At 37.7% G+C, this 72,089-nt stretch overlaps 5 protein-coding genes and 1 pseudogene across 5 annotated transcripts; 4 read left to right on the top strand and 2 right to left on the bottom strand.

The window, feature by feature from the left end:
* The first annotated feature begins 7,346 nt into the window (after positions 1–7,346).
* Positions 7,347–7,916, top strand: LOC143569547 (pentatricopeptide repeat-containing protein At3g14330 pseudogene; annotated as a pseudogene).
* A 271-nt stretch (positions 7,917–8,187) lies between these two features.
* Positions 8,188–10,234, bottom strand: LOC143565869 (peroxidase 3-like). Its single transcript, XM_077052734.1, has 4 exons — positions 9,965–10,234; positions 9,029–9,226; positions 8,785–8,947; positions 8,188–8,632 (listed from the first exon to the last, which is right to left on the bottom strand). The coding sequence occupies exons 1-4, from the start codon at positions 10,160–10,162 to the stop codon at positions 8,217–8,219; spliced, it is 975 nt and encodes a 324-aa protein (XP_076908849.1). The 5' UTR covers positions 10,163–10,234; the 3' UTR covers positions 8,188–8,216.
* Positions 10,235–31,285: 21,051 nt separating this feature from the next.
* Positions 31,286–35,443, top strand: LOC143572921 (SURP and G-patch domain-containing protein 1-like protein). The gene is made up of 8 exons (XM_077057965.1): positions 31,286–32,234; positions 32,983–33,103; positions 33,218–33,324; positions 34,199–34,303; positions 34,404–34,562; positions 34,648–34,827; positions 34,898–35,076; positions 35,228–35,443. The coding sequence occupies exons 1-8, from the start codon at positions 31,892–31,894 to the stop codon at positions 35,252–35,254; spliced, it is 1,221 nt and encodes a 406-aa protein (XP_076914080.1). The 5' UTR covers positions 31,286–31,891; the 3' UTR covers positions 35,255–35,443.
* Positions 35,444–37,156: 1,713 nt separating this feature from the next.
* Positions 37,157–38,145, top strand: LOC143569456 (uncharacterized). The gene has a single exon (XM_077055380.1). The coding sequence runs from the start codon at positions 37,210–37,212 to the stop codon at positions 38,143–38,145; it is 936 nt and encodes a 311-aa protein (XP_076911495.1). The 5' UTR covers positions 37,157–37,209.
* A 757-nt stretch (positions 38,146–38,902) lies between these two features.
* LOC143569350 (DNA (cytosine-5)-methyltransferase CMT3-like) lies at positions 38,903–53,755 on the bottom strand. Its single transcript, XM_077055316.1, has 20 exons — positions 53,727–53,755; positions 44,089–44,392; positions 43,767–43,804; positions 43,579–43,681; positions 43,374–43,481; positions 43,182–43,301; positions 43,006–43,105; positions 42,720–42,916; positions 42,559–42,624; positions 42,238–42,483; positions 41,694–41,752; positions 41,506–41,572; positions 41,081–41,410; positions 40,937–41,005; positions 39,839–39,922; positions 39,675–39,762; positions 39,471–39,583; positions 39,288–39,392; positions 39,167–39,210; positions 38,903–39,080 (listed from the first exon to the last, which is right to left on the bottom strand). Exons 1-20 carry the CDS (start codon positions 53,753–53,755, stop codon positions 38,903–38,905), a joined length of 2,448 nt encoding a protein of 815 aa, XP_076911431.1.
* Positions 53,756–54,920: 1,165 nt separating this feature from the next.
* Positions 54,921–55,496, top strand: LOC143569262 (uncharacterized). Its single transcript, XM_077055246.1, has one exon. It carries the CDS (start codon positions 54,921–54,923, stop codon positions 55,494–55,496), a length of 576 nt encoding a protein of 191 aa, XP_076911361.1.
* Positions 55,497–72,089: the final 16,593 nt, after the last annotated feature.

Here is a 72,089-nt window from a genome sequence, read left to right as displayed (position 1 = left end):
GCTGGGTTCCTACTTGGTCTAGGGTTTGTTGAACAAGGCATCCTGCCTTCCAACTTCCCTCTTTATGACGTGGATACTGAAGCTGCTTATGACCAAGCAGTGAATCAGTATGCTGCTTTCCCGCATCCGGTGGTGGGGAAGGTGAACGAGATTGCTGCTGCTGATGATGGGCTAGCTATTCTCAAGGCTTTCCTTGAACCGCCACACTCAACTGATGGTGCGGGTTCAAGCGGGAGTGGTCCTGAAGCTTGATCCTTTAGATCCCTTCCCACTGTTAGAATAGATTTATATTTTTGTATGCGGGTATATGCCCAGCAATTCTTGTAATATTTGAATTTTGATGGAATATAAATTATTTGTTAATGCCTTGCCTTGTAAACCTTATATGTTTTCACGCATATTTTAGTTTAACTTAGCAATTTCTTAAGTACTTTGGATAAGTTAACCTTTCAACGTGACATATAATAGGTTAAAGTTTTGCTTCCTCTTTCGTGATTGTGCGGGTAAGACCGTCATTTTCACTTAGTAGGATGGCTAAACTTTACCTATATCTGACCTGCGTGAAGGTTTTCCTCATCTTTTCCTTAGAAATTTTTACCTTTTTTATGCTTAAGCGGGTTTTGCCGCCTTTCACACGCAACGACTTACTTCTTTTCACACTTATTTATGCGGTGAATACCGGCATATCAGTGTGGAAAGTTCGTAAGTATAAAGGTAAGGTTATCAACACAATGTGATAAAGGAGAATCATTTCCATTAGAAGTGGCTCTAGGCCTTTTCTTTACAAGTTTGGAATTGATCTACATGTAACATTTGCGTAATTGAGCTCCATTCCATGTTCTTGGGATGGGGGTGCCATCGAGCCTTTCGAGCCGGTATGCGCCCTTTCCCAAAACTTCTTTGATAATGTGTGGTCCTTCCCAGACCGGGGCCAGCTTTCTTGGGCGCTCTTGGTTCGAAGCCTCGTTGTTACGCAATATGTAGTCTCCTACATTGAAGTTGCAGAGTTTTACCCGCGTGTTGTAGTATTTTTGCATTTGTCGCTTGTAATTCTCTTCACGCGCTGCGGCTAAGTCTCTGCATTCTTCGGTTAGCATAAGGTCTAACCGTCTTTCTGCATCATTGTCTTCTGGCTGAGTCAAGACCCTTGGTGAGGGTAGACCAATTTCGACCGGGACCATGGCTTCAGTGCCATAAGTGAGGCTGAACGGGGTTTCTCCCGTACTTGCCTTTTTCAGCGTTCTGTTTGCCCAAAGGACGTGTGGAACTTCGTCCACCCAGCCGGATCTGTGTTCCAAGAGTCTTTTCTTTATGCCGTCGACGATGCTCTTATTTGCTCTTTCCACCTCACCATTACCCTGCGGGTGCCCCACTGAGGTAAAGGTGTGGGTGATTTGAAGTTCTTCCAGCCACTTTTGTAGCTTCTTGTCAGCAAAGTTGGTGCCGTTATCGCTCACCAAATTCTGTGGAAGTCCAAAACGACAAATAATAAATTCCCAAATAAATTTTTTGATATGTTTAGCGGTTGTTTGGGCTAAGGGTTTTGCTTCTATCCACTTGGTGAAGTAGTCGATGGCTACCACTAGAAACTGAACGTTCCCTGCTGCTGTGGGAAATGGGCCTGTCACATCGATGACCCACTTCTGAAATGGCCATGAAGAGGTGACTGGAACAAGTTCATTCTTCGGGCGATGCGTGTTGGGTTTGTAGAGTTGGCAAGACCTACACTTTCTGATGTATGCCAGCGCATCCGTATGCATCCCCGGCCAAAAGTATCCCGCGTTGTTTAGCTTAGCTACAATAGCGCGTGGACCTGCGTGTACTCCACAGATGCCCTCGTGCACTTCCCTTAGGAGGTAGCCAGCATCTTGGTTGTCCACGCATCTTAGGAGTGGGCCAAGAAAATTACGTCTGTAAAGGATGTCATCGATGAGTTGATAGTTCAGTGCTTTACAGCGTATTTTTCTTGCCTGTGTTTTTGACTCTGGTAGTATACCCGCCGCAAGGTAATTTATTATTGGTGTCATCCACGTTTCTGCACCGGTTTGGATGACACAGATTTCCTTGTGCGGGACTGATGGTGCTCCAAGGAGTTCAATGCGGATGTCCTTTCCCAAGTGGGTGAAGGCTAATGATGCAAGCTTGCTTAACGCATCCGCAGATTTGTTTTCGCTACGCTAGACGTGTATGACTTTACAATCGTTAAAATCGCGCATGAGGGTTTTTTCTTGTGCGAGGTACAGGGCCATTGTGTCGTTCACGGCCGTGTACGTCCCGTTTATTTGGTTGGCTACTAACATGGAATCCACGTGGGCTTCCAAGTTTTTCACTCCCATCTTACGCGCAATTCTCAGCCCGGCCAAGAATGCTTCATACTCCGCTTCGTTATTCGTACTTGGAAAATCCAGTCGAATAGCGTAAGTGTATTCTTGGCCTGCTGGGTTGGTTAGTTTCAACCCTGCGCCTGAACCCTCGTTGTTGGCTGCTCCATCAGTGTAGAGTCGCCAGACATCATTGATGTCCTGTGCTGGAGAGGGTTGAGCCTCCTCCTGGCACTCTTTCTCCTGCGAAGCGGGGACTTCTGCAATAAAGTCGGCCAAGACCTGGCCTTTTATGGCTGGTCTTGGCTTGTACTTTATCGCGTATTCTCCCAATTCTATTGCCCATTTGGCTAGGCGTCTTGACAATTCGGGTTTGCCTAGAACGTTTGCAAGTTTGAAGTTGGTGAGAATGGTGATTGGGTGACCTTGGAAATATCGTCTTAGCCTGCGTGAAGCCTGTACAAGTGCTAAGACTAATTTTTCCAGGGTAGAGTACCGGGTTTCTACGTCTGTTAGGACACGGCTAACATAGTAGATTGACATCTGGATGCCTTTTCGCTCTACTAGCAGGACTGCCCCGGTTGCTCTATCTGTGGCGGAAAGGTATAGGATTAATTCCTCCCCCGTTTCTGGTGCTGTGAGCGTTGGGAGTTCGATCAAGCGTGACCGAATTTCCTGAAAAGCTGCTTCCGCTTCTGGTGTCCAGCGGAAGTGCGTTTTCTTTAAACAGTTTCTCAATGTTGACACGAATGGGAACGACCTATCCGCATGGTTTGCCAAAAAGCGGTTAAGTGCGACTAATCGTCCATTCAGTGTCTGAGCTTGCTTGATGGTAGTAGGTGATTCCATTTTGATAATGGCTTCGACCTTTTCAGGGTTCGCTCTGAAGCCATCTTTAGTAACAATGACTCCTAAGAACTTCCCTTCTTCCATCCCAAAGGAACACTTGCTCGGATTGAGCTTCATGTTTATCTTTCTGAGCGTGTTGAAAGTTTCTTCGATGTCTTTCAACATTGCTTCTGGCTCAGGGCTTTTGATGACCAAGTCATCCATGTAGACTTCCAAGTTCCTCCCAATTTGGGCATGAAACTCTTTGTCCATCAGGCGTAGGTATGTGGACCCGGCATTCTTAAGTCCGAATGGCATCATTTGATAACAAAATCTGCCATCGGGCGTCCGAAATGCGGTTTTGTCCTGATCGTCAACGGCCATGTGGATTTGATGGTACCCCTTATACGCATCAAGGAAGCATTTAAGGCGAAACGGTGCTAACGAATATACCTTAAGGTCAATTTCGGGTAACGGGTAACAATCTTTGGGGCATGCTTTGTTTAAGTCTTTGAAATTTATGCACATGCGCCATTGTTTGTTAGATTTCGGTACCATGACGGGATTTGCGGCCCATGTTTGATATTTGCTAACGCGTACGATGCCCGCGTCGAGGAGTTCCTTGACTTGGGTTCTACACGCGTTAGCTTATTCCGCCCCCATTACTCTGCGATTTTGTATGACTGGCGTAAAAGCCGGTCACACTTGAGCTTATGCTCTGCCTTACTTCGAGGTACACCAGTCATGTCAGCTGGTGTCCACGCGAAGATGTCAGCGTTTTTCTGTAGTAAGCGTTTGAGTAAGGTGCGCGTAGGATCAGTGAATGTTCGGCCAATGGTAACAGCCTGGTCAGGGTATTTGCCATTGAAGGCCCATTCTTCTGGTTCGGTGATGGTTGGTTTAGCCATCTTTGGTTTGGGTTTAGATGAGACAGATGCGATGCATACCTGGGGAATACCGGTGATCATCGCTACACCCTCAGCTGTTGGCCATCCCATCATGCCGTGGACTGAAGATACCACGGCATTGAATCTTGCCATCCCGTCTCTCCCGAAGAGAATGTCGTATGTGTGGTGTGGCTTCCTCATTACGACAAAGTCCACGTCTTCTGTGCGGGAGTGTTTCCCGCCCGTGAGAGTGACGGGGAAAGATAGGATACCCAAGGGGGTGTTTGTGCTGCCATCGAACCCTTCCATCGAGGCGTAGACCGTTTCCAGGCGTTCCTTGTCTTCGTCGTCTAGCTTGTCGAAGAACTGCCTGTACATAACCGTTGACGAGGCGCCGTTGTCAGCAAGAGTGCGGGAAGTGATGTAGTGCCCCAGCTGGCTTTTGATGACGATAGGGCCTTCTTTGCTGGGTCCTCCTGGCACTCGCGGGAAGCGTACCTCAGCTTCCTTCCACGCGCATGGTTCTGTCGTTCGTCTTTTTCTTCCTCTGATGTTACTATGAACCATGTGGATGCTGATGTCCACGGGCTTTCGTCCGTTGCCTTTGTATCGGTTATCATTCCTCCCTCCATTCTTGATTGATGCCACAAGGTGTGTAAGTTTTCCATCCTTGACGAATGTTTCAACAATATCCTTCAAGGATGTACACTCCTCAGTGGTGTGACCCTTTGTCCCGTGGAAGTCACAGGATTTGCTCTGATCCGCGTTATGTCGCTGCCGGATCATTGGAGCTTTTGGCCATGGGAGTTTCTCGGTGGCAAATATCTCCGTGACGCTTTTGGTGAGTGGCGTCCACCGGGGGTTTCGGCTTGATGGGTGCGTGTTTTCCCTTCCGCCTACTAGAGGGCGAGAGTTGGATGAGGTGTCAAAGTTTACCCTTAACTGCCAAATACCTAGCTTCCTCTTTTTGTTTTGCCGAGCGGTCCGGACGTTGTTTTCTCTAGTCCTCTGCGTGTAGAGGTTTGTACTCTGGGGAAGATTCCTACCCAGTTGCTTCTCCGTTTCGGCAAAGCGCTTGGCCGCCGTCATGATGGCATCCCATGTGGATGGCATGCCGTCTTTACCCGTCAACGTGCGGATAAGCTCTGGGTATTCGGCGCCCTGGATGAAAGCGGCACGAACAAGATCTTCGCTTATGGTGCCCAGACTCAGCTTCTTCGAGTTGAAGCGAGTGATGAAGTCTAGTAAAGATTCATCCTCCTCTCTAACGCAGTTGAGGATCGTCCACTGCTCTTCAGTATATTTCCTCTGTTGACTGAAGTGCTGGCTGAACTTGTGTTGGAAGTCCGCCCAATCATAGATGTGGTGGACCGGTAAACGATCAAACCACGCCCTGGCCGCTCCAACCAGCGTCATCTAGAACATATAACACCATGTGGGTTCCGTCCAGTTGCTGACGGTTGCCCCCGCTATGAATCTGTTCAAGTGATCGTCTGGGTCGGATATACCATCATAAGTGCCGATGTTGGACATCTGTTTGGCACTCTTCGGGGCGATAGCTTCCGCAATGTCTCTTGCAAACTTGGACGTTCCCGCATTTGCAACAGTTGGTCTAAAGGTTTTGGAGAAGTCACGTGGGTTTCCCCCCGCGTTCCTTGGTTTGAAGGTTTCTCCAAAATTCCTTCTCGGTTGGAAGTCTGTTTCCTTGCGCTTCCCTTTCGCCCTATGACGAGGGTTTGCGTCACTGTCGGACTCCTCCCAATCATCGTCCAAGTACTCGCACTCATTGCTCATGTTGAGCTGTTGTCGAGTGCTTCCGAATTCGTCAGCCTGTTGGAGTGAACGTAAGCGTTCATCCAACTCAGCTTGGAATTCCTTCTGACGTGCTTCCGCCCACGCTTTAACTTGATCAAGTGTTTGGTGGGGGAGCCTCGTCTGTTGTCTCTCCAACTGGGTATCGGTGAATCCCAGTGAAGGTTTGTTTACTGCACTTGCCCCGGCTTGGGTAACCGGGGTAGTGTTCGTAAAAATTATGTACTCGCCGGTGTTCCCCCCAGTAGCTGGGGTTGTGGTTACCGGAGTTTCTTGGTCACTCGTTGGCCTTGGCATCGGAGTAACCTTAACCATCTTTCCAGAGGTTTTGAAAAAACTGAAAAAGAATTAGTTCTAGCTTTTATGCACGGATGGCGCCAATAAAGAAACACTATGTGACCCCGGCGGATTATGGATAATCTTAGGGTTAAGTAGATGTTTCCCACGAGGGTTAGGTCCTGCAAAGATGGTTATTCTTCTGATGACCTGCAAAACAGACACCGTGAGCTCGTCACTGAGAAGGAGGGGGTTCCTCCTTGTGACCACCCTCCGGCGTGAGAATCAGACTAGATTGCTCTGAATATAAGTGTATATTGAGAGAAATAGCTAGGGAAGATAAGATAATATCAGATGATATCTCTTGATACCGTTCCAAGGTGTTGGAGTATTTATAGCCGAAGGTAGGTTTTCAAGCACAACTGTATAATATTCCTTTTCCACCAACTGTGGGCTACGTACGTGCCATGCTGGTGGTTGGTGGGTAGGCAGCGGCTGATAGTGACATGGCCGGGTGTGTACTATTCCTTTTCCACCAACTACAGGCTATGTACGTGCCACGATGAGGGTTGGTGGGTAGGCAGCGGCTGATAGTGATATTTTGTACTGGAGCATGCTCCTCCTCGTACTATTGTCGGTGAGCTGTCACCCTGTGATTGGTTCATGGGTTGCTTTGGTCAGATCTTGTCTATTTTGTCCATACCTTGGCAGGTATAGTACAAAAGATCTTTCAGAAGCATACGGACTGGCTCTTTTGGGCGGGAATATTCCCGCCTTGCTCATTCCTTCTTCAGGTGACATTGCTGAAGTATTAAGAGTTAGTGCCTTATGCGTGTAGCTTTACTGTTAGTGCGGGTAGCCTTCCTTCTCAGCTTGTACCCATAGCTGCAGGAACAGGCAGGGTACTGTACCAAGGGAGGCTTTCCTGCGGGAACAGCTGCCTTACTGCGTGTAAGGTCTTCATCTCTCTGAGCATGGTGGGTCTTGCGGAACCAGTTGGTCTTTGCGCAGACGTACCCCATCAAGGTGTGTCTTGCGGGTCCAACTGAAGGTCTTCATCTCTCTATGAACCGGGCTGTATGATGTTGGATCGGGTAGACAAATACACGTGAAAGTGATCAGAACCGTTCATGGCTCGGGAACCGATGTGTTCCTCATGAGCTCGTTGATTGATTTATATGGAAAATGTGGATTGGTAACCAAAGCTAAACATGTATTCAATATGGCAAGATTAACCGATGTGGTATTGTGGACGTCGATGCTTGGTGTGTACGGTAAAAACAGGTGTCACGAAGAAGTGAATCGACTGTTTAAACAAATGTTAATAAAGAAAATTAAACCGGACGGGGTGGCCTTTGTTACTGTAATTTCAGCTTGTGGGCACACGGGTCAGGTTGATCTTGGGGTTGAGTATTTTGAGTCCATGGGTCAGGATTTTGGACTAGAAGCGGGTCCCGAGCACTACGGGTGTCTAGTGGACTTGCTTTGTAGGGCGGGTGAAGTTGAACAGGCTTGGGACGTGTTTAATAATATGCCGAGGGAAGTGAGTGTGAGTGTTACGGTTTGGGGTGCGTTGTTGAACGCGTGCTGTGATAATGAGAATGTTGATTTGGGTAGGTTTGCGGCTCGAAGGGCGATGGAGTTGGATCCTATGAATACCGGGATTTATGTTTTGTTGTCGAATTTGTTGGCGAAATGTGGTTTGTGGGATGAAATTGAAGAGTTGAGGGAGGTGATGCGTGATAAAGGGATTAAGAAAGATATTGGGTGCACTTGGGTCGGGTCGGGTTGACCCGGTGATGACCGGTTAATTTGTCTTGGAAATGGGTATAACTTGGAATCAAAATCATGTACTATTCGTATCATTAATGCTAAAAAAATGAAGAACAAGATAAACGAAAACAATTGCAATTTTCATTCAATCAACTTTGGTTTTATTTTACAAGCATCATTCTACCTTCACTCACAATCACATCTTTATTTGTGTTTCTTCTCACACGAAGAGAGAAATTAAAAAAAGAAAAAAAAAACACCCCATTAAATTTAAATACAAGTTAAAACTAAACAAATCAAACATTATAGGACTGCACACTTAGCTGTTTGCAACAGCACATTTCTTTCGGATATCACCGGCGGTTCCTGTTTTCACCCCGATCCGACCCATTTTCTCCATGGATAACGCAAACTCACTGAAGAAATTCTGAAGTGGTCCTTGCAGGAGTTGGTTTATTAATGTCAATGTGTTTGAGCTCCTTGTCAAAGCTGAGTCAGACTCGAACAATCCTCTACGTTTTAACAATAAAGTGTAGTAGCTAAGATCAAAAGTATTACGGCTCCCAGGATCCATCTCAACTATTGTTGTATTATCGTTTTGTGTCCTACATTTTCTTGATTTAAGGTTGGCAGCGTATTCACTATCGAGTGTCGGGTCTTGATCTCCCACACCCGTGAAATTGAATAGACGGTTTGAAAATGAGCTACAATGCGCGACTCCAATAGTATGAGCGCCTAAAATAACAAAATTCAGATAAGTGAAGGCGACAGTTTTGACTCATTTACTTGTCAATAAGTTTATTTCTAACCGATCAAAGAGTAACATATAATAGAATGTAGTCAAACAAATGCATCAAACATCATCTTTGCAGTGAAATGAAACTAACCGGAAAGCAAAACAAGATCCTTCACATCAAGACTTTTATTGGCAAAGCTTTGTATGAGTCTACTGATGTTGAAGGTTGGGGCTGGGATTTGGGCCAACGCCTCTGATGCAACCGATATCACTCCATCTCTTCGGCCAGTTGGAACTCTCCAAAACGGACCTCCCTTTGATGCAACCGAAGGCAAGTCAGTATGTTAATATTACGGGTTTAATTTGCTTCATAATAATGTAGTTGGAATACTTACGATGGTAACAACGGAGTCCCTAGCGGCAAGAGCAATAACATCAGCACAAGAAACTATACCAGGGCATTCTTTTTCAAGCAAATCTTTTATTCCATCAATGAAGCCATACCCTCTAACACTTAAATTTGGGGGTGCCACTTTCTCTGTTTGATTCCCTGAGCTTGAAGTAACATTCAAAAGGATTGATGCATCACAACCCTATTCAACACACCATCCACATACAATATTCATTAGTTTTTCGAATTAGGGTAAACTCGCCTTTTTATGTGTAATGTGACCTCTGCCGACGATATTTGACATGTTAGAAGAAATCAAAGTGTAACATTCAAAGCATATATCACAACCTAATTATTCAAAACACCATATTCATATATACTTTTGAAAAGGTTCACTTTATGCTCATTGTGACCTTGAAAAGGGTAAAATTGTCATTTTATACGCATTGTAGCATTTGAAAAGTTCTAGTTCCGCAACTAGATGAGCTTTTGACATGTTAGAAGAAACCCAAGTATAGCATTCATACATCAAAACCCTATACAATATATGTACGGTGCGATATTTAGTTTTGCAAAGGTTTAACTGTTTTAAGTCGTCTTTTATGTGCATGGTGACCTCTGCTAACAAGTTCTAGTTCCACAACTAGAGTTTCACGTTACAAGATTCAAAAATATAACATTTAAACATCACAAGCCTATTCAAAGCATCATGCGATATTAGTTTTAAAAGGGTAAACTCACCATGTTGTGTGTGCTTATTTAGTGCCATGCACTGACGAAACAAAACAAAAGATTAAACAACCTAAACAAGATATGCACACGGGCAAATGCTGCATTGTATATTGCAAGACATTCATGCATGGATTATGTTCATGAACGCATTGCTACAAGTCTACAACAGTAAAAAAAAATAAAAAGATAAAAGGTTGAACTAACGAACCCTGACGAAACAATCATGAAAATGCATTCTGATAAGAGCAGCCGCAAGCGATGGAGCGTTCGGAATATGCTTGTGAACATAATCTTGCACAATCTTTTCAGCTTTCGGGCATGAACTCCCATAAAACCCCAACTTCAGATCACCACGAACCGATCCAAAGATCACCGAAAACATGAAAAAGAAGTAAAGCCCTTTCATTTTCCAGCTTTTTCACTCAGATTCTGGGAACTAAGATCTTGTGTGTGGATAGAGTATGCAAGTAATGTCTGAATTTATAAAGCATGTAACAGCCATACTAAAATATCAAGCTCATAATTAAACAATAAAATAAGTGAGATTAGTTATAGGTTAAACGTCAGTCATGTGTTAATATAAGCAACAAGCCTCACCTAATACAGGCCATATGCATGTGTGACATCAAATTCAAACGCAGGCAATTGATCCTCATGGATTAATATTATGTTATATATGGTTGAAAATATTATTATATAGCTAATATTTGTTAAAAATCATTGTTGGCAAACTGGCAAGGGATACTACAGTAAATAATTGGTTGAAAATGGTTCAATCATGGTGGTTTTGGTAACCTGCTTCCTTTTAGTATATATATCCAGACATATAGAACATGCAATTGTGCAAATAATTATAGATGGCCATTTTCTAATCATTCATGTTTTTTTTTTCTAATAAAGCAATGACATGTATTCAAACCAACCAATATGTATTATAATTTTGATTATATATCGTAAGGTGTTTTCGTAAGGGATAAGAAATAATAGTTTGTAATTACAAGCAAGGGCGGACCGACATGGGTCAAGTGCCCTAGAGTTTTTTAAATACATGATTTAGAATTCACAATACCGAAAGTTAAATAACTCTATTGTTTTTTTTATAATGATCTCAAAAGTAGAAACACGCAACCTATAGTTGGAGTTATTATATATGCATTTCTGACAAAAAGTGATTTTTTTTAAGTTTTATATATTAGCTTAACTATTTTTAGTGTTTTATATATTATTAATATTTACTATGATTATCATGGTTAAACTAGTAGACAATGATTGGTTAAACGTCTACAAACAAAACTTTCTTCTCCAAACAAGCAAAAAATATTAGCTTAAGGTTTGGTCTAGCGATGTTACACCAGCCACACATATTTACTTTTATTTTCTATAATATAAACATAAAATAATATTATGTATATGAGTAACGATCATTGTTTACATGCATTGGTTGTATATATAAATTTAGTGTAGTAATGATATTCATGACAATTATATCACTTCATTATGGTGTCTAAAACAAAGTATATATCTAAAGAAACGTGAGTGTTTATAATTATTATACTTGGATTTTAATCTTGGTAAAGTCATTGTAGATTTAATAGAAATATAAATGATAGGTTTTAAATAAACGCACAGAAACAAAAGTTGAAAACAAAATGGCAGATGTATTTTGAAAAAGTTAACTTTTTTTGTTTTGAGTTGTTGGAGAGTTTACTTTTCCTTTTGGAATGATAAAATGCCAAACATTAGTTTTATGACATTATTAAAGTATGGAAATTCTTTTGGTAATTCTAATATTATTCCTGAATAAAAATAAAATGGAGATTATTATGTGGGTTAGTGAATCGTTAGTAATTTAAATAACTATTAAAAATGTAACTATAAAATGGTGTCGCTTTTTTTCATTTTTATGCATGTCGCCGTGTCGGATAGTTGTTACATATCAGTCGTTCATTAACTTTTTTAGGTGTTGGTCAGCATGCTTATTTATGATCTTATATTGTTTAATTACTCGGTGGGAATGGATGCTCATCACATAAGATCCAACTCTTAAATTCACATAAAAAAACCGACTTATAAATAAACTATTCATCTATATCATAACAATTCTATCATTTAAAGAATTTTAAGTTTCTAACAATGTCAACATAGTTTTTAAATATTTATATAATGTAATTGGTTTTATTGTTAAACGGGTCGAGTAGCAAACACATATGTCGGGCCTAAAACTGTATAGATTTGTTGAATGAAAACTGTAATAGAATATATATAAAAATATTAATGTAAACTGTGCATGAAAAACCAAGTTACAACCATCAATGCAATGTATTTTGGCTTCAAAAATATATTTTGCAGTTGAAGTGTTGAGTACAGAGACTGGAGTCTAGTAGTCTAGATAATACAAACTATTGTGAAAAATTTATATGTTTATATATTAGATAATAATACCGTAAATATGTCTATGCCAAAACTCATTATTTATATGGTAACTTTACACAGTAATAATCAAGTTAATTGGCCTATTAAAATCACTCACTTGTTCTATGTATGTAGGGGATGGGATATTCATGACAATTACATCATTTCTTAATAAGAAAAAAAAATGTTATCTAAGAAAATATGAGTGTTTGTAATTATTATACGTGGGTTTTAATCTTGGAAAAATTATTTTAGATTTAACAGAAATATAAATTATAGGTTTTCATTAAATGTTCAGAAACAAAAGGTGAAAACGAAAGGCCGATGTATTTTTTAAAAATAATAATTCAATTTTCCCTTTTCTTAATTTTAGGTTATTTTGTTTAGAGTCGTTGAGGAGTTCACTTTTATAATGACATAATACAATTGTTAGCTTTATGACATTATTTAAAAACATGACAATTCTTAGCAGCCAGAGAACGTGGGATTAATGTAAAAACAATAGTGGGTTGGGTATCAGAATTAGACGAGTTTTGATAATCTTAATCTCATATATGATTATTAAACCGTGTCTCTTAATCTCATTTTTGATTATTAAACCGTGTCTCCCTTCTGATTTCATCCTCATCAAATAATTAAATGGTTCAAAACCTTATTTTAAATCACATACTAAATCACATAAAAAGCCAACTTGAAATATAAAATATTCAACTACATTTATAAAAACTATAAATTAAAATTTTTTAACAACTTCGATATATAATTTATTAATTTTCTTAAATTACATAATGTATACAGATACAGTTATACGAGTTAGGCCAATCGAGTGTGTATCATCAAATACCGTAGGCAAATACATGCCTCATTACTCGTCCTGGGTGTTTCGGGCTTTCCTACTGTATCCAAGTTTGATTAACATCGCTAATTACAACTAGTTACCTCTCTAAAGAAAAAATTATGCATAAATGTACCGCTAGTTTATACGCTAGGACCACACGTATATTAAATAGCAGGGCCGTCTCTCAAAATACAAAAGAAAACTAAGGCCTGAGACATGAAAAGTAAAAGGCCCTAAAATACAAACTTAAACACTTATAAAATTTAGACCAATGTGATAATAATAATAATAATAATAATAATAATAATAAAATAAAACAAAGCAATCTTTTTTTTTTGTTTTTTTGTTTTTGCAAAATGATCTAACTAAAACCTATGTATCTTCGCGTTATTCACGATTTGTGTCTTTGTTAACTTGTCTTTTGTTTCTCTTTTACGTTTTTGACTACCGGATAACTGTTTAGACTAAAAAATCAAATGTTAACATAGTAATTAACATATAATAAAGCTAACATTAACAAAATAACAAATATAAAATTATTTTACAATAACATACTAAAACAAAAATTACATTAACATATTAAAACAAAAAATAGAGATTAAGTGCTAACTGACTAACTGTTAACAGCTAGCATGAACATATAATATTTAATAATTAACAAATAGTTTATTTGAAAATTAATATACGAAACGAAATTAAAATTAATATGACTAATAAGTTCTAAAGTATTAAAGTTAATAAACCAGAAATAGCCAAATTAAGCTGGCCGGAATGTCTCGGACGTCGGAACTCGGAACTCATAAGTATGATGGTGATGAGCGATGGCTGTAAATTGTGGAATACGGATGGTCGCTAACTCACTGCAACGTTGGAACAAAACCCTCCTCTAGGAATTTTTTTGTTAACTACAATGGGTCTAATCCAGAATATATATACACAAAAAAATATTTAAAAGTCTATGGGCCCTTAAAGGGGAGTGGGCCTGGGGCTTGAGCCCTCCCTGCCCTCCCCTTGGGCCGGGCCTGTTAAATAGCATATATATAATAAAATGACAGAATTACAAATTTTGTCCTTTAAAAAAAACCAAATTACGGTTCGTGTCTTTTTTTTAGTTTCCTTGCAGGCGGTATCCTTTAAACATTTTTTCATACACGTTACGTCATTTACGTTAATTGGGTTAGAAAAACTCAGTTAAATACCCTCACGTGAGACGATTGTGAGGGCATTTTTGTCTTTTCGTCTGTACCTGTTAATTTATAACACATTCCCCTCATTTCTCTCTTCTTTCTCTCTCTAAGCCACCACCACACCATCACTATACCACAACCACTCCGGCACCTTCAATCTTCATCATCTTCACACACATGGGTTGTACTTCATCCTTTCCGACCACCGTTGCACCCACCCAGCACGGTTCACCTTTGATGACCAACTCATGGATTCCTCACCATAAGCCTTCAATTTCATCCCACATTCTTCCAAACCGTCCCCTTTTAGATACCCATTTCTTGATAGAAGTCCAAAAAACTCAAACCCTAATCATAAAAATCCAATCTTTACCCGACCTGGGGTTTCAAGATTCCAAGAAAACCCAAACCCGGATCATGAAAATCCAATTTTACTAACACTAATTGTAAAAACCCCAATTTTACCAAACCCTAATTCCATCACACACAAACACCACTTTTCAGCCGGCGAGTTGGATCTGGGTCGGTCTTCTCCGGCGAGATAGATGGTGGCCGGTCTTCTCCAGTGAGATTGATGGTGGCTGGTCTTCTCCGGCGAGTTGGACCTGGATCTGGGTCTGTCTTCTCCGGCGAGTTGGATCTAATGGTGGTCACAGAGATGGTGACACTTGTTGGTGGGGATAAGCGGTGGTGATGTTGGGTGTTGCAGCCTTGCAGGTGGCGGCGGCAGTGATGGTAGCGGGGAGAGTGGCGGTGTTGATGGTGGCCGGTAGAGTGGTGGAAGAAGAATGAGCTTGGAGGTGGAATGGAGATAAGATGGATTGGAGATGGAGATGGAGATGGAGATGGAGATGGAGATGGAGATGGGTTGGAGAGAGAGAGAGAGAGAGTTTATTTTATAAATAGTAATTATTAAATATATTTTAACCATTTCGTTGAAAAGACCAAAATGCCCTCACATGCGTCTCACGTGAGGGTATTTAACTGAGTTTTTATAACTCAGTTAGCGTAAAGGACGTAACGTGTAGGAAAAAAATGTTTAAAAGATACCGCCTGCAAGAAAACTAAAAAAAGGACACGAACCGTAATTTGGCTATTTTTAAAGGAAAAAATTTGTAATTATGTCTAATAAAATAGATATGTTATTGGTAAATTACACCTTAAGTTGTTCTTCATCTCATGAAGCTTAAAGTCCTGATTTCTTCGATTATCTTGAATGTGAAAACATGTTTCTTGTTAAATACTATGTTGTTTCAGTCTCGTCAGATACTCTAACACCTCGTAAGAAAGTTTGCTAGCACCAATTTCATTGTTAAGTTGCTCCCTTGCACATACCTGTGAAAATTCTATAGGACTCGATCAGAGAAGGCAAATATATACGGAATCTTATACCGATAGCCAACGCTAAGACACTTATAAAGACCACTTGACTTCATGTCACGGTGTTATGTCTATTTACAAATCCTAAGTCTCTTATATAATAATACAAGTTTTTGCTAATTACCAAATAATAAACTATTATGTTAATTACTAATTGTTTTAACATTGTAAGGGTGAAATTTTGTGACGCAATAGAGCTCAACAAGAAATTCCCATATTTTGACTTTAGGTTAAATGGTCTAATTCAGTGTAGGAAAACTTAATATTATTTAGGAGAAAATATTGTTTATAATACAGTGTAAATAAATGAAACAAAAAATAAAACAAACTTGTTAGTGTGGGGTTAGCCCACTTAGTAGAGGCGTATACCTCTTAGATGGGAGGTTTTATATTCAAACCTGAACAAAAACGTGTAACATTGGTGTAAAGTAGAATGATGAATCTTTGTTATTAAAAGAAAAAGAAAAAAAAAAGTAAAACTAAAATCATAAAAAAAAGACAGAATTACAAATTTTGTCCTTTAAAAAGCCAAATTACGGTTCGTGTCCTTTTCTTACTTTCCTTGCAGGCGGTGTACTTTAAACTTTTTTTTTCTACAAGTTTTGTCCTTTACGCTAACTGGGTTAGAAAAAGTCAGTTAAATCCCCTCACGTGAGGTGCATGTGAGGGCATATTGGTCTTTTTGCCTACCCTGCAACTTCTTCTTCTTCTTCTTCTTCTTCTTCATTTTGCAGATCTTTACCTTCTCCTCCTTTCTCTCTTATTTCTCTCTCTACGCCACCACCATCACCATACCACAACCACTCCGCCCATGGATATCCTCAAACACCATCACCACCGCCACCACAGCTCCAGCTCCGACCACTCCTATGACGCAGACGCCGCCACAGCTCTGCCACCAGCCACTCCGGCCATGAATTAAGATATGCGATTTCGATTTTTCAGATCTGCGACCACCAACCACAACTCCGTACACCGCCGCCACCAACCACTCCGGCCACCACCACAGCTCCGCCACCACCGCTCCATCTCCGTCACTGCTTATTCGCCACCACCACAGCTCCGCCACCACCGCTCCAGCTCTGACCACTCCTATGATCAGTGAATCAGAGGTTGAAGAAGAATCAGCAGAGGTTGCTCAGGTGGCCGGAATTTCTGATGGTCACCTGAACCATCACCTCCGATTTCCCCAATTTTAAGCAAGCAACAACTGAACCCTAGCGTAACCATAACCGGCCGTAACCCACCCAAATCCGTAACCCTAATCGCCGCATCATAACCCCCTCCAGCCACCCATCAGCACCAAATTCGTAACCCACCCATCATAACCCTAATCTCCGGAATTTCTAATCGCCGCATCATAACCCACCCAAATTCGTAACCCTAATCCACCCAAATCCACCACCACTACCGTAACCCACAACCGTCGCCACCACACTCCACCAACACCACCATCCTCGCGACACTTTATCTGTTGAGGTTAGTAATTAAAGGGTTTTTTTTTGTGGTGGTGTGGCGTTGCGTCGGTGGTGCGATGGTAATGGTGTGGTGATGGTTGTTTAGAACTAAAAAGAAGAAGGTGAGGGTGAAGTTGCAAAGTTGCAGATATTAGAATTATTATATATATATATATATTCTTTTCTTTTTTTTTTTTAAATTTAAAGACATATTAGAATTACAATTATGTCCATCACATGTCTGGCACATGTCATACTTAACTGCGTTTTTCTAACCCAGTTAGCGTAAAGGATATAACGTGTAGAAAAAAAATGTTTAAAGTACACCGTCTGCAAAGAAAGTAAGAAAAGGACACGAACCGTAATTTAGCTTTTTTTAAAGGACAAAATTTGTAATTCTGTCAAAAAAAAAAAAAGTCAAAGAAAAGAAGCAAGATTGGGTTTGTATGGTCAGTTATGTTATTTATGTTGTTGTTGGAGAGTCTATCTCAATGAGAATAGGTGGTCCCAATAACGCTATCCAAAACATTAACAAATGGTAGAGCTATGAAATTAACCCACGCCAACACCATGACAGCCATTTGAGTCCAAAATTGGTCACCCCTAGTCTTTAGCGCTCGAACAACGTTAAATACAGTCTTACAACGGGCTTCGACATCGATCAGTGGTGGTCCATTGTTACTTCGTTAGTCAACCTTCAGCCTGAGTTGGTAAACACCCTACGCATTTTGCTTAACAATTTTGGCAAGTTTAATGGTTAGATCATAGATGTAGTTGTTTGTTAACAATTGCACCACTTCATAAAATGATAAATCTCTTAGGAGTTAGAATTGTAAATAGAGGTTTAAAACTTTCATTCCAACACATTTTGTCTTGTTCTTCTTAGAATTACAATAAAAAGTTTATTCATGGGAGAGCTTTGTTAAAATACCCGTAATATTTTTTAGTATGTAAGTTAATTGCTAACAAGTACAACTTCTTTCATCATCGGAAGAAACAAACCATAAAACAAAATTGGTGATGAGTCAAAAACTGAAACAAAGTATCAGACCTTAAAACAAATTTAGTGATGAGTCAAAAGCTAACGTGTGTAAAGCAAGAGACCTTAGATGCTACAGAAACCAAGTGTTTAAAATTACAAGTGAAACAACATAAAGTACAATATATATATATATATAGAAAATAGTTCAAATAAGAATAAAGAGTTTCCTAGGAATAGTAAGAACCAACAAAATTTTGACATTTGGCATTACAAATTATGGTGAAAGAACAATTCTAGAAAACTATGTCGGTTATAATGATGAAAGAGTAATTTTAGGAAACTTTATCAGTTATTGGTAATTTTAAATCTCAACCATTGATTAACATGATCCAATTGCTATGATTTATTCCTAGTCTTCCTAAGAAATTACTTATTTTTAGGATAACCCTCCCCTATATATATATATAGACACACACACACACACACTAGGTTATAAACTCGTGTGTTACACGGGTTTTAAAAGTTAAATCTCATTCATTATCTTATTATACGATTCTGGTTCTTCAAGTTGCAATAATCATGTAGAAAAATCACATCAAAACTGTTGAAAAGTCTCAAAAGCTGAAAAATGTAAAAAGAAATTGCTCCTAAGTATATTGTTGTATTAGTTTCAACATATCTTGTTACTAAACTAACAGTTGAAAGAGTTTCTATCGGTAAAAAAAAAGTACCAAAGGATTCAAATTGACGGTCTAATGATATTAAATTATTAACCATCTATAACCAACCAAAAAAATAAACTTGTATTGCTTACTTTATGTCTTTTTTTTCTAATTTAATGAACTTGTGACAGACAGTTATTAATAAATTGATTATTTAATAAACTTGTGTTCGGAGATCTTGCTACTGAACTTGTGTTGCTTACTTTATTTCTAAACAGTTATAATGAGTTTTATATTTGTGTGTAAATGTAAAAAAAACTGTGTAAAGAAAACATGTTCGGAACCAAAAGTAGTATTTTTCTTAAAATAATCAGTTTTGGCCCTAATTTGTACCGATCAAACCGATTCTTATGTGTTGCACCTACTGACACGACTCGTCTCTTTTTCTAGCTATAAGAGAACACAAATAGCAAATTTGACTCATTTACTTAAAGTGTCGTATACAAGTTGATCTTTCCCGAAATGTTCCAAGTCATACTAATGGTGGGTCTGTTTCAAGTGAAACTTGTTAAGACCCATTACGTAAATCAGAGTAAAAAACCGTTGCAAAGATTTTATTCGCAACAAATAAGTATCTCATTGAAAACCAAGCCATCATTCTCTTATATATCAATCAATTTTGAGATTTTTGTATAGAAGATAGAACACAAACAATTCATAAAAATAAACAACTAACTTATAAGAAACAGATTGATATTTCAAACACCCTACTCATGATCTTACTCATTACAATAATTTGGATAAACTGGGCTTACAACACCGATAAATACAACCATTTTCTTATCATTTATAATAGTCAAGTATATTTTATGGTCTTAACTTGTAAAATTAAAAAAAAAAGAGTGTTATGCCTATAACAAACAATACAATATCATCACCACCGGGATACTCTTCCACAAAGATATGAATTTTGCTTCATGAATATAAATGGATATCATCAAGGAAACAAAACTCACCATGATACCACTGTATTTTAAGGAACAAAACAACTCATTTTCTATATCAGCTTGGCCCGAAACTCTAGATGATGCTAGTTTTTGCCAATGAATAAGCATAATGAGTTTCACTATCAATTAGCATGTGACAAAATAAATGCATATAATTATTAGATCTGAAAGAAAAAGTACCGTGTGCATGATCATCAATCAGCTATTCTCCTTGAGTGTTGAACGATGTCATTTTAGCAAAATTTATCAATACATATAAAAATGTTTATTATATAAAATTAATAGTAAAAAATAATTAAATGAGATGAACCATTTTCGTATTGCTCAGAGTAAAGACGAATCGTGACATTTTCTGAATTAGTCACTAATAAACTAAAAACATACAACAAAAATTTGCACACACTAAAATGAGCTTCAAAAGTTCTTCATTTGTTCTTTTAATTCTATTTTTTTACTTTATTTACTACTATGAAATTCTAAATAAATCATTAATATAGAATGTTTAAAATATTTATTAAGTGTATTAATTAGATAGTTATGACTTTCAAAGTTAAACAATAATGATGGCACTTGGCAAAAAATTGAACAATTAGATGTCATGTAAAACAACTATGATTTTTGTTTATTATAATAGTATATATATATATATATATATATATAAACATAAAGAGCCATTAACTTTGGAATTTTGATACTGGAAATCCAAAATGTTTATGAACGAGCTTGTAGCCCGGCAATATCATTGTGTGTAAAAATGTAATCCTTCTTATGAGATTAAGGATTTATGTCTCAAAGTGGACATGCTGCAAATTTCAGAGTATTTAATGTTCTAGAAAAGAAAAAAGAGAGCTAGAATATTAACTTGTTCTTACAACGATGCATTACTAGTAATTTATCTATTGTGCATCCAACCATCCCATGTCTTTGTTGCCAAAATTTTACTTAATCACATTATGTTTTTTCTATATTTGACCTCAAGTCTGAATCGTAAAACCAAATCCCTCACACGCTTTGACATGATTTGATTTCAAAAAAGTATAAAACCCATTACTCAAGATTTAACTTACGGTAAAAAAATCCCCCGCTAAAACCGAGCGTGAGAGCACCCACAACGCTTGTGTTGTGAGTGTGGTTTGTGTGACTTGGATCACGGGCATACACTAAAGAGATGGAGGTAGGAGTGATATGGATAAAAGTCTATGGAGCCAAGTTTGTATGGTCGGACTAGAAGACGGACAAGTTGTGGGCCACCCCCCCCCCCACACAGATGTGTATATATAGAGGGTAGGGTTAATGTAAAAAAAATACTTTTGTGAGAAACATAAGAATAGATGTAGACACTTGGATCTAGTTGTTGAGATTGATAGTTTCTAAAAGTTGTATAGTTTCTTATTTACATGGTATAGTGTCCTATTTAGGTTGTGTATTTTATTTTAAAGTCTTCTCACACTTCTCACAAAATAATTGTTTTTGTGAGAAACATAAGAATAGATGTAGACACTTGGATCTAGGATCTAGTGGTTGAGATTGATAGTTTCTAAAAGTTGTATAGTTTCTTATTTACATGGTATAGTGTCCTATTTAGGTTGTGTATTCTATTTTAAAGCCTTCTCACACTTCTCACAAAATAATTGTTTTTTATTTGAACTCTTATATATATATATATATATATATATATATATATATATATATATATATATATATATATATTGAAAAGCCATTATCTTATTAAATATGATCTCTATACATTACGGATCTAGTCCCTAATATGATATACGATTAGGATTCACTGAATTACATTAACTAGATGTTGAGAGAACAAATTGGCAGCATAACAGTGCTCAAACAAAGAATAATGATAACTGATTAACTAACTTGATACTTTACAAGTATATATAGACGATGAAATCATTTGTTATACAAGCCATAACGAATGAGCTTCATTTGTCATCATACGTTAATCACTAATACATTCGTTGTCCTTATTCGTTAACGGATGTAATGAATGAACCAAAATAAACATGAATGGACACATTCGTTATTGACTACTCTAACGAATGTGCCATTACATGACGAATGTACCAAGTACATTTACCAAAACACCCATATACTTTAATATAAAGACCATTTACATAAAACAAAGACCGAGGCGACAAAATGTGTACTAACATATTATATTTATATATAATTCTCTTAAGGTTCTCTCTCCGTACATACGACCGTTCAATCATTCTGTACAGCCAAATCCCTTGCTGCCGTTCAATCCTCACCGGCCATCTTCTCCGGCAAAAGGCTTCTTCTACGGCGAGAGCTTGCGTCGGATAGAGCTTCCTCCGGCATTCTACTACGGCTAGAGCTTGATACGGCCATCTTCTCCGGCTGGAGCTTGCTTCGGCCAAAAGCTTCACAGGGCAAAGGGTAGGTGTGCTCTTGTTTGTGCAGGTCTCTTTCCGGCGGAGCATCTTGGTTGTACAGACAAGCTAGATTTAGACGACCAAGTTTTCTAGCGACTTTTCAACCGGCAAGAAGCAACTGTCGCTCTGAAAGGAGAACGTTGTTGTTGTTTTTTTGTCACCGATCGAGGGATTTTTTTGGTGATCTTTTTCCTCCACCGGATCTTCCTTTTCCGGCCAACGAACTCCCACTTCCGACAACCAGTTCTGCCGTTCCAACTTTACACTTCAAGAATCATCAAGTTTTCTCCACTGAGATTATTATTATTATTATTATTATTGTTGTTGTTGTTGTTGTTGTTGTTATCATGATTATTATTTTTATTATTACTACCCATTATTATTATTATTACTACTACTACTACTGGGTGTTCTATTGCTTGCGTCTGTGTGATTAATTGAAATCATAGAGCGTAGGAACCATGACTATTACTTGAAACCTGTCCGGAAAAGAGGGGTGTAAAAAAGGGTAAAGATAGGGAGTATATATTGCGTTTGGCTTCTTGGAATGTAGGAACACTAAATTGTAAGTTGCTATAATTGGTAGATGTGCTTAAAGACGTAGGGTTCAGATAACATGCCTCCAGGAGACTAAGTGGAAAGGGCATAGAGGGGCTGAGTGTAATGGGTATAAGTTGTGGTACTCGAGGTCTAATGGAGCTAGGAATGGAGTGGGGTTTCTAGTGGCTAAGGAACTACACACTAGTGTGGTGGAGGTGATAAGACATAATGACAGGATTATGGTGTTGAGATTAGTACTATGAGAGGAAGTAATGGCAGTAGTCTGTGCTTACGCGCCTCATGTAGGCTTACGGGATCAAGAAAAGAGAGAATTTTGGGATTGCCTAGACGCAGTGGTAGGGGGGCATACCTAGGGGTGAGAGGATTTGTATAGGAGGCGATTTGAATGGACACATTGGTAAGGCTAACGATGGTTTTCAAGCCGTACATGGGGGTTTCGGTTTTGGTGATAGGAATGAGACCGGAACAGATCTACTAGAGTTTGCGGTGGCCCATGACCTAGGTATTATAAATTCTTATTTTAGGAAAAAAGATTCTCATTTTATCACTTTTAGGAAAAAAGATTCTCATTTGATCACTTTTACCGGACCAGGCCACACCAACTTAACTTAAACCTCAAAATTAGCAGATTTAAAACTTTTTTATTATTATTATTATATTGAATAGTTAAGACGATCAAGGGTATTGTTTATCCACCTAAGTTTAAGTATCAAAGTCTACCAAGCAGCCATTAGATACGATTAAGGTTCAGTTAATTAATAGCTAGTTTTCCCCACAACATGACATGCCCCCGTTATCAAGCAATACACCGAACCATTACCATAGGTGAGCATGCAAAATTTCATCTGTAGGGCTTACATGTAGCGTGTCCTTGTGGTCCGTTTCTTAATGGTAATGAGACGCGAGCAAGGGGATCCCACATGGCTAACAGCGTGGATGATCAAGTCTGTAGTGAATTTGTAGTTTTGTACTTTTGTGATCATGTTTATAGACTTATAAGGGTTTGCTCTTTTTTTTCGCTTTATTTTAAATATTCACAACCCCACTTATGAATTGTGAATACCCAGATGAATAAATTGCATACAGACCCATGGTCTCCGGACCCGAAGCATCCCATCAATACAAGATTTAAGGTTATAAAATCATACGCAAATGAGGTGTAAAACACTAAACTAGCAGTTTAAGATTTATATCATAGGCTACACGGCGTACTCTAACGTTAAATCTACCCAAGCATCATATGATAACGTATTCAGATTTTTTAAATTTTATACTATTTCCACATTTCATAACAATAATTGAGGCTTGAGTATCGCCCGACCTTTCATTACTTATTTTCCACGGACAAAACGCTTTACCCACAAAAGATTTCCGTTTTAACCATTTTATCAAATTTTCCCTTTCATTCTCAAGGCTAAGCCTACCGACACATCCCAAGTTAAGTGTTTTTTCTTTTATATTATCTCATACTATTAGTAGTTTGAAAAACCAATTTCCGAAAAATATCATCATCTCCCACTTTAACGCAAAAAACTATATTCAAGGGACATTTTTAAAACATTTTTCAATTTTTTTTTAAAATTTAAAAATTAATTTTAAACTATGACTCAAATATCCTATCCCTGCACTTAAATTTTGCATTGTCCTCAATGCAAGGATAAGGACGACTTAAAATAAAAATAAAGTCAGACTACAAAAAAAAACTAAACACTTAAAAATCAAAATAAAAACAAAATAAAAAATTAATAAGCTAGATAATGGAAAAGACTTAGCTGGTAATATGCATGAAAAATGATGCTAGAGTCTTCTTCCATGAATGCCCTCCAACTACGAACGTGCTAAGCAAACGGTAACTCTCTCTCACACACGAACGTAAGTGGCAAAAATTCAACAATATCTAAAGATGTATATTATCAAGCTGATAGATATTATGCAATTAAAGTATTTCACAAACTCACAAATATATGAATCATGAATAATGAGCAGCAATTAAATAAATATAAAGTATACGGCACAGTTTCTCCATCCTCACACTTGTCGTTTCAATATATTCTTCCTTGGGGATCGTCTCTCTGGCTTACTCAATCTTTCTTCAAATCTGAAAAACTTAAAAACACAAAAACAAAGAAGAACTACAAAAACTACGTTAGTGACTTGATTAAATATACAAACTCCGCGGAACCTCCCCACACTTGAACTTAATCAGGAGGTTTCTCCTTAATCTGGAGCCTATCTAACCCGTTTAGTTCCACCCGGAATTTATCAAACATTAATATATCAATGATGGAACCGCAAAATATTAACTTAGAATTAAAAATCAGTAACGGGCCAGACCACCTATATTTAAACTTACCTGGCAAGAGCCGAATGCGCTGTAAGTATCGAGAAGACTGGTCGTATTTGACATTTAATGGCTTTTTCACTCCCGTAGACCATCTCCTAAAATATACGCAAGTTAGGTTTTCAAGTAATTTCTCATCCTCGACCTTCTCTCGTGGTTTTAGTTGCCGATAAGCATTCAAAACACAGTCCACGGGCCGGCAATAGTGTTCTTCCTCTAACACCACATCCTCATCTACACTGTCCTCTACAAGTAGGGCCTCGAAAAACGCAACATCCTCATTAACGTCTAATGTGTCTCCCCCGTCATAATCCGACAATCCATCCAACTCCAGATTTAGGAATGCATCTTCCTCATTAAGCTCATTATCAACCTTAACCATATCTTCAACACCAAACATCAACTCAAGTGAATCTACCAAATCCACTTCATCATCTATCTCTTCTTTCTTCACTAACGACATCTGATAAGCAGCTCACTCTTCTTCGTTTATCTCATCATCAGAGTCACTCCAAAAATCAATAATAGTATGTGAAACCGAAGGTGGGACTTCAACATCCATTTTTGTCTCCGTTACTTGAGTTATCTCCTCATCTGACTGCTCACATATTCCAAGGATCTCAACCTCTCCATTTCATCTTCTTCATTCAGTCTCCTAGAAATTTCTTCTACTTGACGTTGGAGATCTGTAATAATATCCTGGTGATTTTTTAAGATGGTATCACGCTCAACGAACATCTTTTGGGTATCTGTATCCATGTATTGGACCAACATATTTTCTATCCTACCTATAGCAGCTACATCCTCATCATAAAGGCTTTTAGAAAATTGATCATAACACTGCTCCTGGTTTTTGCTGAGGTTGCTGATACGAATTATCAAAATAATACAGAAAAGGTCCCTGTGAAAAATTTTGCACCGGCTGCACAGAAGGGTTAGCATAATGATGTGCCAAACACCCCACATATTGTGGACATATAAGCGTAAAATGGGGTCCGCCACAAATCTCACACATATTTACGACTCAAAAGAAATAAAAGACACGGACAAATAGCACGTATGTAGCAATTAAGTACAATTAAAGCAAATAATGCAATCGCTAAGACTCCCACAATTAAAGCAAATAATGCAATCGCTAAGACTCCCCGGCAACGGCGCCAAAAACTTGATGTGCTAAAAGTAGCCAAATAATTATTAACTAAAAATAAGCTAATCTAGACACTAAGTAATAATTCTAGACTCTTAACTTAACTAAAACTACTAACCGGCAAGTGTACCGGTCAACTCTAGTACAGCTAAGTAAGTCCGGATATCGAACCCACGAGACTCTTTAAATTATGAAACTAGCAAATTAGACTCAACTACAAGACATGACTATTTAATAATAATGTTTGAAGGGGTTTTTTAAACTAATTATTAATTAACTAAACCTAACCCTAATTGATTAACATATAATAACACATAATCATCACTTAAAACCTAATTAATTAAATATTATAAACTTAACCCTAATTAAATAAAATATAATAAACTATAAAGACACTTAGAGTAACTCAGATAATGAAAGTAACTACCTAGGCTAGAATCTCCAATGTTACGGCAATCAATCAAATGGGAAACTTAAGTTATGGAACTGGGATGGTAAAATAAACCCTCGACAGAAAACCCGAACAGGACCCTTGACCTTCAAGAAGACACCTATGGATTTCTAACAAGTTTTAAGACAAACCAGTTTTATGATATAAACTTCCTTACAGTTATTTAATAATTTATGTCTATGTATCTTTATGACGAAATCCGCGCGGAAATAAAAGATAGCAAAGCAGAATCAATTGACTTAATAGACTAAGTTGACAATCAAACCTAGATGGACTCCTTACGAAGAACTAAATCTAGCAATCCTGACCAACAAAGATCTGCTTTCTAGGCTAGCAGCTCACTTTTATCTATTTAATTAGTTTTATTGTTTCTACGATCTTAATGTATATCAATCATAAACTAGTCAAGAACACACAGTAAGTGACCTAACAAAACCCTATCCTATGAAACAATCACCAAGGGTAATGTGAAACAATAATTCCAAGTAAATAAAACCAAGCAAACATGTGCATCAATTAACTCAAACTCAACACTTTACTTAAAACATAAAATCCATAACTAAAAGAAATCCCAACAAAATCAAACCGAACTAAGGTTCATCACGACCTAGGTAATTTATGAGGTTTAGCCTAGCATCATATAATATAAATCAAACAAAGCAAATTAAACTAAAAACATGGTGAATGAATGAGAAACGAAAGATTAAAGGCGATAAAACTCGTAGTCTTCGATCTTGAACGTAAAGCTTTTCACCGGCTGTTCTCGTGCCTTCAAAATCACCACAAGACTCAAATATATGCTCTCTAAAACTTCAAATTCGTCTAGTGGCAGCAGGGTATTGTCAGATTTAAGTTAAAGATGTTTAAATACCCAAAACAAGGCCCAACATGTAGCAAAAACGAAAATAAAAAATCCTCCAGCAACCCCTAGGCGCCGCGCGATGGGCTTTGGCCTCCCCGGTCGCGCGGCGCGGCGTGCTCTACCAAGGGGGCCGGTCAGACCGGCCCGGTCTGACCCTTCCTGACGCGTTCCGGATCTCCGTTTCGGCTCTTTTTAGCTCGTTTTTCATCGTTTTTGATCACGATCAACTCCCGGAACCTACGAAACATAAAAATGTTAGTAGTATACAAATCACGACTAAAAACAAACAAAAACTTTTAAAATATTAATTAAAATGTACAAGGGAAACATAAACATTTAACATTATATCAACCTGTATATGATGTTTATTGACCTAGAAAAGGCCTACGAAAGTGTGCCACGACAGGTGCTTTGGGAGTGCTTGGAAGGTAGAGGAGTACCCAGGAAATACATAGAGATAATTATGGATATGTATACCAGGAGTGCAACAAGTGTCCGTGTGCCAGTGGGGGATACTGATTTCTTCCCTGTAGAGGTAGGTCTTCACCAGGGGTCAGCGTTGAGTCAGTTTCTTTTTGCAGTAGTCTTGGATGAGTTGTCAAAGTCGATTCAGGGGACGCTTCCGTGGTGCATGATGTTCGCATGCGACATTGTGTTACTTGGTGAGAGAAAACAAGATCTAAACATGAGGCTTGAGGAGTGGTGAACAACCTTAGAGACAAAAGGTTTAAGGATTAGTCGCTCTAAGACGGAGTACCTCTACTGTGATTTTGGTGGGGGAAATGACAATGAGGACGTACAGATCACCATTGAAGGGCAGGTGGTTCCGCAGGTAACGAAGTTCAAGTATCTAGGATCATTTGTTCAGAGCGATGGGGAATTAGATAGTGATGTGACCCATCGAGTTCAGGTAGGATGGTGTAGATGGAAAGCAGCCACAGGTATATTGTGCGACAAGAGTTTCCCAACTAAACTAAAGGGAAAGTTTTATAGGGTTGCAGTTAGACCTGCAATGCTATATGGAACTGATTGTTGGGTCATCAAGAAGGCACAAGTGCGGAAGATGGAGGTAGCAGAAATGAGAATGCTACGTTGGATGTGTGGGCATACAAGGTTAGACCGAATAAGAAAAGTTGTGTTTCGGGAAAGATTAGGGGTAGCGAACATAGCAGACAAGATAAGAGAATGGAGATTGAGATGGTTTGGACATGTGAAGTGAAGACAGACGACGAGTCCTGTTAGATCCGTAGAAAACATTACTATAGAAGGGAGGAGGGGTAGAGGATGACCTAAATTGACAGGGGTGAGAGGATTAAGCATGATTTGATATACCTAAACCTCTCCAAGGACATAGTTGAGTATAGGAATTAGTGGAGAAGTAGAATTAAAGTTAAGGATTTTTAGGGAGAAAGGAATACCTTAGGGCTTTTATTTACCTTATTTTGGTCACACATCATAATAGTATATCCTTTCCATATATATATATATATATATATTATTACTGTTCAACTTTGATTTCATTTGTATTGTTTCATACATATGTATTTTAGAGCTGAGGGTCTCTCTGGAAGTCACCTCTTTATCCCTTTGGATAGAGGTATGGTATGCCTACATCCCACCCTCCCCAGACCCTACCTATAGTTTTGCTGTTGGTGGGACTTCACTGGGTATGATTGATATATATATATATATGATTGATTGCTTTTGAGAACCACTTTGAGTTTTAAGAACTTGAAAGAACTCAACGTAACAAAGGCAAAAGTATTAAAACGCTCAACCAAACCCTAAAACGCTCAGCCAAAAAAATAAAGCGCTCAAAAACGGTTTTAGTGAAAAAAAGTAAAAAATTGATCGATTAACCACCCAAAGTTATTTTTTTCGGTGAACCAATGATTAATTGAATATGTATTGACGATTCTGAGATGTTGGGATGTGATTTCATGGATCGAGTTCGTGAAAAAGGGGATTCACGTACCTATTATACGTTAATGTATTATTGTATTGTATTGGATCTTTTCCATATATATATATATATATGGGGTTAGTAAAGGTTTGGTGTTGTGGAAGAAAGTAGGTGTGTACAAGAAACCGATTCAAAATTGAAATAGCCAAATCAAAACATAAACCGATGGTTTGATTTTATGTTTTTGTAAAAACCGAACAGAATTCCTAATTTTTTATATTTTTTTATTCTTACTTTAAGTAATTTATAAGAATTTAATAGAAATGTAACTCAAATATTCTTGGTCAAATGTATAATAGCCTATTAGTTGGCAATTAACAAATCTTATATGTAAATGTAAATTCATTATTTCCGGCCGAAAGTTTTCAAGCTCACATGGAAAAAAACCGAAAAAACCAAAGCCCGACAGTTTCAAAAACCAAAAACCCAAAGGTTTGGTTTTAGCCCAAAATCACATCACGCAAAACCTTAGGTTAAGAAACCGGGGGTTTTAAAGAAAAGTTTAGAATATGACGGTGTAAGAAGTAAGGGGCCTTTATAGGTTTTGGGAAAGAAATAAGGGTGGTTAATGTAATATTTAGTCATTAAAAGTAATATGATTAAAAGGAAAAGCATCGCACCCAAATCATGCGATTCTCCTCCATCTCCCGATCCTGATCGCTGATTCTTTCTACCAACATAAGGGTATGTATGATTCATGATTTCTATATCATTATTATTGATATTATAACTGTAGAGGTAGAATCTATCTATATTATTGTAGCGTGTAATTTGTTTAGAGTTTCTTTGTTTGGGCGTTTTTACTTATGTGTTCAAATTAATTAATTTAATGTTATTCGGGTATTTGATTGGTTCATATTTGTTTCCTTCAAGTTTTTCTCTAATTGAATGTTTAATTAGACTGTGGAAAGTATGTAAACGAACACAATATATATGTTTGATTAAGCGTTCGTGTTCGTTTACAGGCCTAGGTATCAATGAGTATTTTCTTTCATCAAGTGTGTTTTGTGTATTATAATCGTATCGAAAGTACCGGCTTCAAGATAATTGGGTCTAGGAAATTCATGATTGAGATTGGATGTAGTGTTTTATTCCATGCTCATTTAACATTTACGACTTGTTATTGAGTTTTTTAACCAAGGAAAGAAAAGGAAATGAGAGAGAATGATAAGAAAGGGAAGGGAAAGGAAGGAAATTTTTTTTAATTAGGTGTGTTCTTGTGTTGGAAGGAAATTAGAGGAAAGGAAAGGATAACTATGTTAAAAAATAGTTATCCTTAGTAATCATCCCGTTTTTGGGAGGATAACTTATTAGGAAAATACATTAATTTAATCCCTCCTAACTCCTCCTACTCCTTTCCTTTCCATCCTAAAAAAAACTCAAGAACACCCATTTTTTAACTATCCTTAGTTTTCCTTTCCTTTACCTCCTTTAAAAAAACTCAAGAACAGGGCGCTAGTGTTTGTGTAGATTGTTAAATATGGGTCTAAGTGCTTCAGTTTGATGTTTAACAAATGCACACACATTGGTTGTTAAATGGGGCCTTGAATAAACATCCCATCCTCGTTCTTAAATATGAACTTCTAAGGTCCAATCATCTCAATGCCGCATAAAATTACTTTAAACCATGGTTTACCAAGAAAATACTGCATGATACACTGATATGCAGTATGCACATACCCCCCCCCCCCCCCCCTTCAATTCACCTAAACTGATTTTGGCTATATTACTCGGCTATTTACATACTTCTCAATAAACCTCAAGCTTTCGTAGTCCTCTATTTTGGTTCTGGCAATGATAAAATATTTGAGTAATGTTAAATTTCGATTATAATATCTATATATAAACAATGACATCCAGAAACCAGTCGGTTATGATTAATCAGTTTTACATGTTGATTCGGGTCAGTTAACCGTGAACTGGAATTGGTCGTGAAATGTTTTGGTCTGACTAAAAAGGCCAAAACAATGAAATCGGACCCCAAAAGTTTAGGCTTGTAACTTTTTAACCACTTGATAAATTGTTATTAGACATTTGGGCTTGAATAGTTTGAGTTTTGTCATTTGGCATTTTAATATATTGCATAGCATTCAAGAAATAGTTATATAAAGATGGTGGGTTGGGTCGATTAATCGTGTTATCTCTAAATCGTGGGTCGGTTCAGTTTTGTCGGATATGGAAATATGAATAACCAAAAACAACCTGCTAATTTCGGTTTCCAAAAAAAGTGTCCCATCTGAAATTAGTTACGCTTGGTTGTATCGGTTTGGTTAACTCGGTTATGTGCCAGTTAATTTGGTTTTTTGCACACCCCTAAACCTAATGACCAACAAAATTAAGATATATAGCAACTCGCATTGTTTATCTTTATAGTTTATGCAATGAAAGTTCTAAAATTCACCATATATTATTATATACGACTTGTAAGCTTACGTGTCAATCAGTGGTTTCCATAAACAGAAACGCATCCAATGGAGAAAAAAACAGCTTCTAGTTTATTTGTTAATGATGGTTCGTTTATGGAGCGGTTTAAACAACTTCAACAAGAAAAGGAATCTAAATCAGAGCCAACCTTATCAGGGCCCACAAAATCTAAGCCTGATATAAGTAATAGTGGCTCTAAAGCTAGTGATTCTTGCAAAGTCAACAAAAGTTCAACAGGCAAGCTTGCGTTCAGCCTGAAACAGAAGTCAAAACTTGTGGCGCCAGCTGTCAAGTTAAGTGAAGATGAGGACGAAGATGAAAATGGACCAATAAAGAGGCAGAAGGTGGACCAGTTTGATGTTTCAGAACAGCCACTAAAACAAGTTGTTGGTAATTGCAGCTTTTGTTATGCTATTATTTTCTCATCGACTATTTTCCAACGTATACATAAATGTTATAGAAGTGAATTTGTTTTGTTAGAGCATCACCAACGATGCGTTTTTTCTCATTTTAGAGGCCTAGGTAGCCCTGTTTTACCGCTTTTCACCATTGCGGTTAATTGTTTTGTGAGGTGTTAAGAGGCCTCTTGATTTTGGCTAAGAACTAGAAAAGCCGGATGGTGGTGGGGTGGGTCGATGGCAATTTTATGCTTTAAAACTTAATAATCTATTTTTTATGCTATAATTTATAACTTTTAAAATTTTAAATTTCCTTCAAACAGCTACATTTTCATATGTCTGACGTTTATGAATTTTTAAGTATTAGTAAAGTAAAGATTTGTTAATTATAAATTTAAATTTCAATAATCTATAATTTTCACAGTAGTTTATAATTTTAATTACTTTTTTATGTAGTTAACTAAAATAATAAAAGATTGGTAATTAAAGTAAACGTAATAGGTGATGATGATGTGGCAATGTTTTTGGGTATTTTTGAAAAAATAATGTTTTGCTGATGTGGTGGCTGACTAGTCATGGATTAAAGGTTTGTTATTGTGGATGGTGGTTGGTTAAAATGGTGTGAAGAGGACAAAACATTTTTGAATTACTTTTGTCTGATGAATGCAGCTAATAATGGAAAGAGATGTTGAGCTAATACATAATGCTCTTGATTTAACCGGTTCTTAAGTGAAATGCAGCAGTACCAAGTGACCCCATTGTAAAGAAGGCTGCAGACAATTTAGCAACTTTTGTCGCAAAAAACGGAAGGCAGATTGAGCATATAACACGTCAAAAGAACCCTGGAGATACCCCTTTCAAGTATGTTTGTTATAGTTATTATTATATTTGGATCTTTCTGTATGTGCAGTCAAATAATTCTTTATCGATCAAGATTTAAAATATGTTAACATTGTTTTTCTGACTTGTAAACAGCTTCCTGTTTGATGAAAGCTGTGCTGATTATAAATATTATGAATATCGGCTTGCAGAAGAGGAAAAGATTCTGGGAAAATCTGTGGACTCCCAAATAGCAAATACTGGTTTGTGCAATAGGCCTAACTGTTATTATATTTTGTTATTCGGTTTTGGGTTTTGTTCAGTGGTAACCTAAGAACCGAACAGAATTCTTATTCAGTTCGGTTTTGGTTAATAACTGAATAAACCAATATCAATTGAATTGATTTTTTAGCTAAAAATTAACTGACTTCTTTAATTTTTATCATAATCCACTAGTAATATGTAAAGACAAGTTAATTTGGTGTAAAATTGTTTATTAACTAGTTTAATTAATTATTTTATAAAGGTAAAGTTAATTTGGCATATTTTTTTAATTTTTATTAATTGACGAGTATTATTGGTTATTATATAAAGATAAGTTAATTTTTTTTTATTAACTAACTAATTTAATTAATTTAAAGTACTGTATAAAGATTAAAAGTATTGGGCATATCATATATGACATTTTCTTAAAAGAAAATATATGGGATATATGGAAATTCAGAATTTGCATGACCAAAAATTGAACCAAAACGGGATATTTAGTTTCAAAACCAAACCAAATAAAAATGTTTTGTGCGGGTTATTTGGTCCTGTCTTTTGCGGTTCCCGTTCGGTTTAGTTTTCGGTTTTTTTGGTTTCAAATCGAATAATGAACACCCCTACTGAAAACAGGGCATGATACATAGACTGTAGAATTTGGTCTATTTATTATTTGTTTAATTTTTGTATGATTGGACCTTATATAGTTAGTTATATGTACTTTCAAAGTGTATGTTCTTTAGATCATTTGTTCATTGAGTTTAAACAAAAGTGATTTTCTTTTTCATTGTAGTTCACTCTTATTATTTGCACAAAATTTATGTATAAGTGTTCAATGTTTACAAATAATATAACATTTGTAAGCTATTACAACAGGTGGTACCAAGACTATTGCAACCAATAGCTCTCAAAGATCACATCAGCAACATCCAAATTACCAGACCCCTGCTTCAGCGTTATTTGACGCTACTGAAAGTGTACAGTCGGATGGTAATTGACTTGTTTTCGTTTGTTACTACTCTCTTGCCTTGAAATTTCAGATATTTTTTATAAGATGTATGATTTAATTAATCTACGGTTGCAATGAAAATGTCTAATGTAGGTGAAGCCACTGCCCCATCAGCATCAGACCCGATAGCTATGATGGAATTTTATATGAAAAAGGCTGCACAAGAAGAAAAGAAAAGACGGCCTAAACACTCCAAAGACGAGATGCCACCTCCTGCTTCTCTCCTAGGTAGTGTTTATGGTTTTCATTTTCCAGTTTTCATACTAATGGAAATATATATATATAGTTATATAATCATATAATTGCACAAGTACAGGTGATGGTAAGAGGGGTCATCATATGGGTGATTATATACCTCTAGAAGAGCTTGACAAATTCATGGCCAGCTGTAATGATGCTGCTGCACAGAAAGCTGCCAAGGAGGCTGCACAAAGGGCGAGAATTCAGGCTGACAATGTTGGTCATAAACTTTTATCCAAAATGGGTTGGAAAGAAGGTAAATTAATATGCATTTTTTTATTGTAGATAGTATTAATGACGATTGTAACCTTGACCCATAAATGCAGGTGAAGGGCTTGGGAGCTCTAGAAGTGGGATATCTGATCCAATACTGGCGGGTAGTGTGAAGAAGGATAATTTGGGTGTCGGCGCATCTCAACCGGGTGAGGTAACACCCGACGATGATATCTATGAGCAGTATAAGAAGCGTATGATGCTTGGTTACAAACACAGACCAAATCCACTGGTTAGAATGCATCCTTTTTTCTCTTATTTGATAGTTCAATACTACAAATTAGCATTTTACATAAATAATCTCTAAAATCATTCTTGAGTACATTAGATGGTCTCATGATCATGTTTACTAATTAAATGAGATATCCAATGTTTTTTTGCAGGGTAATCCTCGGAAAGCCTATTACTGAGCAGTACGAAGCGGAAGGCCTTAAGCTGTTATGAAGAACTTGTTCTGAAAGAGAAAGAAAGTAGAAATTTTACATGTTTTAAATAATTTGTACCTTTTGACAAAAGGGGAATTGAATTGATGTTTGTTGCTTTTGACCATGTATTTTGTTGGTTTTGTTTTTATGGATTATGGTTGAACTCTTCTTTCACTTTCTGCATTAGGCTTATGATTAAGGTTAATAATGATAGAGCTTGAATCTTCACTTTTGACACTCGTGAAGATAATCGAATTTTTACTATGGATAATCGAATTTCCATTAGCTTTACCTTCATTGCCTTCACTTTAAAAAAAATACATAAAGCTATGTTGTATACCCGCTGCTCATCACCACTGTCGCTTCTGCCTCACTGTCGAGCGGGTGGGTATATTCTCTCCACGCACACTGCAGCCATTCTCTTCTTCCCCCCATCAAAGACGTGGAATTCTCCACGCATTTTTCCCCGCTCCCACCCTCATGGTAGCCCTCGGTGGTGAATGGGTGGCCATGCCTAACGGCCAACAGCGAACAGCCTAAGAGTGGTTGCCAGAAAATGTAGCTTAATCGCAGCTTGTGATAGGTTTAGGCCCCGTGAAGATTTAAAGTCAATCTCAAACCACACAAGTCAAATATTTGTTTTTAATGGCTAAGTTGTATGTTAACCTCCATCATGGAAGGGTTTTGAAAAAGTAAACAAGTGCTTTGGGTCTCACGTTTTAGAAGTCTTAGATCTTTTTATAATTATATAATCAGTACATATAGAAATCACGGATTTGTTAAAATATTAACACTGGAATTATTTATGAAAAATAAATAAATAAACTAAATAGTTTTTTTAAAGGGGAAAGTGAATACGGTGCTGTTAGTCGTGTAACCTTACACGCAAACCCAATCAAAACTACGTAGTTTTGATTAAACCTCCTGATCTATTTCCATGTTTACAATAATTTCATGTCTAACTCTTTGATTAGAACGTTTGTTTAAAGAAATTCCCATCCCAAAATTCTATAGCCTCCTGTTTGTTTACGTAGTTCTATAACCTCCTCATATGTTTTGGAGATCAAAATTCTATAGCCTCCTGTACGTTCTTGTACTTGTATTGGTTAATTCGTGTTTATCTAATTTCATTGATATTAATACACCAACTTAAATCCATAAAATAATCCAACAAATCACAAGCCACTTATGTACGAGTTTACAATAATTGATATTAGTACTGAATTAAATTTCAAAAAAACAATTAAATAAATTGCAAGCCACTGATGTATGAATAATATCCGAAAAGACTTAAAACTTAAGTTTTGTTCTTTGGTGGAATTTAGGGAGAAGGTGCAGCTAAACATTTATTCTTAAGATTAGTAAATTAATATATTTACAACAATGGAAAGGATTTTAAATAAATGGGAAGATTTTAATCAAAACTACGTAGTTTTGATTGGTTTCGCGTATAAGGTTGCACGGCTAACGGCACCGTATTCACTTTCCCCTTTTTTAAATAATTACTTTATATGTTGGTCTAAATTTATAGAAACTATGAAGGTTGTCACGCTAATTTTTTTTTAAACAAACTACTCAAATTAAAAACTTTGTTTTAGACCATATGCTCTAATATCCATTGGTAAATCCTTTCTTTTAGTTTGTCCATTTAATTTATTTAACAAAATCTAAAGAAATTTAATGTACTTTTTTATCTATCTTTCATTTGTAGGAAGATTTATGTGCATGTTGCATCTCTCCCTCAAGAGATCCCATCCCAAACATTTACATTCATCTTCTTGCAAAATAATTTCAAAACCAAAAGATTTGAAGCCTATGAATGCTAAAGATATATATTTTTTTTTGTCAAAACCAACGTTAATTTCTTGAGGAATCAAGAGTTTTGATGTTTCATATTTTAAAGAGAACATGGTATGATTGAGGATTAAGACGCGGTCAACATGGCGTTTTATGTCACCTCAAAGGATCAACTGACGCCGATTTCACAAGGTGAAGACCCTTCCACGTCAACAAAAACCGCACAAGACACGGTTACATGCATGTATCAGGCACTCATTGGTGGCCATTGGCGGGTCGTGACCGCAGTTTGGACCAAAAACATAATGAACCACTCATTGACAATCTATGTAGACAGCAGCATGGAAACCAATCATCGCACCAACTGCAGGATTGACCTCGCCCCATGGCATTTTTGGGGCAAGAAAAGTTACAGAGCATTTGAGGTTGACGGGGTTCAAATCGTCGTTCATTGGGATCTCCGTTCAGCAAATTTTACAGGATCACCAGAACCCTGCTCAGATTTCTATGTCGCATTGGTTTGTAATGGAGAAGTCGTGTTGTTAATAGGTGACATGACCGAAAAGGTATACAGAAGGACAAAGGCACGACCATGTGCATCCGACACCTTACTGTTCTTCAAAAAAGAACACGTTTTTGGCAAGAAAAGCTTCACGACACGAGCCAAATTTGATAAACATAGAAAAGATTATGGCATTGTGGTGGAAAGTTCGACAGTAGGGCCAAACGACCCTGAAATGTCAATCAGTATAGATGGGACTGTACTAATCCACATAACAAACTTGCAATGGAAATTCCGTGGTAACCAAACCGTCTTGGTTAACAATCAACCGATTGAGGTGTTCTGGGACGTCCACGCATGGCTTTTCTTGACCCCTGGATCAAGTTACGGGTTGTTTATTTTCAAACCAAGTCAAGCTAACTCAGAGAAAGATGAAGATCAGAACGATGACAATAACCAAAATGGAACCGAACAAAAGAGCGAAGATAATAATAACATAAGCAAGTATGATTCACCGTGCAGTAGTTCAAATACCTCACAATGCAGCCTATTTCTGTATGCATGGAAGTATGAATAACTGAGTAACCAATGTACATACACATATGCATAGTGTACAAGAGTATAGAAGTTACGAAAGCTTTCATTAATGAAAGAAATGAGATTAACTAGTACATTACAACAAGAGTCAATGCATAAATTAATCCTCATGTCCAAAATTACAAGTAATAATTATTAATTTTCCTCCGCCTCCACATTGGGAAACTTTTTCGGCAAAGTAAACACAGGCCCGTCAGTAGCAGTACCATTGACCGACATAGCTAGCGAGTAGACTTGGATGTATCTGCAAAATGTTATAGAAATATTATCAATTTTTATTAATAAACAAACAATAAAGTTCTAATAAAAAATAATGAACTATTTTTTGGGGAAAAAAAACTTATCAAATTTTTATAAAAAGATCACCACTTTAATTAAATAAACTATCAGTTTTATTAAGAGTGTGCCAAGCTGGCTCATGAACTACTCGAAATCAGCTTGTTAATAGCTCACATCAAGCTAAGCTTAAACAAGCTTAAACCCAACTGCAAGTCTTAATATAAGTCTGTTTAATAACAAGCTTATTGTTCATATAATTTATAATATAAAAAAGCATGATAAAATAACTGAATAATATATAATATTATGACTACAAAATATATAAAAATAATTAAAAATGTGTATAATTACCTAATTTAACTAACAAGTATTATAAGCCAGGCTCAAGCTTATAAGAAACAACTAATCAACCGAGCTAGAGCTTTAAACAAAACTAGAGACGTGTTTGATGTTTTTTATTACCTTTCTTTAATGGGGCCGAGGAGTTTATAGTAGTCCGGGAACCCTTGAAGGCGAGCATTTTCACAAATAGTCAAAACCCGGTCTTGCACCGGGTGAAGAATTGCCTGGTTGTGAGGCTCAGCCCGGGTGACCACAGTAGGTACAATTTCATCCCACCAGAGCCGCCCAAATGGTCTGCATATCAACCAAACGAAAGAAGTAAGAAAACAAAGTCAGATAATATTTCTGCATAAAAAAGTAACCCGTGTAAGTTAAATTACTTCAATGAACGCCCCTCGACAAAACTCATGGCATAATCAGGAACCTGTCAACAGTAAAAATAACATGCAAATTGATTACGAAAATTAATGTTTGATAATAAACATAAATTGTGACACTTACCAATGGTTTTCCTGAAGGTAAATACACTCTCTCAACATCAGGATCCCATTCAACACGATTGTCAGCACGAACACAAACGCCCTTTAAATCCCTAAAGTTTGCACCCTGAAAATATTATGAGAAATGGGTAATGACAATTAATTAACATTTAACAGAAAATAATGTAGTGAAAATGTACCAAACCTTTTTCTTGGGGATTTCACAGGCACGTAGGTAATCATCATTGTTACATGTATACGGAAGATGATCATACAATAGATGGTCTGAAGAGTATTCACCAGCAAATCCAGGCATATCTAGATTATAAATGAAAAATTAAACAAAAAGAATTCAAATGTAAAATAAAATTAAGATATTGTGAGCCAGTGAAACTAATATTAGGCTCACCCTTTTTCTTGAGTCTTATAAACTTTTGGAATTCGGTTTTGGGTGGCTCTGCGTAGGGAATTTCGTCTCTTTTTTGGTCATTTGTCACCTATAAGTGTGTTTATTTTTTAATAAAGTTATAGAATGAGAAACTTTGTAATAACAAAGTATTATCAGTTACTTACAGGTGGAAGATCAGAAATTGCATCACCAAGAAACAGCTCTTTTTCTAACTCAACTTTAACATCATCATGAACAACCGTATTTGACTGTGGTCAACAAGTGAATTTTCCAATAAAACAGGTTGCAAATAAAAAAATAAAGCAAAAAAAGTAAAAATAAACATTTTTCATTTCTGGAACAAACTATGAACTAGAGGGCATGCAAAAAACAATAAAAAAAAAACAGATCTGTACCCAATAAAGAAAACTCAAACAAAAACCAACTTTTTGCTTTCGTTTTGCATGTAACTAAAACCAAACAAACACAAACAGAGCATGTTCTTGTTTAACTTTAAGGGAACGAACGATCCAACAAGAACAGTTAAAACAAACAGGGTTTCTTGTTTGTGATCATTCATTAAGTGACAAAGAAAATGAATGTGTTCATGTTCATATAAGTTAGTTTGTTAACAGTATAAACAAACAGTTCATGAAATGAAAATAGATGAAAGAACATAACTGTGTTAAAACCAATTTAAATAAATTGGGCCTAAAAAGTTGATAAAACTAAACAGTCATCATGGGCCTAACTTTTTAAACAAATATATTGACAAACCATAAACAGGTGTAAATATGAATGTATACAAACGCTAACAAACATAAATGGACAAACAAGATGTGCTTACATTCGTTTGTTTAGCTAAATGAACCAAAAACTTCGTTCATGTTAGTTTGTTTATTAAATGAATGAATATAATCGAACTTCTCGCTAACCAATTTACAAAAGGTTAAAATTTAGTTCGTTTACCTTTTGAATTTTACGTAACTTGTAAAAATTTTATAAATTACATAACCCATATATTTTAACATAAACTGATAAATTAATCAATAATTATAAAAAAAAATCAACACAAACATTTTAAGATCGAATTCATGATTTTAAACCAATTTTTTTCAACGGAAAAAATATTAGACTCAAGTAGACAAAGCCAAACTGAACTCGACCCAAAAACAAATGCTTGACAGTTTATAAAAACTCAAAAACCAAAAAATTAGTTTTTAATTCGGTTTGACCCCAAATCCAATCCCTGCAGTATGAATAAAAAAAATACTAAATCATACCTCAAATTCCACAGGAGACACACCACGCGTAACTACATTATGTGTGGGCAAAGGATATTGTGGTAATTTCTGCAAAACAAAACTAGTATCATTAAACATGTATAACTACAAAATCAAAAATATAACATAAGTTTAAATAATCACCTCATTGGGCCTAGCACCCCACATAAACATGCGCATCCGGAACTGTGGAAGCCCATAAGAGCCAGCTGTCATCAAACCCACACGTGCTTGATAATTCATAGAAACAAGACGACCCAAAGCATATCTTCCAAGAAAACCTTTTGCAAACTTAACTATATCCACAACATTTTCCATCAAAGCAAATCTTGGTTTTAAATACTCTACAATGTCCATGTACACAACAAGTTGTTTGTTCTTTTCATCAGACAATGGTTTTTCTTTATTCCTAAAACGGTTGAACCCGCTTATTCCCTGACATGGAGGCCCACCACAAATGACATCCACATCTCCCTGTTGGAAAACATGGTCAACGATCAATGATCAACGGTTAATATTCACAAATATTAACTTGTAACTGTGAAAGTGTATATTGATTATGTGCTTACAGGTAAAGGTAAGATCTTTGAATTGAAACCTTCTGTAACAAACTGCTTTATTTTATCCTGACAATCACTGATATAAAAATGCATTGGTGTCAAACTAATGAAATTATTTACTTGTCAACTTTAAAAAGTAATTATGAATAAGTTTTTTTATAACAGAGATACTAAATGTTCATAAGTATTGTGCATACCCCAAGCCATCTATAGGCTCCCATGTATCTTCTTCTGGACCATAGTTTTTCCAAGGAATCTGGTGATGCAAAAACAAATGTGTTGTCAAATTAAAACAGCAGCTGATAATTTAAGAATCAAAACAGCAGATATTGTAATTGTAACTTGAGTTGAGAAAAAACTAGAATTAATTAATCAAAACAGCAAATAATGTAATGTAATTTACATACTAAAATGCAGAAGTGTGCTTAAAACAAAAAAAAGCAACCTCAAAATGATGTAACTTAACCTAAATGACGGTTTGGTTTTATGTTTTTGTTAAAGACAACCTTTTGGTTCGGTTTAAGTTTGAATGTAATTAAAACCCAAAAAACAAACAAAAGCAAAAAAAAACTTTTTCCAGCTCAAAAATTTCAGGCACAAAGAGCATAACTGAAAAAACCAAACCCAAACAAAAAACAAAACGAAAAGGCTTTAAAATTTAATATACCAACCCATTCACAACCGTACCATAAAGACATTTATTCACTCAATGCAACAGAAAAACAAAATAAAACTATGTACCTTAAGATACAACCCACGATTATAGATTCCCTTGGGGTCACCATAGCAAATGGACAAAACTTTCTGAACTTCAAATACTTCCTCATCAAGTTCACCATCATCATCATCATCGTCGTCCTCTGCATCTTCCATTTCATCTTTTTCGGCACTCAAAGAATCACCACCACCGATTAAAGAAAAAGATTGACAAAGCTTCTCCCACTCCTTAAGTAGCAACAGAAAATCTTCTGCTGACTCATTCCTAACCTGTAATGATAAGTTTTTCAATACCATTAACTAAAAAAAACATTCATATGCAAGTAAGTTTAACAAATGTCACACCTCTGTCTCTGGATGATTAAGTTGCAAGCTTTCACAGGCATATTTGTTCAAGTCCACAGCCCATCTCTACAATTAAAAACATTTTTAAAAAAAGTGTCACAACAGATACTATTCAAAGATAAATACAAAATTGATACAAATATTACAAAGTCAGCTCATACCGTGACTAAATTAACATCTGCCATATTAGCACCCAAACAAAGACCAGTAGACATCGCACCACATCCTGAATAAAGATCAAGCATCCTCATAACAGGTTTCTTATCTTCTTTGACCTTTGATACCTTAGTGACAGCTACATTAGATTCAGACTCGCAAGATATGGTTGAATCAGATTCATTTCCATCAGCTTCATTGTCTGTTTACATTACAGTTGTTCATTAGAATTAGAATTTATGTACATGAACATACTATGTATCCAAAAAGAATTGGTTTTAACATAATTACCAGGTGGTAAGTTTTGGTAAGTTGAAAATGGTACCAGATATAACATGTCATAATAATAGTCTTTATTTGAAAGCATAGCTCTTTTAGTAGCAACATCCACCTAAAGAAACCTACAAAAGTTAAAACTTTTACATGAGAAGATATACGCAATAACATACTTGTTTTCAAATCCTTACATCTAACGGAACGCGCACAATTTTAAGCTTTTCTAAAAGACAGTCAAGAGGATTGTCGTCTTTTATTTCAGAAAGAAAGATACGTTTATCGTCAATGAGATCAAAACAGCCCTGAATGACCTGAAATAGAAATAGAGGTTATTAAACATATCATATAGTAAAATTAGTTAATGATGTTGAAATGTAGCTTACTGTGTCTTTGGCTCTATAAAACCATTGAGCACAAAAGTATAACTCTTTATCCACTCCTTCAAACATTTCCACAATTCTACAAATGTAAGGAGGCGTGTCCTCACCAGCCTAAAGTAGGATACAAATGAACCATAGTTAATTATATGCTAAGTTAAATGTATGTGAGTATGAGGTTAACAAACAGCAAATTAAAAAAAAAATCTACCTGAACATAAGCATCATCCCCGAGTTTAAAAGGTATACGATTATCGACAAGTGCTTGAGTATAGTGTCGTCTAGCTTGAATATACTCTTTTGGAGGCACAGTCCTTGTATTTCACACAAAAAAAACATTATTTAGAAGCAATTAGGTTACAACAAATTGAGTAGAAAGAAAATATTATAAAAAGTTACCCTTTAGGGGCTTCTGTATTTCCAGTATTTTTTGTCTTCTGTAATATCCAAAACAAACAAACAAACAAGCGAGCATGTGTATGATCCATCCATCAGTGTTTATAAAATATTTTTAATTAAATGATTGAATTAGTGTTGATATTACAAATGTACTATAAATGAAGCTAAATTTCCTCCCATTTTCATGAATGTATGTATACCCTAGATTTTGGCTTATATGAATGACTGTACCAGTCAGTATCTACATAATGAATATAAACAAATGAACCTAGAAAATGGACAAGGCTAAGAATGAAATAAAAATAAAAATTGATTGACTTACATTGAGGTAACGATGAGGCCATTGCTGTATAGCTTCATGTTCGGGTACCGGATCTCCGATAAAGCGACTCTCATCATCATCCTCGTGGTCTTCTTCTACCTTCTCTTGTCGGTTATTAACCACCGGAGCTTCAACAACAACAGCAGCAGCAGCTGTATTGGCCAAATCATCCTCTTTTTTCGTTCTCTTCTGCAAGACAGATGAGGGTTCTGGATCTGATTTGTTGGCGGAAGCATTCCTCTTGCTCTTGGTAGGTAGGTACCAGAGCCCAGTTGGACCCGCAAGACTCACATCGGAGAGAAGTCTGCGCAGTTGAACCCCAAAACTCACCTTCAACAGGGACGTCTGCGCAAAGGCTAAACTCGCAAGACTCACCTTGAAGAGACGTCTGCGCAGAAACCAACTGGATCCGCAGGACCCACCATGCTCAGAGACGTGACGTCCTTAAACGCAGTACGCAAGCTGTTCCCGCAGGAAAAGCCTCCCAATGGTCGACGTACTCCGCCTGTTCCCGCAGCAACGGATACTGGCCATCAGGGAAGGCTACCCGCGCAGCAAGGCTACACGCACAAGCACTTAACTCTTAAATAATTCAGTAATGTCACCTGAAGAAGGAGTGAGCAAGCCGGGAACACTCCCGCACAAAGCCGGGAACACTCCCGCACAAATGAGCCAGTCCGTACGATACTGGAGGATCTTTTGTACTGTACTTGACGAGGTATGGACAAAAGATCTGACCAAAGATACGACAGCTCACTGACAACAGTATGACGAGCAGCACGCTCTTGTACTGTATGTCACTATCAGCCGCTGCCTACTCACCAACCTGTCGGAGGACTTGCATAGCCTGCAGTTGGTGGAACAGGAATAGTACACAGCCGGCCTGGTCACTATCAGCCGCTGCCTACCCACCAACCACCAGCATGGCACGTGCGTAGCCCACAGTTGGCAGAACAGGAATACTATTCAGCCGGCTGTACCTGCTTGGAAACCTACCTTCGGCTATAAATACTCCAACACCTTGAAATGGTATGGACACATCACATTACATCACATTACATTACATTACCTTATCACATCTTATCTTTTCTAGCAATCTCTTAAAATACACTTATATTCAAGAGCAATCTAGTCTGATTCTCACGCCGGAGGGTGGTCACAAGGAGGTACCCCCCTTCTAAGTGACGAGCTCATGGTGTCTGTTTTGCAGGTCACCAGAAGAACCATCTTTGCCGGACATAACCCCTCGTGGGAAACATCTATTTAACCCCCAGATTATCCGTAATCTGCCCGGGGTCGATTAGTGTTTCTTCATTGGCGCCATCCGTGCATAAAAGCTAGAACTAATTCTCAGTTTTTTCAAAACCTCCGAAAAGATGGTTAACGTTACTCCGGTCCCCAGGCCAGGGAGTAACCAAGAAACCCCGGTAACCACAACCCCAGCTACTGGGGAGAACACCGGCGAATACACACATTTTACGAACACTACCCCGGTTACCCAAGCCGGGGCAAGTGCAGTAAATTTTACGAACACTACCCCGGTTACCCGAGCCGGGGCAAGTGCAGTAAACAATCCTTCACTGGGATTCACCAATACCCAGTTGGAGAGACAACAGACGAGGCCCCCCCGCCAAACACTCGAACAAGTTAAAGCGTGGGCGGAAAAACGTCAAAGGGAATTCCAAGCTGAGTTGGATGAACGCTTACGTTCACTCCAACAGGCTGACGAATTCGGAAGCACTTGACAACAGCTCAACATGAGCAATGAGTGCGAGTACTTGGACGATGATTCGGAGGAATCCGACACCGACGTAAACCCTCGCCATAAGGCGAAAGGGAAGCGTAAGGAAACGGACTTCCAACCAAGAAGGAATTTTGGAGAAACCTTCAAACCAAAAAACGCGGGTGGAAACCCACGTGACTTCTCTAAAACCTTCAGACCAACCGCTGCAAATGCGGGAACCTCCAAGTTTGCAAGGGACATTGCGGAAGCAATCGCCCCAAGAAGTGCAAAACAGATGTCCAACATCGGCACCTATGATGGTATATCCGACCCAGACGATCATTTGAACAGATTCATAGCGGGGGCAACCGTCAGCAACTGGACGGAACCCACGTGGTGTTATATGTTCCAGATGACGTTGGTTGGAGCAGCTAGAGCGTGGTTTGACCTTCTACCGGTCCACCACATCTATGATTGGGCAGACTTCCAACAGAAGTTTAGCCAACACTTCAGCCAACAAAGAAAGTATACCGAAGAGCAACGGACAATCCTCAATTGCATTCGAGAGGAAGATGAATCTTTGCTAGACTTCATCACTCGCTTCAACTCAAAAAAGCTAAGTCTGGGTAATATTAGCGAAGATCTTGTTCGCGCTGCTTTCATCCAGGGCACAAAAGACCCAGAGCTCATCCGCACCTTAACGGGTAAAGATGGCATGCCATCCACATGGGATGCCATCATGACAGCAGCTAAACGCTTCGCGGAAACGGAAAAGCAACTGGGTAGAGATCTTCCCCAGAGCACAAACCTCTACACCCAGAAAACAAGAGAAACCAATGTCCTTACCGCCCGATTAAACAAAAAGAGGAAGCTAGGCATTTGGCAGTCAAGGGTAAACTTTGACACCTCATCCGGCTCGCACCCTCGGTTAGGCGGAAAGGATAACATGCAGTCGTCGAACCGGAACTCCAGATGGACGCCACTCACCAAAAGCGTCACCGAGATATTCGACACCGAGAGACTCCCATGGCCAAAGGCTCCAATAATCCGAGAGCGTCACAACGCTGATCAGAGCAAATTCTGTGACTTCCACAGGACAAGAGGCCACAACACCGAAGAATGTGTAGACTTGAAGGACATCGTCGAAGCATTTGTCAGAGATGGGACGCTCACGCACCTCGTGGCGTAATGAACGTTGAGCAGGCTAATGCGTGTAGAACCCCAGTTGGGGAAAACACGAATAAAACTGCAGCTTCAATGTCGGAGACTACATACTGCGTAAACAACGAGATTCCGAACCAAGTGCATATCGGCTCGAAAGGCTCGATGACACTCCCAAGAACATGGAAGGAAGCTCAATTACACAGTCTGCATGTAGATCAATTCCAAACTTGTAAAAGAAAAGGCCCAGAGCCACTTCTAATGGAAATGATTCTCCTTATCACATTGACGCTGATGGTCTTACATTTATACTTAATGAACTTTCCACACTGATATGCCGGTCTTCACCGCATACATAAGTGGGAAAACAAGTCGTTGCGTGTGGAAGGCGGCAAAACCCGCATAAACACAAAAAACGGCAAACCTTCACGCAGGTCATACATAGGTAAAGTTTGATCATCCTACTAAATGAAAGTGCCGGTCCTAACCGCACAAATCATGATAGAGGACACCGAACTAACCTATTGACAACCGCGCGTCGAACGGTTAATTTATTCAAAACACTGATATGCCGGTTTTCACCGCATAAATAAGTGTGAAGAAATCGTTACGTGTGGAAGGCGGCAAAACCCGCATAAACACAAAAAACGGCAAACCTTCACGCAGGTCAGTCATAGGTGAAGTTCGGTCATCCCACTAAATGAAAGTGCCGGGCCTAACCGCACAAATCATGATAGAGGAAACTGAACTTTAACCTATTGACAACCGCGCGTCGAACGGTTAACTTATTCAGAACACTTAGAAAATATCTTCAAGGAAAAAACGAGGAAAACCTCCACGCAGGTCAGATATAGTTAAAGTTTAGCCATCCTACTAAGTGCAAGTGACGGTCTTACCCGCACAATCACGAAAGAGGAAGCAAAACTTTAACCTATTATCTGCCACGTTGATAGGTTAACTTATTCAAAGTACTTAAGAAATTGCTAAGTTAAACTAAAGTATGCACAAGCGAATCATATATTGTTTATGCGGCAAAACAAGTGCCAAATTAAACTATAATATGCATGAGCAAGTCGTATAACGTTTATAAAGCAAGAGTGACGGTCCTACCCGCACAAAAGATTTACATTCCATAAATATTCAAGTATTACAAGAATGGCCGGGTATCTACCCGCCTACAAGAGTGTTAATCTATACAAAAACATAAACCTATCCTAACAGTGGGAAGGGATCTAAAGGTTCAAGCTTCAGGACCACTCCCTCCAAACCCACTTGTACCCGCACCATCAGTTGGCTGTGGCGGTTCAAGGAAGGTCTTGTGAATGGTTAACCCATCATCAGCAGCAGCAACTTCGTTCACCTTCTCCACCACTGGATGCGGGAAGGCAGCATACTGGTTCACTGCTTGGTCATAAGCAGCTTCAGTATCCACATCATATAAAGGGAAGTTGGAAGGCGGGATGCCCTTCTCAACGAACCCTAGACCAAGCAGGAAGCCAGCCTTTTCCCCATCCTCATGAGAAGCGTTGAGGGCTGCGCTCATGGCATCGTCATATGATGTGTCCGTGAAGACCCGATGCACAACCTACAAAACAAAAATACAAGTATCAAAACCTTTTCTAAGTATAAAGAAAAGCGTGAAGACATTATGAAGCTAAGCTTACCTGCGACAACGCTTCTCGTAGAAGCCATTCCTTGGTAACCAGAGCCTCATGGAGGGCAGCTTGAGCTTGGTTACGGGCGCGTTCGGCTTCACTTTTGTTAAGGTTGGCAAGCAACACTTCCTTAGCAGCAGCCTCTTCAACGCCCTTTAGCTTACGCTCAGTATGGTCAAGCATACCCCTCTGGTCCAAGATTTCTTGAAGCTTCTTGGCGTCTTCCATGGCCAAGGCATCATGAGCCTGCTGGAGCCTCTCCAATTTGGCTTTGAGCTCATCATTCTCGGTGCGTAGAGGCTCAGCAACAGCTTCAGCCCTGGTGGCCCTCTCAGTTGCGTTCCGAGCGGTTTCCTTAGCTAACCGAAGCTGTTCGTTAACAGCTTGGGTAGCCTTGGAACGGGCCTCGAGACGGGCCTGAACTTCAACCTCAAGGGCCTTGAAGGCCTTCTCCTTCTCCGCAACAACGGCGGAGAGCCTCCTGTTCTCCTCCCGGACAGCCCGCGCTTGAGCTACTTCTTGGATACGAGCTGCTTTTAACTTGTCGTTTTCACGACAAAGCAGCTCGACACGCGGCTGCATCCGGGCAAGGAGAATTCGAAGCTCGTTTGTCAGCCTACCCTCCTGGTAGCTTGACATAGCTTCTCCCAGTGCACCACTGGGGGTGGCGTGGCGCGCCCACTCGACGCAGTCCACAGCCGTCCGAAGGGTGGTTCCCCGGCGGATGTTCCACCGCGGAACAAACACCTCATTCGAATCCGACACTGCAAAAACAAAAAGCAGTTAGGAAAAGATGATAAAAAAATATATAAAAAGGCCAAATTCACCCTACGCACCTGTAGGGTCGACAACAGGCCGGTAGCCGTCGAACCCATCACCTGAACCTAACGGATATCCATCCAAGAGGTCAGGCAGATGGGAAGGAGGCAGAGATTGGCTAGAAGCCCCAAACATACCTGCTGAACCGGCCGGGGGCGAAGTAGTCGCCGGTGCCGGAGGCACGGTTGAAGCCGCCGCGGTAGAGACCATCGGTGGTGAACTCACTGGAAGTGAACTCACAACCGTGGCCGCCGCTGCGGAGGAACCCGCAGAAAAACTCACCGCCGGCTCAGTGAAGGACGCAGTGAATATGGCACTGACAGCCGGTGGAGACGTCACAATTGGAACAGTTGCCTCAATCGGATGAGCAACTGAACCAATGCTGCAAACAGGCGCAGCAGCCTGGGTCATCGCCTCGGGTAGGTTGACCAAACCTACCGTCATGGGTCCAGAGCTGCTCCTCCCCGCATCACCTTGGAATGCGGTAGCATCCACGCCTGCATGAAGACAAGATATTAAAAACAATGGCGGAAAGAAATTGCGGGTAAAATTAATTTATACTTACGAGTTCTCTTCAACTTGAAGGTTCTGACCGGCGGGGACGAACCCGACGGAGCCGGCCTCTTCACGCCGGTCACCGTCGTAGAACTTGGTCGCGCGGCAGTGGCAGCTGTCTCAACCTCCGAGACTGTTGTCTCACCACCACCAGGGTTCCTCGCCACCTCCTCGCTTTCGGTCTCTGAGTCAGACCGATTCACCGGATCGGCAGTAGAGGCAACCTTCGCCTTGCCCTTCGCGCCAGCAGCCTTCTTCTTCCTCACCAACAAAGGACCATCTGCGGATTCCTCATCCGAAGATGATAAGATTAGAGGAACTCCAGCAGAGGTTTGAGCATTGAGAGGGCGAGGGTCAAAAAGTTCTTTACCTGGCCGCCTGGCGCTCAGGATCTCGTGGCCTGGCGGGTAGACCTCCACGAACCGATCCGCCGTTTGCTCAAGGATGGGCAAGTCGTTCTCATCTAGAGCACGAGTACCCATCCGAGCTGGACCATCACTCTCCCGCGGCTGCAGGAGAGACTGCAAGTCGTTTCCCTCTTAAAACAAAAAGAAAAAACGGTTAGAACAAAAACCCTAAATTAACGGATAATATGAAGCATACCGTAAGGGACAGAGTTCAAACCGTATTCGAGGACGATGGGAATCTGTGACGCCTCCTTCCACACCCGGCTCATCCCGAGCATCACCATCCCGGACTCCGCAAAGCGGTAAACCGGAGACTGGATCCGGTAGACCTTGGAGAACCATTCCGCCTCCTGGTAGTTGGAGGCGTGAAGGTTCGGGAGAGCTCTCCCGTTCTTGAACGTCATCGCTATGGGGACGACGCGAGCGGAGATATAGAAGAACTCCCGCTTCCAAGATCGAAGACTGCGCTCGGTAGCGCAGATCTTCAAACCCTTGATCCGATTGACCATGGTATACCACCCCTGGATGCACCTCCAGGAATAGAAGGTCATCAGGCGGTCAACATGGGGCTCCACACCCAGAATGAGACACACCCACTCGAAATGGCGGATCTTGGCGATCGCCATTGGGTGTACCTCAGTCAGATGCACACCGTGTCTCTCCAGAACACGGTATACAAACTTCGTCAATGGGAACCTGAGATTCCCATAAACGAAGAATGCAGCGTACACCCCTATCTTGCACTTGGGGGCATGGTACACTGTTTGATGAGGTGCAGGAAACTCAGGCTCGAAAGGCTCGAGCATGAACTTCCTGACGACCTACTGATAGAGGTCGACCAGAAGAGCACACTAGCACTCGCCAGCAGTACTCTTGTCATCCTTGTCCGACGTGGACGACGGATTCTCGGCATACACGTCAGACTCCTCGGCGGTAGCCTCAAGATCATGAACAGAAGACATGTTTTGGATGTAAAGAAGAACGATTTCAGGAGAATGCTCGACAGAAAAGTTAGAGTATTCGCCGGAAATCGTTTAGAAGAAGAAGAGAGGTGAAACTGTGAGTTGAGATGCAACCTCTCCTCCCTTTATATACTCATCGCAATGAATGCGATGAATTTAATGCGGAAGAGAGAGGAAAACACTGGTGCAATGAAACTATGACACGTGGAAAAAGCAAGCTGGCAACAGCTGTTGACAGGACGCGTGCCGTAAACTTCGCGGCCACGCGCCCGAAAACTCGCGCTCACGCGCCTGAAAAAGCGTCTGGAATGACCATATACTGTCACGTTGCCATAACTTCCTGCACGTCCTGACACTGCCAGAAGAAACGTCGGACGACGTTTCAACAGTTTGGACTGTTCTTATCCTTTCACCAACTCTTCGAATTTCAAAAAGATTCAAAAAGATTCAAAAGTAAGCGGGACTATACCCCTTACCTTGGCAACCAAGTAACTATAAGACAGGTGCGAGTACAGTGTTAAGGCAAAACCCTTCACATACTTAGCACCTGCAGGGAATTGAAGCCAAGAATACCTCGGCAACCAAGTAACTATAAGACGGGTGCGGGTACAGTGTCAAGGCAAAACCCTTCACATACTTAGCACCCGCAAGGAATTGAAGCCAGGAATACCTTGGAAGTAAAGTAACTATAAGACGAGTGCGGGTACAGTGTCAAGGCGAAACCCTTCACATACCTAGCACTCCGCAGGGAATTGAAACCAAGAAGGATCTTCTGGGCCATGCTTGCGGAAACGGGAATAACATCCCCGCATAGCGGGAACGTCGAGAACTAGATTGTTTGAAGCTCCAAGATGGAATTGGTTGTTTTAACATAATTGATCACTATGTTCAAAACGACCAAAACCTCAGGGAGAATCTATACAAGTGGAACTCAACGCTCCTGACTTGCGAGGAGGTTACAGACCTACCCGCATCATACCCAAAGATCAAGCAGAAAAGTCGGGAATTTCTGCACGTGACATTAGGACTTCCGCGGGAAGAATCCCCATGGAAAACCTTAAAACTAAACCCTTTTTCAAAACCCTTTGCTTAAGTCCAAAAGTTCACTTCACTTATTAACAATTCATGAGAAGAACATTGGACTGTGGGGACTTGAAGAGGTAGGTCCCAGCAGAGCCCAGTTGGACCCGCAAGACTCACCTCAGAGGGACGTCTGCGCAGTTGAACCCGCAAGACTCACCTTCAACAGGGACGTCTGCGCAAAGGCTAAACTCGCAAGACTCACCTTGAAGAGACGTCTACGCAGAAACCAACTGGATCCGCAGGATCCACCATGCTCAGAGACGTGACGTCCTTACGCGCAGTACGCAAGCTGTTCCCGCAGGAAAAGCCTCCCAATGGTCGACGTACTCCGCCTGTTCCCGCATTAACGGATACTAGCCATCAGGGAAGGCTACCCACGCAGCAAGGCTACACGCACAAGGCACTTAACTCTTAAATAATTCAGTAATGTCACCTGAAGAAGGAGTGAGCAAGCCGGGAACACTCCCGCACAAAGCCGGGAACACTCCCGCACAAATGAGCCAGTCCGTACGATACTGGAGGATCTTTTGTACTGTACCTGACGAGGTATGGACAAAAGATCTGACCAAAGATACGACAGCTCACTGACAACAGTATGACGAGCAGCACGCTCTTGTACTGTATGTCACTATCAGCCGCTGCCTACTCACCAACCTGTCGGAGGACTTGCATAGCCTGCAGTTGGTGGAACAGGAATAGTACACAGCCGGCCTGGTCACTATCAGCCGCTACCTACCCACCAAACACCAGCATGGCACGTGCGTAGCCCATAGTTGGCAGAACAGGAATACTATTCAGCCGGCTGTACCTGCTTGGAAACCTACCTTCGGCTATAAATACTCCAACACCTTGAAATGGTATGGACACATCACATTACATCACATTACATTACATTACCTTATCACATCTTATCTTTTCTAGCAATCTCTTAAAATACACTTATATTCAAGAGCAATCTAGTCTGATTCTCACGCCGGAGAGTGGTCACAAGGAGGTACCCCCCTTCTAAGTGACGAGCTCATGGTGTCTGTTTTGCAGGTCACCAGAAGAACCATCTTTGCCGGACATAACCCCTCGTGGGAAACATCTATTTAACCCCCAGATTACCGTAATCTGCCCGGGGTCGATTAGTGTTTCTTCACCATTGTTGTTGAAGTTGAAGGTGAGCAGGGAGTATTATTAGGGTTTATTTATATTATTACTGGGGGTGAGGTCAGGTGGGTTAGTGGGCGGGCTAAACTTTTTTCGATGGGCGGGAACAATTGAAAATAACCTCTTCCTCTCACTTTTTGAATTTCCCATTCTTCTCTTCTTTTGTGTATGTTTTCAAAGATTAAGGGTACGTTGGGTTGGAGGTAATGGAATGAACAAGGGAATGAAATAGATCATTACCATTCATTTGTCTTGTTTGGTTAACCTATGGGAATGAAATGAATCATTTGTTAATGTTATTTGGTATCCAAAAAAATTATAGGAATGAAATATAAATAATAAAAACACTTTTTTTCTCAGAGTAAGTTATTTTACAAAAAAAAATGGTGGTGGCGACGGTGGTGGTAGTAGTGGTCAGGCGTCAAGGGCGGTGGTTATGGTGGTGGGATGGGTGGCGGTGGTCAAGCGATGGTAGCATTGGTAGTGATGGCGATGGTAGGGCGGTTGCGACGGTGGTTGAGGTTAGGTGGTGGTGGCGGTGATAGTCAGGCGGCGACGGTGACAATGGTTGCGGTGGTTACGGTGGAAATGGTAGTGGTGGTTACAGTGACAATGGTGGCGGTGGCGGCGTGGTGGCGGTGGTAGCGCTAGTGGTAATGTGGTGGTGGTGACGACGACGGTGGTGGTGGTGGTGGCGTCGGAGGTGGTGGTGGATACGGCGAAGCTGGCGACAGGTGGTGGTGGCTATGGTAGTGGTGGTGGTTGATGTTGTTAGGTGGTGATGTTGTTAAGAAAGTATGGTGAATGAGGATGGAATGAAAAAAAGGGGTGGGAAGGAATGATTTTGATGGAATGAGATTCCATGTGTAATGGATGATTCCATTCCATTAAGCAACCAAACACCATATTTTTCATTCCCAAACAATGAATCATTCCATTCCTTCTATGATTACTGCATACCAAACGCTACCTAAGAGCAATGGAAATGGGCGTGAAACACCTCCCGTGAGACCTCATTTGGCGCCGTGAAGGGCGCGAAACACCCCCCTTCCTCAGTGAAGGGGGCGCGATCCACCCACCGCGAGAAGTTTAACATTGGTGAAGAGATGCATGTGGGGCCCATTTGCAATTAAAACGGTAATATTAAAAAAAATAGCCGTTGGCTATTAAATAAAAAAAAAACTTTTTCCATTTCCTTTTTTATCTATAAATACCTTCTCATTTTATAAAAACAAACACACAAAACTACTCTTTTTTAAAAATGTCATCACCATCTTCTTCCTCTTCGTCTTCGAGCGAAAAAAAAAACGCTTTTATGTTTCGTGCTATCGCAACGGGGTGTTATGAGTGGTGGCAACAACAACAAGAAGAGGCGGGTTCGTCAATACGACACGAAACCCGACGTGAACGTTTAAACCGTGATCGAGCGGTTGCGCACGAAGCACTACGAAACGAGTATTTTAACACCCCATGTGTTTACACGGCCTCAGAGTTTAAAACCCGTTTTCGAATGAGCCGTGAGTTATTTTTAAGAATATTACACGACATCGAACGAGAAGTTCCTTGGTTTACCCAACGAGTTGATGCTAGAGGTCGAGTCGGTTTCTCCACCTTGCAAAAGTGTACCGCCGCGATTCGTTATATGGCGTACAGAACCGCTAGTGATATGTTCGACGAATATTTAAAGATGTCGGGTCGACACATCAGGTCATGTGTCTACAAATTCTCTAAAGCTATTGTTTTGTTGTATCGTAGTAGATATTTACGTAAGCCTACGGCTAGTGAGGTTGAACAGTTACAGGCGAAGCATGCCGAAAAACACGGTTTTATCGGCATGCTTGGTAGCATCGATTGCACACATTGGGATTGGAAAAATTGTCCTACTGCGTAGCATGGTCAGTTTGCACGAGGTGATCATCCATATCCTAGTATTATTCTAGAAGCGGTGGCCTTCCAAGACTTATGGTTTTGGCATGCATTTTTTGGTGTTGCTGGCTCAAACAACGACATAAATGTACTTGATCAATCTCCCGATTTGACGATTAGATCAACGAGACGGCATCGGACTCCTCTTTTGAGCTTAGAGGGACGCTTTACAAGCGTGGGTATTACCTTACCCATGGAATATATCCGGATTACTCGACAATTGTCAAGTCGCTTTCACAACCCATCGGCGTTAAACGACAAACGTACAAAAAAGCTCATGACGCGGCAAGAAAGGATATTGAACGAGCATTCGGGGTGTTGAAGTTTAAGTGGCACACTGTGGATTGTCCATCCTAGTGTTTTTCTCAAGTGAAAATGAGGAACATTATGTACGCTTGTGTTATTCTTCATAATATGATTTTAGAGGACAACGGGTTAGCGATTTGTCAACATAACCCAAATGAGGATGCGCCTATGTACGAAGAAATCAACGAAGACAAAAAACGAAGAAACCGTCAAGAAATTCGAAGCCGAGAGATTCATGACGCATTAACGGCGGACTTGATCGAATATATTCACGTTCGTTCAAGCAACCGGTAGTTTATTTATGTAACTTTTATTTATGCCTTTATTTTAAAATTATTGTAACTTTTGTTGTAATGTTTTATTTATGTTTATTAGTCTTTGATTGTATTGTAATTTTTATTAATCAATTAAATATTTATTAGTTAATATAAAAAACAAAAGATTAAAAAAATAATAATAAAATAATTGAGGTTTCACATACCCTGTTTCACACAGGGTATTTCCAGTGAAAAATGTGGACGTGAAATGGGTATGTGAAAGCTGATGTGGCGCAGACATGGCAGAGAGAGAAGGTTTCACTAGCTTGTTTCACCCCCACCCATTTCCATTGCTCTAACCAACATCGATAAATGAGTCGTGGTATATTGTTTGGCGAAAAGTTCCTTTATCTAATAAATGAACGAACATGAACAAAAAGTTTGTGTTCCTTTAGTTAAACAATACGAACATCAACATATGTTTCGTTCGTTCATTTATTCATGTGTGTTTATGTTTGTTTTTGTTCAATTACGTTTGTTTATCTTTGTTCAATTATGTTCGTACGTGAACGATTTATTTAGGTTTTAAATAAACGAACACGAACATTAACAGCAAATATTTGTTCAATTAAATGTTCATGTTCGTTCTATATATTTGCAGGCCTAATAGCAAGCTTTGCAAGCTCGATGGATCTAAAGTCACATAATCTTCGTGGACAAAACTCTTTAGGCCTGATGCTACTTCCTACAAGGTTTGAACCATATCAACAAAACTAATACTCCTGTTGATACCGATGAAGGCTACTGCCTCTGTGCTGGATGTGGCGGTTCTTAAGGCTATGGGAAGGTGAAAAGATAATAGTGTTTCTTTAAAAAAAATACGAGAACAAGTCCAAAAACCCTTTATTACTTGTTTTGATATGTCGATGTTTGCTTGGTATAGTTGTTTGCATCAACTGTGGGAGCTGGGTTTGGTTTAGTTTGACAACTCTGTTGCACCCCACATTTTCAGGTTCACTATGTTATCATCAATTACACCAGCATAATTTGAAAAAGAAAGGATAATGTTGATGTTCTTCCAACATGGAAACCTAGAGTTAATTTATCCTGAAAGGAACAAGAGGTTCAGCCCAATACTGGGGCTTGGCCTGCCTTTTTGAACTAATCATTTACTTATATATGCAGAGTTCATCCAAGACTATTTCAATAGATAAATGAATTATGGATATGGATGTTATCGGCATATAACCGGCAATATTAATCTCATAACAAATGTGAAGAATATTCAAGGGGTTACGTTGCTTTTGCGGGTAATCAAGGCGGTTTGATTACAAAGGAGGGTGAAGCCTCGAATGGAAGAATTACATTCGAGAAGGTTAATTGTTATGACAAGGTGGATCATAATCTGTTAAGTGTTTCACAAATCTTTGACAAAAAGTGTACCACCTTGTTCACATATAAAGAATGTATGATTCTCAAAACGAGGTTATTCCCGATGACATGATTGTCATGCGATAACCTCGATCGAATGATATTTATGTGCTTGACATTGCTTTTAACAGCTACTTCCTCGTCGACAACAATATGTTTTATCTCAAAAGCAATTGAGAAAGACACGATCCTTTGGCATAGATAGATGGGCCGTATCCACATTCAAAAGATTAATCATTTGATGACAAATGATTTGGTGGATGGTGTTTCATTGAAGAATTTTAAGATGATCGATCACTGTGTTGCATTCATCTGTTAATTTTCAAACCACATGTAACATCCGTTAATTTTTCAAACCCGAAAACTTGACCTGTTAAAATTTTCGGATCTTCTTTTAATTGCTTAACATGATCGTTAACCTTATTTTACGTATTTATACTTTAATCAAAGTCTAGGGGTTAAAATTGTCAATTTCTAAGCTTTCTGCAAAAATTTGTTCTTTACGTAATCGCATAATCAAATTTAATAAAGTTTTCATTCATCATCATCATCATCATCATCATCATCATTAATTACTCATTTCAAGTTATTAACATTATTTTTATACGTGCAAATACTTGAATTTATATTCATTTCATTGTTTACAACCGGGTATGTCTAGATAGACATTTTAAGATGTAACGTAAATAATTATGGTCATCTTAAATTCATTTTTATCCTAAGTATTTTACTTTGCATCTTTTATTAATAGAAAAACATCTTTCTAGCATATTCCAAACACAACTTTCTCTCCAAGACTTATCTATTTAACTTCATTCTAATCATAAGTATAATTACCCTTCATTTTCATTTTATTTTCTTTGCTCATTTATCTTTTCTTCTCTCTCTAAAACATTCCTCTAAGTAAGGTATTAATTTATGTTCTTCATTTTCATCGTATTTTATTTGTTTTCTATTATTTTTATTTTTGTTTATAATGGTTTTAAAACCATCATATAATCATCTCAAGGATCCCATGTAATCCGTACACCATAGTGTGTGTTGTGGAGGAGACAAAACGTAAAGGTTGGAAGATGATTTTCAGTGGTCACACATTCACAAGTTCTTACGTTCTTGAAGTTTTTTTTGTTTAATTTATTTTAATTTATGAACCATAAATATTTTGATGATACATGACCAAACATATTATATATATCATATCACAAGTGGCTCATAATTTTTCTTTATCAAAATCCATTACAAAGCATCAAGAACATTGTTATTTGCAATGCTCCAGATTTGACTACAGAATTATTCGACAAAGGTTGAGCAATAACTTGGTCATAACAAACTGGAACAATGCAAGGCTAAAGCATATCATTAACTTTGTTGAGTTATGATTCTAAATATTATTTATTTGTATTTTTGTTCTTTCGTATGGCTTCACAATCATTATTTTAAAACCAGTGCGCATATATGTACCCTTTTAGAATAATGGCTGTTTTAGTCAATCTCGGGTCCGAATCTGACCAAGTTTTCTAAATGAAAGTTGTTCCTAATACAATTATATTGTTTATTGGAGTTTTTTTATAACGTTTGGTAATTGTTTCATAATTTTTTTTTGTAATTTATCTATTCTGGGTCAGTAAGCTGCCCAATTATGTTATCATTTTTCTTTTCCTTTTCAAGTAAGTTATCATGTTGATTGGAGTTTTTTGGTAATTGTTTCATATTTGTTTTGTATTTATGTGCTTGACATTGCTTCAACTTCTACTTCCTCGTCGACAGCAACATGTTTTGTCTCAAAAGCAATTAAGAAAGACATGATCATTTGGCATAGATAGAAGGGTCATATCCACATTAAAAAGATGAATCATTTGATGAAAAATGATTTGATGGATGGTGGTTCATTGAAGAATTTTAAGACGATCGATCACTGTGTTGCATTCATCTGTTAAATTTCCAAACCACCTGTAACATCCGTTAATTTTTCAAACCCGAAAACTTGACCCATTAAAATTTTCGGATCTTCTTTTAATTTCTTAACTCGATCGTTAACCTTATTTTACGTATTTTATACTTAATCAAAGTCTAGGGGTTAAAACTGTCAATTTCTAGCTTTATGCGAAAACTTGTTCTTTGCGTAATCGCATGATCAAATTTAATAAAGTTCTCATTCATCATCTATATTATTATTATTATTATTATTATTATTATTATTATTATTATTATTATTATTATTATTATTATTATTATTATAATACTTGAATCTATATTCATTTCATTGTTTACACGTGTAATCGTTAATTTGACACGTTCAACCGGGTATGTCTAGATGAATATTTTAAGATGTAATGTAAATAATTATGGTCATCTTAAATTAATTTTTATCTTAATTATTTTACTTTGCATCTTTTATAAATAAAAAAAACAACTTTCTAGCATATTCCAAACACAACTTTCTCTCAAAGACTTACCTATTTAACCTTATTCTAATCACAACTATAAATACCCCCTATTTTCATTTTATTTCCTTTGCTCATTTATCTTTTCTTCTCTCACTAAAACATTCCTCCAGGTAAGGTTTTAATTTATGTTCTTCATTTTCATCGTATTTTCTTTGTTTTATCTTATTTTTATTTTTGTTTATATTGGTTCTAAAACCATCATATAATCATCTCAAGGATCCCACATAATCCGCACACCACAGTGTGTGTTGTGGAGGAGACAAAAAAGTAAAGGTTGGAAGATGATCTTCCGTGGTCACACATTCACAAGTTCTTACATTCTTGAAGTTTTTTTTTGTTTAATTTATGAACCATAAATATTTTGATGATACAAGACCAAAAATATTATATTTATCATACCACAAGTGGTTCGGAATTTTTCTTTCTCAAAATCCATTACAAATTTACAAAGCATCAAGAACATTGTTATTTGCAATGTTCCAGATTTGACTACAAGATTATTCGACAAAGGTTGAGCAATACTTTGGGCATAACAAACTGGAACAATGCAAGGCCAAAGCATATCATTAACTTTATTGAGTTATGGTTCTAAATATTATTTATTTGTATTTTTTTTCTTTCGTATGGCTTCACAATTGTTATTTTAAAACTAGTGCGCATATATGCACCCTTTTAGAATAATGGTTGTTTTAGCCAATCCCGGGTCCGAATCTGACCAAGTTTTCTAAATGAAAGTTGTTCCTAATACAATTATATTGTTGATTGGAGTTTTTTTTATAACTTTTGGGAATCGTTTCATATTTGTTTTGTAATTTATCTATTCTGGGTCAGTAAGCTGCCCAATTATGTTATCATTTTTCTTTTCCTTATTCAAGTACAAGTTATCATGTTATCGTAACATTGTAATCCATAGTTAATTATTCGTTAAACAAAAACTAAAACTAGCCTTGTTACTTTTATTTAGGGCTTATACGTTAGGACATTCACACGCTTAACCAAGATCTTAATCTTTCAATCCACTAAATTCTAGATGAGTTTACATACCCCCTTTTCATCTTTTATATATTCCGGGGATAGCATTGGTACACGTTTTGTGTGTTTCGGTCTTTGTTTAATGTATTTGGTCTTTGTATAAAGTATAAGGGGTATTTTCGTAATTGTATTATGCACATTCGCTAATGTAAGACACATTCGTTAGAGTAGATAATAACCAATGTGTCCCCGTGTGCTTATTCGTGTTCATTTGTTAGACTTGTTAACGAATGTGGACTACGAATGTGCTTATTCGGTGGGATAAAGTATAGATGTTAATGTATGATAGCGAATGCCGCTCATTCGTTATGGTTTGTATAACGAATGAGATCATCGTCTATAAATACCGTGTAAAGTATTGTTAAAGTAATTAGTTCTTAGTATTAATAGTTTGAGTACTATTATGTTGTACAACTGATCTCTTTCAACACACATAACACACATAGTAACGTAAACCTAATCGTCTATCATATCTAAGACTAGATCCGTAAACGTATTGAACTCGTAATCAATCGTACACTGGTTTCTCAAGTGGTATCAAAGCTTCTGTTTAATTGATTAACGATTATGAAGGCTATACGAATCAATTGACGTACAATTGATTGTTAACCGTATCTAAATGTATTGAAGATTGAATTTAGACTGTACGCACATGAAAATTGATCAATTAATCACTATATACATGTTGATTGAAATCAATTTGATGTTCGGATTTTTTCGTGATGATGTTCTGATCATCTGTGAAGGTTTAATTGTATCAGTTTGATATAATTCAAGTGAGTTGAAGGTCAATAGTAATGGTGGGAATAAAGTGTTGTTTTAACTGGTTTTTGGTCAAAATTAATTGAGTTTTGGATTGGATTTGAGGTTTGGATTGGTTTGAGTGTGTTCGGATTGAGTAGATGAGTGTTTGGACTGGTTATTTGTGGAACTTGGTTTAGTTTTGTACGAGTTATACATGTTTGGACAGGTTTGGCTCATTCATTACCTTATGAATGTTCATTCATTATTACTAACTGATGATTCGTGAGGCCATTGTAACCGTTTATGCCAGCTGTCATTCAGATCTAACAACCCATTTGTTAGAACAGTGCCACATTCGTTCATCTTATTCATTATCACACACACGCTATTGTTCATTTGTCTGAATAATATTGCATATTCGTTGTTGTTCATCCACTTGAACAGTAACATTCGTTATATCTCATTCGTCATTCAAAATTCACGCATTAGTTACCTAAGACAAACTTATTCGTTAACAAAACAGTCTCATTCGTTCTTAAAGTATTTGTTCATTCGTTACATTAAACTTTCACATTTTGATAATTTCAACCCATAAATTCCAATCTTAACAGATTTTCACCTTATACTTTCAAAAATGGCTAATTTCTATGCTTTAGCTTCTCAAAACTCTCTTATGCAATTGATGTTACACTTTTATGCTAAGATCAGGTCTCATTCTAAATGCTTGAGATTTATGAATGCGATTTTTCAAAGTGGGAACTGAGGTTTCACGCACATTTGGGATCTGTTCATCCTGATTGTACTCGTAGCTTAGATATTGTGTATACTCCTCCAATGCTCGGTGATCCTACTACAAGCTATACCGAGAAGCCGTTTGGATCTTATTTAAATAAAGAGAAGAAAGCTTTGGAAATTGAGACAAGTTCTTACTCAACCTTGACGATGGCATTACCCAAAAATATTTTTCATCAAGTGGCTAGTATCAAGATCCGTGCTGCATTGTTTCAGCATTTGAGAATGAGGAGTATGGGAAATACTCAAGAGAGCAAGAAAGTCATGCTTAAGTTTCAATTTTGAAACTTTAGTTTATTAAAATGAGAAAATTGTGACATTCGTCAAATACGGGCCTCGATTTGTTTTCGTGTTGTAAACTTTTATTATGTAAACCCGACTCAACATTTTTGTTTCCTTCTTTAATTATTATATACCTCGATCATCAATAAATCGATGTTTTGTCATATTATAGTGTCATTAAGAAAAACTTAAGGGGTTCAAACTAATTTTCGTAAAGTTGTTATAAGCTTTTAGAACCTTTATACTCATTTTAAATGTTGTTTGAAACTTAAGGGGCCTTTCTGTAAATATGTGACACATATATTTAAACAAAAAAACCCTAACCCTAATACATATTAAACCAACCGCACTCTTTATTCTTCACCCGAATTTCCGGCAGCCGCCTCCAGCGGTCTGACGACCCCACCACCTCCGGCCACTCCCTATTTCCCCCTTCTCGTTCTCCGGTAACCCCACACCCCAAAACCCCCTTTTTCCCCTCTTGGTTTTGTTTTTCCGGCGACCGGAGAGCCGGCCGCTGTGCCACTCCGTCCCTCTCACTCAGCTCTCTATATCTCTCAGTCTCCCTCTTTCTCTCTCTATCTCTCCGTCTCTCTCTTTATCTCTCTCTATCTTTCCGTCTCTCTCTTTATTTCTCTCTATCTCTCCGTCTCTCTCTTTATCTCACTCTCTCTCTCTCTGTCTCGATCTCTCACTCTCTCTCTCTCTGATGCGTATTTCCGGCGCGCCTCCGGCGGCCGAAATGGACTCCAGCGACATGGTAGGAAGACTGGTGGTGGTGACCCACCACGTCTCCGGCAGCCTACATCTCCGAAGACCTCGTGAATAGCTAATAGGTAAAATTGACAATTGTGGGTTTAATTATGAGTTTAATTAACAAATCGTTATCTTGGTTCGGTTGGTTTGTACGTTAGTTGTTGAACTAGAGGTCTCGGGTTCAGGTCTCATCCTAGACCGGTTTTGTTATTTTTTTTTATACTTGACAAATTTATTGTTACTATTAGTATTAATATCAATACATAAAGATTATTATTAGTATTATTACATATAACTTACTATTATATTTATTTATTTTTAATATTATTATTATTATTATTATTATTATTATCATTATTATTATAAATATTAAAGTTGTTATTAATATTATTAAAGATCATATTATTATCTATTAAAATCATATTTTATCATTAATTACTAGCAATAATATTATTATAGTTATTTTGTGAACTCGTTTAGAAATCGAACCAACATCGAGTATGGTATCATTATTTACTATCAATATTATTTATTATTATTATTTTTTTTATCAACAACGCTTTAATTAATACTTAGATTTTTATTCTTTAACTATTATTATTAGTATCATACTATATTAGTATTATTAATAATAATTCTTGTTACTATTATTATCATCATCATTATCTTATATATATATATATATGTGTGTGTGTATAACATATCTTTTTAGAATTATTATTATCATTACTATCATTATCATTAATCATATTATTATAAACTTTATTATCTATTCATTTACATAAAACCGAACTCTTGATTTAAACTCGTCTTGTTTCTATTCAATATTGGGTTAGTTGTTTAAAAGCCCAATAAAATAATATTATTTTATTTAAATTATCAATTAATTGTGAGTCCCTAATCGTTAGCAAATTAACCGGTAACCTGATTTACAACCGAACCTTCTTGTCCAATGTTTCAAATGAAATTTCAACTAAAGTTCAGGTTCATTAATATATTTTATTTATTCGTTTTCAATTAGCTTTCAAGTCGGATTCGTTCGTTTTGTTCGCAAGCTTTCTACATTTCGATCACTTATTATTTCTCGGTTCGTCAATCGAGGTGAGTACTTTCATACCCCGTTTTCTATCTTTCGTTTTGGGGTGACATTTCATACTTATCAAACTAAATGCTTTATTTACTTGAATCTTAAACCCACAGACGTGATTGTATACCTTACTTAAATAATTGCTTGATTTGGTGTTCTATGCTTACATGCTTATGTGTTTATCGCTTTTGGATGGTGGAACTATAAATCCTAGACCATTTGGCAACCCCTCATGGCAAGGTGTCGTTAACGTAATGCAATTAACGATAACTATAAAATCCTAGACTATTTGGCATCCCCTTATAGCTAGGTGTCGCTAACGTAAAACTATTAGCGATATCTATTTTATCCAAGTTTATAGCTTTTATTTATTGTTTTGTATACAAGTTTTGTGGCTTTTTATTACTATATACTTATATGCTCAAACTTATGAATTTCTCACCAACCTTTGTGTTGACAAACTTTATTTTATGAAATGTTTACAGGTTTGACTTTTGTTGACTCGAGTACTTGACGAAAAACGTTATCAAGACTATTAGGGTATTAGTAAAACGAACAACATGATTGCTACTTGTTTTCAAATTTGTTTATATGAACGAGATGTGTTGTTTATTGATTTATGAAATAAAATGAGTTAATTAAATATTTTCACTTTAAATAGTGTCTTGCGTATTTGGGCAATCGGTTGCACCCCGGCATGTTCCGTCGCCTTTGATCGGGGTGTGACAAAAATGTTGAAGAGATGTTGACGAGGTCAAGAATGTTTTACCAAGTTACTGAGATGACAAATCAAAAGATGGAGCCGGTTCAATTTGATCAGATTAACACAGTCAAGAATGCTTTACCAAGTTCATATGCTTTCTTGCTTGTACTAAAAGAGAATAATTTCTTCAAGAATGATGATCTTACTGCTATGGAGTTTATGCAAAAGATTGAAGAAAGAGAATATGACTTGAGGTGTCAAAATTCATTAAAGGATAATCAAGACCCTACCTTGTATGGTGGTTCACTTACCATGAGTAGCAGTTTTGTTCCTATTATTGCTTTCTATTCACAAAACAACCAAGAGATTTCACAAGATGGAGATTCCATTCCAAATGTATGCTTTATGGCATCTGGTTCTAGTAATCCATCTGCTGGGTCAAGTTCTCGGATTCCTTAACCACCACAAGTAAACATGAAAGATTCAGAACAATAATCTGCTTTCATGAGTGCTTTTACGACGTCCTATGAACAGTTGTGGGTAGCAAAATTGCTACAAGTGAGTTGAATGATGATGATTATGACCAGATTGATCCAGATTCTTTGGAATTAATGGATCTGAAATGGAACATGGCTTTGGTTGTGCAAAAGGTGAAGATGTTTATGCATAATACGTGGAAAGACTTGCCAACTTTGAACAAGAGGGTTGGATTCGATAAGTTATAGGTTCAATGCTATAATTTTCAAGAATATGGTGGATGTAACACAAAGTGTACACCTTTTAGTATCAAATTATCTCTTATTTTGGTAAAACTCCATGCAAATTCGTTGTATTCGGTACTTATTTGAGTTATTTATGAATTTGCAGGTCCGGGCGCCCGCCCGACGAAGAAATGATGAAAGATGGCGTTTTTCGGACAAAAATAAAGAATCTGCCAAAAGTGCATGACCATGCTAAGAAAGTGCATGACCATGCTAAGAAGGTGCATGACCATGCAAAGGAAGTGTATGACCATGCTGACCAAACTGCACCATCATGCACATTACGGGTATGACGGTGCACCTTTATTGGAACCCGAGCACATCTGGTATCGTGCCAAAGTGCATGACCATGCTAGGAAAGTGCATGACCATGCTGTGAAACAGCACCATCATGCACTTTATGTGTATGATGGTGCACCTTTATTGGAACCCGTGCACATCTGATATCGTGCCAAAAGTGAAATTGCACCATCATGCACTTTTTGTGCACCACCGTGCACTTCCGAGGGCACGAGCCCGTGCGCTATCCGATGCCGAGAAAAAGACATATCAACTTTGAAAGTGCACTAGCTAGTGCCGATCATTCACGACCATGCACTTTTTGTGCATGACCGTGCACCTTTATGGAACCTGCAACTCTGAGCATCCAAAAGTGAAAGTTTGACTTACCCAAAATAGTGCACGACCATGCACTTTTTGTGCATGACTGTGCACTTTGTCTAGAAGCTTATAAACACTCATTTTAACTTCATTTTGGTGTATGGAGTCTTGGGGATTTTCTCTCAACCAAGTGAAGCATTTTTAGGTGTAACATCTATGGATTTTTCTTAATAAACGCTAGTTTTGTTTTCTCATTTAATAAAGTTATCGTATTCATTTCATCGTCTACATTTATTAGTGTTGAATTATATGTTATTTATTGAATAACATTAACTTTGTATGCGCAATTATATTATCCTATACTTATTTCATCATAAATATGTTTAATTGTTAATATGACAAGTTGAACCGGAATGCGTAGATTAATATTTTATAACATGTAACAAAATATTTTGTTATTATTAATTTTATCCTAAGTATTTAAATTGATCATGTGGTTAAAAGGTGGAACATTCTAGAACCTTCTAATTTAACCTTATTCCCCATGTTATTTTATCTTGTATTTTAATTTAAAAAGTTAAAAAAAAAAGAAAAAAATAAAGTTTGAAAAAAATGTCGTGCACATCATATGTGCATGCATATTTGAATTTTTTATTTATATTATTATTATCATTATCATTTTTTTAAATATCTAAACATATCACTTAATCTTTAAACAAGTTTTATCTTTATCTAAATCGATTTAAACCTCCTTACCTCCACTATAAATAGAGGCTTTCATTCTCATTATTTTTCACACCAAATCTCATTCTCTTTTTTCTCTCTAAGCATAAACAAATAAGTCTTATAATTATTTTGCTTTTCATTGATGTTTTTATACATTTTTGCTTTCTAATATGAATTTCTTCTTGTTTGTTCTTATGTTCTTGAGTTTACTTTATTCTTCATAGTTGTTCATAAACTCTCACCATAATCATCGTGAATTGCTAATAAAATCCTTACTTTTGCTTTAAAGATTATGATGATCATGTTATTCCAAGAAATCACAATTATTTTCTCAAGATCTTGGATCAAAAGTATAATTTTTCCATGAACAACTATGAATATTTTTATGATCTTCAAAAACTCAAAAATTATCATAAATATCATAATTTATAATATTTACACTTTAAACCCTATACTTTCATAAAGTTATCATAAACATCTTAAACTATAATATTTACACTTTAAATCCTATACTTTCATAAATGTCAATAAACATCATAAACTATAATATTTATACTTTGAACCATATACTTTCCTAAATGATAATAAATACGCAAAACTATATGATATTACACTTTTAAACTTGTACTTTATGATTAATCAAAATCTTTCCAAAATATTTTGAGTTAGTATACAAATAGAGTATAAACCGGGTATGTATGTATCTGACAAGCAAACGGTTCTGCCTAAGGCAAGAGTGGCGTAAATAATCCCATTGGACCCGTGACTCTTACCTGGGAATCAACTTGCCGGAGGTCATGCTCTTGGTTTAGAACATTCTAGTATGCGACACTCTAACTAATTTAAAAATCGAAACTTAATCTAGGGCATCCCGTGACCGGTTCAACTAACTCTTGCTTGTGTTCGTGTTCATCTATCAAGAAAGGTGAGATCATAGCCCCTTTTACATGCTTTTAAATGTTTTATACTTTGGGGTAGAAACATGCAACTTATTTATTCTATGTTTTATAAATGCTATTTGAGTCAAGCTTTATTCATAATATTCATTATGTGTGATCATTACGAGTATATACTTAATCGCATGTACAACCATTAACTTGTTATGCCCGTGGTAGTATGATGATAGATCTATTGGCCCGACCCTCCCACTCAGGCCTCGGGTAGAGGCCCGTGTGTTCAGAATCCGATGATCGTTAAACGTTAAACATAATAGTCTAATCGTGGATTAGGCGACTCGCTAATCGTGTCAGAGGTTTGGTTGTAATCACTAAAGTATATAAAATAACTTAACACTTATGAAATGTTTTCAATATAATACATATATTTTGTTTAAAAACCTATGTTCTCACCAACTATTTTTAGTTGACACTCTCCCATGTTTTTCAGGTAATGGAAATTAAGGAAGATTCTTGAAGTATCACTTAGGGGATGTGTCAGACCTAGAAGTCTAAATAAATATGTGTTATGTCTTGCTTCTTATTTGAATTATGTTTGGTTTAAACATTGTGTTGGTTTATTTTAATAAGAGTTTTTTCATTTATTACTATGTGCATGATTTCAATCCACGCACGCCCCGGCGTTTCTGCCTTCGGCCGGGGGTTGTGATATTAGGGGATTCTTAGAGGCTTCCACCAACACAAGATTCATCATTCCATCCTTCAATCCTTGCTTGATCTTAGTTTGCATTTCTTTGTTCTTGAACATGTTTTGTAAGCTTATTTCTAGTTTGATTGTAGTTGTATTAAGCCTTATGGGCTAATTACTTTTGCTATCTAGACAATGTTGCTAAGGTGATATATTATCTATGCATGATTTTGGTAAACTGGTGTTCTTTCAAGAATATGGTTGAGTTTATAAGTTGATATTGATGGTGTTCATGCTTGTTATAGTTACATAACCTTGTTAGTTTTGCAAATGTTTAGGCATTCATGTTGGAAAACTATGTTCTAGATGTTTGTTTGTAAACTTTGAATGTTCATGTAATCTTTGTTTACATTACTAAGTTAGGAATGACTAGTAAAAATTAACTTGGTTATATAATTATTGATGAGTATGAAACCCTACACTTAATATTGGAAAATTGATGAGTGTTGTTATGATTCTTGACTTGGTGATGACTTGCTAGTTAAAGTTTCATAAGTTTATATTAATTTCATGAATTTGGCTTCTTTAGTGTAATCTTAGGTGGTTAGAATGTTTTTCGTACTAGCTTTCCTTTGATTATGAGTATTTGTTGTTTTGACAAACAAGTTAATCTATATTTATCTCTTGATTGAAAACCCATCATGATGATTATTTGTTAGTATTAGGTTGCTTTATTGAAATCTAGTATTTATGTTTAGATTCATGATGTTTTGCCATATCATTGTTATTTTGTCATGTTAGTAGAGTGGATTCTTGTCTAGGTAGTTTGTTGGATTGATTGTTTTTCTTGTATTTTTACTTGCTTTGTTTTCATTGTATGCTAGTTTAATTAGTTAAATATTCAAATCAAGATTTTATTTGTTCGGTTGGTCATTTACAAAGATTTAGTACTAGAAAGTTGCCGTGTCTATGGATTGATACTCGGTTCTTACCGACACTTTATTACAAACGATAGGTACACTTGCCTTTCGTGTGTGGTTTAGTTGTAGGTGAAAACCTATTTTAAAACCCGATTTGTGTGGAACTTTTACTTAAATTTTTATATATATATTCACACACCTCAATGGTCACTTTGCAAAAGAATATGACAAGCCGAAGCAAGAGTATTCGGGACCCTAAACTCAATACAGAAGGTCAAGCAAGAAGTATACCGAGTCATAAGAGAAGACTCCTGGGGGTGAACCAATTAAAATTGGTGGGTCACAAGCTTTGGTTGCTGATGACCGTCGTTTGAGTCATACACAAACCTAATTAAGCTAAGTAGCTAGGATAAGTAAGGTATCGTATCCACCAGGAGTATGTGGTCAATGAAAATCGTGTAAACAAGTTTCAATATTATGAAGTAGCAAGTTTTAGTGCTGATCACACAAGCAAATGGTTTTAGTAAGTAACTTACAGAAATCAAATAATAAAAACAAATCACACCCGGGAATTCAAGTAAGTAACTTACAGAAATCTCATGCAATCTAACAGATTAATCATTAACGGTTAACTACAGACAGATCAACTAGACAAAACCTTAGGCATCAGTAATCACTTTATAGACGACACTGGTTATCAAACAGTCCCTGCCAGTGTGACTTAGTTAAGGGAAATTATATGCTTTATCGTATTCAACCTAATCAAACAACCCTATGGTCAATTATTATAGCAACTGGTAACTAATCGTTCAGATCAACGTAAACCTAAACCGATTAAACACACAGAAATACTAAACATCAATAACCATAGATTAACCATAAACAATTATACATAAACGTTCTTAGTTACATGAGAAAACATAAATCGTTACAAACTTTCATTCCCAGATGAGATTCTATGAGTTTAGCCGTGTCTCAGCATCGTGGTATCTTCAATAATGATCACATAGAGCATGTAGGTGGTCTCGGTATGATCCGGTAGGGCGGAACGGCCTCCTTGAGCTCTGGAAATCGCCTGGTTCGAAGTATGAGAAGATAGGGCCGACTTATGATGAAATTGACATAAAACCCTAACACCCCTTCTGCACTACCCATCGCGATACGCGATGGGTTCTTCTGTGGTCCATCACGTAACGCGATGGACCAAAAGTCAAACTTCATTAATCTACCAATCGCGATACGCGATGGGTCTTCAAGCATGCCCATTGCGTATCGCGATGGGTCTTATCACCAACATACTTCTTTTGTCTTTTCTCATTTTGCATGATGGACGTCCCGGGTCTTCATCCCGTGCCTCAACAGATCCAAATTAGCTGCTTTAACGTATATGACCAGAATACAACAGACACGTATGAAGTATCAAAGTTCCTACAATAAACGATTAAAACTAATAAATAAACGGACTAAAACGCATACAAATTTTCCAACCATCATATCCCCACACTTATCTTTTGCTTGCCCTCAAGCAAACTCTAAAGCAAACATCAACCTCCATCATAGGTATGTAAATTATCACCATTAATACTAGTAAGGTTTAAGATCATACCCAATTTCCCAGACTGACACTTTCTAGATTGACATCCCACAAATAAGGTTAACTTATATAATAAAAACAATAGAGCCGCCCAGACGAGTGTACTTTGTTTCCGGTTAAGGCACACATGCTCATACCCCTCATAATATAATATCTCTCCTCTCGGTTTAATATCTGGACCAACAAAAGATGTGCTAGTATCTCTGCCCTCTATACCAAGTATGAACACAAAGTAATAAGCTTGGAAGCAAGTCAAATCTCCACCCACATAAATGCTTTGACACGAATGCAAATCAAGAGGGCTTAAAACGGGTTGTAACGGGGCTAAGTGTAAGGGTATGGAAGGGAATTTTTCAAGTAGCTCAAACGATCCGATTCGACTTATTATAAAACAACTAAATAAACAATGACATAATGTAAATAACTGATTTCACCATTTTTTTTAACTAATACAAACAACTAATCAAACACAATCAAACTGCTAATTACATAACTGAATATAAACAGACATCTTTTTTTTGAAGCATAATAAACGT

This window comes from Bidens hawaiensis, unplaced genomic scaffold (assembly GCF_021521415.1).
Source record: "Bidens hawaiensis isolate Kalapana, Puna unplaced genomic scaffold, B.hawaiensis_p1.1 tig00000097_1, whole genome shotgun sequence".
Taxonomy (NCBI): domain Eukaryota; kingdom Viridiplantae; phylum Streptophyta; class Magnoliopsida; order Asterales; family Asteraceae; genus Bidens; species Bidens hawaiensis.
The sequence above is the reverse complement of the archived record's forward strand: the minus strand, read 5'-3'. Positions and strand labels throughout refer to the sequence as shown.

Coding starts and splice junctions, on each gene's coding strand:
- LOC143565869 (XM_077052734.1), bottom strand. CDS start 10,162: ATGAAAGGGCTTTACTTCTTTTTCATGTTTTCGGTGATCTTTGGATCG. Junction 9,227..9,964: donor TTCATGATTGTTTCGTCAGG/GTTCGTTAGTTC, acceptor TGTGTTGAATAG/GGTTGTGATGCATCAATCCT. Junction 8,948..9,028: donor GGGACTCCGTTGTTACCATC/GTAAGTATTCCA, acceptor GTTGCATCAAAG/GGAGGTCCGTTTTGGAGAGT.
- LOC143572921 (XM_077057965.1), top strand. CDS start 31,892: ATGGAGAAAAAAACAGCTTCTAGTTTATTTGTTAATGATGGTTCGTTT. Junction 33,104..33,217: donor CCTGGAGATACCCCTTTCAA/GTATGTTTGTTA, acceptor ACTTGTAAACAG/CTTCCTGTTTGATGAAAGCT. Junction 35,077..35,227: donor AACACAGACCAAATCCACTG/GTTAGAATGCAT, acceptor GTTTTTTTGCAG/GGTAATCCTCGGAAAGCCTA.
- LOC143569456 (XM_077055380.1), top strand. CDS start 37,210: ATGGCGTTTTATGTCACCTCAAAGGATCAACTGACGCCGATTTCACAA.
- LOC143569350 (XM_077055316.1), bottom strand. CDS start 53,755: ATGGGAAATTCAAAAAGTGAGAGGAAGAG. Junction 41,573..41,693: donor GAGCCTATAGATGGCTTGGG/GTATGCACAATA, acceptor TTTTTATATCAG/TGATTGTCAGGATAAAATAA. Junction 39,081..39,166: donor GTCGAGGGGCGTTCATTGAA/GTAATTTAACTT, acceptor GTTGATATGCAG/ACCATTTGGGCGGCTCTGGT.
- LOC143569262 (XM_077055246.1), top strand. CDS start 54,921: ATGTTTCGTGCTATCGCAACGGGGTGTTATGAGTGGTGGCAACAACAA.